Source organism: Ptychodera flava, chromosome 6, assembly GCF_041260155.1.
Source record: "Ptychodera flava strain L36383 chromosome 6, AS_Pfla_20210202, whole genome shotgun sequence".
In the NCBI taxonomy this organism is placed as follows: domain Eukaryota; kingdom Metazoa; phylum Hemichordata; class Enteropneusta; family Ptychoderidae; genus Ptychodera; species Ptychodera flava.
Genome location: NC_091933.1, coordinates 36,548,045 through 36,599,054, shown reverse-complemented (window position 1 = coordinate 36,599,054; position 51,010 = coordinate 36,548,045). Strand labels below are relative to the sequence as shown.

The 51,010-nt window shown below is 36.6% G+C and overlaps 3 protein-coding genes across 3 annotated transcripts; all 3 read left to right on the top strand.

Annotated features, from left to right (window-relative positions):
* The first annotated feature begins 5,550 nt into the window (after positions 1-5,550).
* Positions 5,551-22,505, top strand: LOC139134342 (ATP-binding cassette sub-family C member 9-like). Its single transcript, XM_070701220.1, has 5 exons — positions 5,551-6,121; positions 16,950-17,186; positions 18,145-18,339; positions 18,892-19,041; positions 21,043-22,505. Exons 1-5 carry the CDS (start codon positions 6,041-6,043, stop codon positions 21,283-21,285), a joined length of 906 nt encoding a protein of 301 aa, XP_070557321.1. The 5' UTR covers positions 5,551-6,040; the 3' UTR covers positions 21,286-22,505.
* A 502-nt stretch (positions 22,506-23,007) lies between these two features.
* Positions 23,008-37,664, top strand: LOC139134472 (ATP-binding cassette sub-family C member 9-like). The gene is made up of 13 exons (XM_070701332.1): positions 23,008-23,046; positions 23,496-23,658; positions 29,304-29,344; positions 29,914-30,186; positions 30,781-30,999; positions 32,240-32,318; positions 34,281-34,386; positions 34,832-34,930; positions 35,230-35,395; positions 35,614-35,751; positions 36,154-36,382; positions 37,068-37,276; positions 37,590-37,664. The coding sequence occupies exons 1-13, from the start codon at positions 23,008-23,010 to the stop codon at positions 37,662-37,664; spliced, it is 1,836 nt and encodes a 611-aa protein (XP_070557433.1).
* Positions 37,110-49,007, top strand: LOC139135642 (ATP-binding cassette sub-family C member 8-like). The gene is made up of 14 exons (XM_070703147.1): positions 37,110-37,276; positions 38,621-38,860; positions 39,271-39,428; positions 40,453-40,545; positions 41,478-41,580; positions 42,610-42,723; positions 43,218-43,329; positions 43,647-43,777; positions 44,243-44,321; positions 45,998-46,106; positions 46,613-46,716; positions 48,197-48,330; positions 48,545-48,607; positions 48,743-49,007. Exons 4-14 carry the CDS (start codon positions 40,529-40,531, stop codon positions 48,878-48,880), a joined length of 1,104 nt encoding a protein of 367 aa, XP_070559248.1. The 5' UTR covers positions 37,110-37,276; positions 38,621-38,860; positions 39,271-39,428; positions 40,453-40,528; the 3' UTR covers positions 48,881-49,007.
* Positions 49,008-51,010: the final 2,003 nt, after the last annotated feature.

Here is a 51,010-nt window from a genome sequence, read left to right as displayed (position 1 = left end):
AGTAAAAACAGGTTGCACCCTGTATAAATCAGTCAATAGCTAAAGTATATTGCGTCTAAAAGTAATAAAATTACAAAAACTGTCTAAATTTTTAGTTCATTAAACATAGTATTAAAATGTTTTGGCTCCGTAAGAAGCAGGTCTAAAAAGAAGTTTACGACGAAGAACTTTAGGGGGTGTATAAAAATTAATCTTTGCAAGTACATCAGTGTTGTAATTAGAGTTTACAATTTTGTACAGGAATGTAGTATCAAAAAATGCCCGTCTGCTCTCCATTGTTGGCAGCTGAAATATTTTACAAAGGTTGTTATACATTTCATTAGAATATAGTTGTGAGGATCGGTAGCAAAGATGTTTTATGAATTTTTTCTGGACTTTCTCCAGTTTCACAATCAAGTACGTTTGGTTAGGAGACCAAACTTGAGAACAAAAGTCTAGATGGCTTCTGATGAGAGAGACGTACAAAGTTATAAACACATTGGTACAATTAAAATGTTTGTTCGTTTGACAAATCCAAGCATTTTGAACCCATCGTTACAATGTGATTGATATGTGTGTCCAAGCGATGTTTACTCGTCAAGAAGACATCGAGTTCCTTCACACAATTATTTGTTTGTGCGACGATAGGTTTTTTGATGAATTTCATGTCGTTGGGAGGATGGTGGAGTCTTCATTGTCAGATTCGGAGTGATTTTGTTTCCCTGGTTGTTGTGTACCCTCCATTCTGGCAACTGTGTGCCCGAAATGAAATTGCCATGGCACATAAACAGGAAACGAAAACTCGAACTCCGTCGACGATTCAGTAGCGTGGAAAGTCTTTCAAGTGGAACCTCAAATGAAAAGTAACCATGAATCGGTATCCCTTCATGCAAATGACCATTAAATCTGCGTCGGTGGCGTTTACAACGCAAATTCAGATAGAGTAGCATTTGCAGCATGTGCACCAAAGGATCCACTGTTGTTGATGTATGCATGCATTGTAACCACTGTAGACCGTAGAGAGCGTACGTCTCCGTCTATTTTAATCCCTATACATTACTTGTGAACAGAATTTTTTTTAAGACGCCGATAAGAAACGTTTACCGACTTCCGATAATCTCAAATAAGTCGGCACAGGCCCCATCACCTTAATTTTGTAAAATTTTTGAAGTTTTTTAGTTCGCAAATTGGCATAGGCCCCATCCACTTTCCCTGTGTGAAACCGGGAGTGAGAAAATCAGTGCACGACTGTATCAAATCAAAATTTAGAAAAATGCTGTTTTCCTGTGCTTTACCTTTATATTCATATCCTCACCTCTTTAAAGATGCCATGTCTTGCTTCACTGACTATATTTGTAATTTGTTGGTCACGTGAGTATAGGAGTAAACCATTTGATCTTGGTCGGCAGGTGTGTCATGTATGCAAAGACGTATAAAAATTGATGAAAAAAGTTTAATGGTTGTCAATACCAACATTATTCGCAAGTAATCATTGTATAATGGGAAATGGCATTGAACAACAGTAAATAATTATAGTCAACAGAATGTACCATACAGTACGTAATTAAATACTTATCCTATAATTCAAAAGGTAATCAACAACAGTGTGACAGCAATGTTCATAAAGTACAATGGATACAATGTCGCCCCAAAAGATACAGCATCTTGCATTAAAGTATATAACAATGTACATACCTATAACCGAAATAAACGTGTGATACATTAGACAATTGCCACATATACTTACCATAAAACAGTGTTGAGTCTCATAAACGAAGGGGTCAAGACCCTTCACATCTATTTATTTTAATACTGTTATCATGTCTATAAATATAGTGCACTGCCAGTACAAAACCAACAACTACATCTAATGAGGTCGATACCGGTATCCCTGGTAGTTATAACACCCCAAACTTGTTAGTCCGTAACGCGTAGAGCATTGCACGCGGCACTTGACTGAAGTATATATAGATTCAGTAAGGGAATGGACAGAAATTACAGGGGGCGGCGTTTTACTAAATGAAGCCGCGCGGTAAAAAGTGACCCTTCAAAAGTATTTGCACGAATGTGACCCTCCCCGTTTTCACACGCAAAAAAACCCAGTGACCCTAACCCTACATGCATATCCATTATTTAATTTCTCATTTGACTTTTGACCTGAGGTTTTAAGTAATTTGATGAAAAAAGATCACATTTCACAATAATTCTATCAACGACTTGATCAACAGGCGATTTGATACTTTAGATAAATTCCAATATCATATTTGTTGTTCACATCTGCACTTTCAAACACCCTATTCTGACCAAGTACATTTGATTAAAAAGCGAATCGAAGGTTTTGGGGAAATTCCAATACTAAGAAAATTGGTATGAATTGTCGACATCAAACACTTATAAAAGGACAGATAATGTTGTAGTTTCGTAAAAACAGTATTCGTTGTTTTCTCATAGACTCCCATGTACAGTGAATCAACATTTTTGGTGAATATCCCAAATAAAAGTTCTTGTGCACACATGCACTTGCAACCACCCTATCCTAATCAAGTACATTTATATCATTTACCCAAAATCTATACATACACTTGCAACCACCCTATCCTAATCAAGTACATTTATATCATTTACCCAAAATCTATACATACACAGATATTTCCACTCTTACGTTGGAAAACAATTTTTGATAGTTTTGTCATAGACTCCAATGTGTATTGTATCAACATTTTCATTGAAATTCAAAAATAAAACTTCTTGTATATATACTGTATACTGTACGCTTGTAACCACCTTATTCTACTTAAGCACACTTGTGCAAATTATCCACTGTATATATTTAAACAAACAGTACTTGTTTTATACTGGAAAAATATTCACAGTTTTGTCAAAAACTCCCATGTATAGTTAATCAACATTTTCGATGAAATTCCAAAATAAAATTTCTTTTACACAAACTGTTAACACTTGCAGCCAGCCTATTCTAATCAAGTACATTTATGTTAAGGATCAACGTCTATATTTGCACAAAAAATTGTACTTTTAAAACTAAAAAATATTTACAGTTCTGTCACAGACTACCATGTATAGTAGATCGACATTTTCAATGAGATTCCAAAATCCAGTTCTCGTAACATTAGCACTTGTAACCACCCTATTCTGATAAACAAATTAAATGCCTATAAATGAGGAAATATGTATTACTAGTTTTAGATTTGAAATATCTTGTTCGTAGTTTTCTCATAGACTACCTTGTTTTCTATGAAATCCAAAAATCAAATTTCTTGTACGCTTATGCTCTTTTATAATTCCCACTTCAAGCAAAGTACATGTACATAAATTATCAGATTTTATATTAGATCACCGATATAGATTGTTTTGTATATAAAGATTATTAATAGTTTGCCCAATAAAGGCCGTTTATTTTGGTTTTATATTTATGGATGAAGCACTATATCGGCCACATCTTGGCTCATAATACTGATAATAGTTGCGTGAAAAGGGTGACCCTCCTCCAAAGGCAACCCCAAAATAACACCGGCCTCCCCCTCTAATTTCTGTCCAGTCCCTATTATGCGCTTTAATCAAGCAATTAAAAATGGAAAGTTAACCTTTGGAGACAATAGTAACCCAAAAAAGGTATTTTAACTGGTACAAAGAGTGACACCAGCTTGATTCGCCGTTGAATGACCTAAAAGCTGCATGACTGCGCAGAATTCACGTGAAAAGAATTCGTGAAAAGAATTCACGTGAATCGCCCGTCACGCCAGAGCAAATCTCTGACGACAATCCATAACGTTTCTAATGTGTAAAGAATAACCTCTATTTCTCGGAGCAAATGTACATTGAAACACAGCTTTCGACAAGTTTGACCTTTAAAAAATTAAGCGACCTCTTTAAAAAACGTCCCGCATTGCAACCTATTTCAGGTCAATTCTCATCACTTGTGATGACCTGATTATTTTTGAGATCTGCCATGAAGTATGATTGTTAATTATTCTAGTCCGAACGTCAGCAACAATTTGTCAGCGACACTAAGAAACATTGTGTCGGAGGCAAATACTTTGTAATCTAATATATTTAGGAAGGAAAAAAGTGAATTTAGTGGAACTTATTTTCTCATACTAAAACATTTGGATTAAATATTGTCATAAATTTAAGCAATATACCATTGAAGAAAAATGTATATGTGAGTTGGCGTCATGCTTCAAATGACGTCTCCTGGAAATTTTCCATATGTTGATGTAAGTTTATCAGCAACTGCCAACTTATCACGCTAATCGGCCCCTGAAAGTTTCTGTCCGACAACTCGATTTGATTGATAACGGCAGAAATTAATGTTCGAAATTGAAGTAGAAATGGGTGTTTGCTATAGAAAACCAAAGGACGTTAGTTTTTGTTCAAAGGCACTTGCGACTGCCCGGGGACCAAGTCTTTCATATCAACTCACTGACTTTCTACCTACAGAGGATTATATTTCGATTAGGGCGGTAGGAAGGACTTCCTACAGGTTCGATACACTTCTAATGTTCATATAAGTTGTCGAGTGGCTGTTTTCGCCGACCTTTTTACAAGCTAATAAGGTACCACACACTACGCGCAAACATCAAACAGAAAGCTTGCTGCATTGAATGTATACCTTATGGTGTTCGCGGTGAACACAATATAACCGTAAACGACGTTTTTACGATTTACTGATTCATGTAATGAGACACTGTACTGTGTAACAGATAGGGAGCACTGGTGATGAATACCGATGACTTGAATGTTTATTCCAAGTTTAATAATATTATCTAGGAAAAAATTAGAAAAACACTTCAGAACTCTAACTATTAGTGTATGTTTAACAGATGAAATGATACAACCTGTACCTTTCCCTCTACTGCAGGACTAACTTTAAGAACACTCGAAATATGCCACGTCAGGCGTCTAAAATGGCTATGGAAGCTCTGTAGACGACACGAATTAGACAAATAAAGATAGTACTTTAACTGTTGTACAAAGTCAATGTTCAATGCGATAGCCATCTGACCTAAATACTCCACTGCTGTACAGAGTGTACGTGAAAAGCATAGCCTGTCAAGGCAGATCTCTGATAACGACGACCGGTAACTTTCTCGATGCTCCCATAATAAATTTTATAACCCTCGAGACTTGTAGTACTTTAGACCTATTAAGTCCAGGGTAAACCAACAAAGTTCGAGGGAGAGGGGAGCGGGGTATCTGAAATTGGAAAATTGTTAAGCTTGGAAGTCATTTTGTATACTGTAACATAGATTTCGACCGGATGGACCTTTGGAAAATTAAGTGACTCCTCTTTAAAAACCCATGAGGAGCGGTGCAATTTTCCGACTTCACATGTCCCTCCTCGGATTTTGCCGTTTAACCCTTGACGGTATTTTGATAGCATTCGGGGGTGGGGGTCAGTTATGGATTATTAACTCCTACTGATGGTAATTTTATTTTATTCGGGTTTTATAGGGTTAATTTCGTAAGCAGCACATGACGAATTTACCACTCCACCGGCCATATTAACTGAACGCTCCCTGAACAAATCTCGACCATTGATATGGCGTTGTCGAGTAAGCTACAGTGGTTCACCGCAGCCATGACAGACAATTCAGCAACCTGCCGTTATAATCAACGGATTCTCGACATTGTCTATGGTGTAGTCCACATTTGTTTTCTGTTCCTTCTGTCTCTAGTGCTGATCGGATTTAGATTTTTCTCAGCTCAACGAGACTATTCATCGAAAACACTGATACCTTATCCAGGACACAAACGCAAGTGGATATTGTCCACTCTCTTGATTTTAGTGTTACTCTGTGGCGTCGGCGAAGGAGTTTTAACAGATCTGGCCTTGACTTCTGTAACACAACCGCATGTGTATGTACCCCAGTCGTGTGCACTGCTCTGTGGACTAATAAGTGTGATGTACTATAACTACCTGTAATATTGGAATCGACCTCAGTTAACTTGGTTGTTGGTATTGTATTGGCTGTCTGCCATTGCCATTGACAGTGTTAGACTGACCAAGCAAATAGATGAAACTGGCTTTGACCTTTCGATCATGAGACTTGATATTGTTTTTGTAAGCATAGTAATATACTCATGCTTACTAATGTTAGAATTCAACGTTTTACGAACAAAGGTAAGAAGTAAATAGTATATATATATATATATATGTATATATTTGTATACATATATTTATATATACTGAGAATCTAGGAACTTGTAGTTGTCACTCTACAGGCTGTTTCATGCGCTAAGCAATCATCCTGATGATTGCTTAGCGCATGAAACAGCCTGTAGAGTGACAACTACAAGTTCCTAGATTCTCAGTATTACCGCCCTGCAGAAATGCATTGAGCACTATACTTTGCCTGCATTGACAAGTAAACCATTTTCGTATATATATATATATATATATATATATATATATATATATATATATATATATATATATATATATATATATATATATATATATATATATATATATATATATATATATATCTTGTACTTTTGATCCACCCTCCCAAGATCTAGAATCTCCTGAAACCCAGACGCTAGAAAGACAAACGTGTTTTTCCATTTGTACTTTATGATTGTATAAAAGCACTGTTCAATGTACAATTTATATCGCGAATTGTCATTTTGGGGAATAGGAGCTGTATCATGTTAATAGCATACATAACTATATTCCACACGCTGGCTCTGTAGGAGAGGTATCTAATAGATAACCACCAGCACCGAGAAGTTTCTGGTTTAAAATTGCCGAACTCGTGGGCGGAGGCGATTCTTAACCAGAAACTCCCAGGGGACGATGGCTATCTGACTTTAATCAGACAGTCACGATTATCACAGAGCCCATTGGGTATGTTAGCGCATTCCAGTCGCAACGTTTTTAAATATTCAATGATTGATACCATTAAGTTCTGCTGAAACGACCAGTCTTTGGTTCGACATTGTTTGAAGTCAACAGATATAAAATCGATAGGGATCATAATGATTCGCATTTTGTGAAGATTCACTTGTCACCACGAGCAAGACCATGTTTTTGCGCTTGCATGTGTAATATTCATTTTTAATTTCCAAAACCATGCTGCCAGAAATCGCTTCATGGCTTAGCGAATAGCATGTATGGCTCTCGAGTGAAAGTATGTAGGTTCGAATTCTGGTGTAGGCATGCATTGTTAAGGGTCTTATAGGTGGAAATAATGCAAGGTTTGGATAGGTTGAAAAATGCAGAAGTCGTAGGCAGCTAATGAACAGGGACTGAGCAGATGGGAAGTATCACTGCTGCTGAAATAATGACGAAACTTTTTTTACCACTCAATCCTGGCATAGAAACTGCAAAATGTAGTGGAGTCAGAACCTCCAGAAACAGTCGCAATGTACCTTAATAGACAATGGTTGTTAGAATTAGATTCTGACAGAATTGCTGGGTTCTGACAGAATCGCCTGGTAGATTCAGACAGTAAGCCCGTAGAAATGAACACCACCGAGAACAATACTGTGACGTAGGGAGTGTGGTTTAAAGTGCGTGACCCTTTATAAGAGTCACATATATCACAAGGCAGTGACCCCAAAAACGTTTGGAGGGTTCGGTTTTTGATTTTTGACGAGTGCCTGGGAAGCACTGACGATGACTACCGATGCTTTGGACATTATATGAAAAGAAGTGGGTCATCTTGGCTTGGCAAGGTCTCCTGTCCGGCAGCTAGCTGCTCCCCAAAAAGATACCTTCGTCGTTAGAGTGTGTTTTAAAGCGCCACCACGCGGTTGTATATGACAGGTAAATAGCGTATCACGTAATCGCTTACTACTATAGCACTTCTTCAGTAACGATGTCAACGTCCATAAGCGACCTCGGAAAACGTATATCGTGAGCGTCTTAGGGAATGGTCAGTTTCTTCGGCTGGGGGATTATTTTCTGCCAACGTCAGAAAGTGGCTGACCATCATATTCCAACTTTCGAAAACAGGGTGACCCGCCGCGCGACAAAGGTAAAATAAAAGACGTAATATCAATTCAATATTGTATATATATATATATATATATATATATATATATATATATATATATATATATATATATATATATATATATATATATATATATATATGACATTTTTTGTTTCTGGGTGCTATGATTGAGAAGGGAAAGCTGTATTATGAAAATATCAGGCTGTCAAAATATAAATAAATAAATAAAAGGAAGTGGATTTTTAGCGCGCTCTTCAATAGAAGGTCAAGGAGCTTCTGAACTTATATAAAAACTATTCGGTGGGGATGACTCAAGGGGCGCAGACTCGCTCGACCATGTAAGTTCTACATTGCGTTCTGAAGATGAGTTACGATTTACACCTGGTGACATGGGACTACACAGAGGTGAAGTAACACTCTTACGACATGACTCTAGTGGTAATGCACATAAAATAAAAGCTATCGAAAATAGAATCAATGAATGGAATACTCTAAACCCTGACTATAGAGCTTTTGTTGATGAATTAGAGATGGCGAATATGTGTCTTAACGAGCTTTACAATGAATGGTCGTTGTTGAGAACAGTAAATTAAAGTCTTTACTATTTTAGTTAGCCTGATTTTTCAACCCACCCAATTGGCCTTGTTTCTGCTAGCCATTTGCATGTGACTGGATCATATAACTGTAAACGTTTGATAACATTGGGCGCCATCATTATTTTACTACGCCTTTCACTCCTAAATTCACCGGCTGTCAGTACAAAGTAAACGAAAGTGCCTCCTCAGGCTCCTGTTTATTTTCAAACAGATCCTTATAATCCCTCAAAATTAAGGTGTTTACAAACACAAATTCTGCATAAAAACCCTATAATACTTACTGTATTAGCATGGATTATTGCTTGTATTTTAGCTGAATAGTGCATATACAGATGAATACAGTCAAGAATCCATTTCTTGTATTCAGGAAGCCTGGATTCATGTGGATTCGTGTGAATTCACGTGTATTGTTCTATGATACAGGCAACTCAATAATATGAATTTATCTGTATAATTGTGTTTTCATGCAATGAAACATATTCTATCCCCTTATTTTTCGTGATAGAAGATGGCGTCTGAAAAGCATACATTTCGGTACAAATGCCGACGAATTCGATAATAGGTTCCCCATTCAATTCATCTTTAAAGTTACCTAGCTCATCCCAGTAGTGTCATATATCGACTCCTTCCCATTCTTTTCTACATCTTCTCTAACTATGTCATTGAAAGTTGTGTCAGAGGAAGTCACTGTAACTGAAAACATCAGTATCTATGTAGGCTAATCTAATACCAAGGAATTCGTACGAAAGTAATTGTTATACGTGTCATACATAAGCAGCTTAGAAAGTTCGAGTACTGTCGCTCAAATGTACACTGGCTTTACATACCGATATTCCTCCAGTAGAGCACTGTTTGGGAAATCACCATCCTCTTCCCTAGTTAAGATAGTTATATGCATGTTTCATCTTCGCTCGGCAAATTTAAAGTTTCTGTACTTCCTAACATCTTCTATTTTCTTGCCGATCATCGAGTTATTCATCAATTTATAGAAATTCTTTTCAAAGTCTGTCTTTCCCTTTGTTCTCATTTTAGTGTTAAAGTCGATATATTCAGCGAGATACGGTGCTTCTTCGAAGGCAAGAACCCGATGAATCTTCGTCAGTTTCATTCCCATTCTCAGATAGAATTCAAGTAACCTATAATGTAAGACATAATTTTCTCTGTACAAAACACTTGTGATTAGTCTAGAACCCTGGCGCGGAAACTCGTAGTGATGCGGTGCGATGGGTAGGCCACTATGTTCTTCATGTAACTTTTCTGGGTATTCCAGGTCTACTTCAAGAGAATAGAGTAGGAAGTCGCCCAGTCTTGTGATAGCATCTGTGATAGCACCTGCATTAGCACCCCACCTTCTAGAGCCCTCTCTATTTCTTCCCTTGTTAACCAATGAAGTCACCCTACTGGCATTGGCTGGTTCATTGCCCATCTAAAAAGGTTATTAGCATCAAAATATTTTATTTCTGTCGCTGACGTAGTCGCTGGCTGCGTCTGCAACAGCTACGGTCAGCGGTTGCCACTTTCGGATGATTTGTTTTTAAGTAATGAATATTACACTAACTAACACCAACTCGAATTTTTTGCACTCTGAACAAAAGTCATCTGCTGCTCGTCCTGAATGAGTTTAAACTTATTGCCTGTGAAAAGTAACATAGCATTCCATGTCAGACCGGGTGTTGACATATAATGTGCAGGGTCGAGCTTATATGCTCATAAACGTGTGTCTCGGAAATTTTCAAATATATTCGCAAGAAGGAGGACATTGGTCTCACAATAGAATTCTATATAATCCTTCAGAGTCTTACATTTTACTTCATCCCAGACCTTCAGTGCATGTTTAGAATCAGTCTCCGAGATCTCTTCTTCTGTTAGTTCACTATAAAATATCTCTCTCTGAGAAAGGCAAGAAGGAGGACATCGGTCTCACAATATAGAATCCAATTGCTCGGGAGAGTCTGAATGTTCGTACGGGAAGAAACCCTTTGCGTGCTGAATCTCTGGATAGGAAAGTGGTATCATCCAGCCATCCCTTGGCATGGTCGCTGCTAACTTCGCGAGAGACCCAGACATTAGTTGGGCACTGATCATAAAGTTTATCGAAAAGAAACGTTTCACTGCCTGCCTCTTCTTACTAGCGCCCCCACAACAATTGAGCCAATAAAAAATAAACGTTTTTATAAGACCCGTAAGTCCATTGTGGCATTTTCAGCTATGATTTTTGGCTCTGAGGAACTCCCACCAGCCTCATCTAGTTCGTGTAACTTATTTATAAGAAAATAAACATCAAACCCCTTGAGATTGTGAACGTAAATAGGAATAGTTCTCGACAGGCGGCACCCTTCAAAATAAAAAGTAGAACGGGCTCCCACAATTCTATGTGTGGCACCATTCTCACGTGCAACGCAGATAGATTCCCGTATAGAGATCTTATTATTGTATGATCTTGAATAATACTCAGCATTATTATCCATCTACCATCGAGAACAATAGAATTTTGCGTGCCCTAAAAAAGCCTTACGGAACGCCCGTTCCGTAACACGTACGGTTTCAAGGCGCCCCATCCCCTGCGGCTGTATCTGCGCGTCCACTGTTGAACGGTTTCAAGGGACCCATTGGACTAGTGCCAGAACATTTCTCTCGCGCGCTCTGTACGTAGTAGTGTAGTGCACACATACAATCCAGAACTTGCGGAAGCGCGTCCGAGATAGCGTTCCACACTTGCGCTGTAAATCGGAAGAAAAATTGTTGACATTGCACGAAACGGTCATTACTCTGACAATTTGATGCCCCAGTCATGAATGTAAGATGTATAATAATAAGGTTATTACGAAAATACCGCAAAGGATGCACTCGGACATTGGCGCCGCGCACAGTAAGTGAGGCTACCCACAATTCCCCTTGATTTGTTCACTCAGACTTCTTTTGCTAAAGGTTTTTTCAATTTTATCAGTTTCTTAACAACTTTTAACTTACAATTTAAGTTCAGGATTATTTGTTGAAACTATGTTCCAAAATTATTGATTATATTAAAAATTCAAGAGTAAATTGAATGAGAAGTCGATGTTTGGAGGTGCTAAAAATTGTACACTTGTCAAGATAAAGTTATCAGCAACTAAGATGGTCTCATCATACCACCTGTTAGACATGCAGATTTGCTTTGTTACGAACATTAAAAAATGAATACCCTTTCTTTTGCCAACACAGATGCAACTTATTCCCTTAGTTTCCTTGAAAATATTGTGTATGGCTGTCAAAAATTTATGTCGACAAAATTACAAAATTGCTATCTCCTCCGCGGAAAAAGGATTGATCTTCTCATTATTCACAGTGGGAAATCAGAAAATTATGATTATCAGAACCATGTTGCCAGAATTTTGAAATATGTTCCGAGTTGTTCTCTGTACAGAAGAAATTTGCTTCAGTTCTGTGAGTGATCTCCGTGTGTACAGATCATGGAGAATTGTGGGAAGCCTCACTTACTGTGCCGCGCATTGCCCTCAGCCAATGTCCTCGTGCATCCTTTGCGGTATTTTCGTAATAACCTCATAGTACTCTTCATCTCCCTTAAAAATTGTGCAACACAGTCAAGCTCTGTGATTATTCTTTTATCATAAATTTTCGGCTCGATTGCTGACCCAACCTCGCAATGTGGCCATCGCACAATTACATCATATGGAAGACAGATTGGAATGTTCCTACCGATGTCCTTCGCTATGATTGCATCAGTATCTGCATAAACAATAAAGGGACAAGTTACCTGCTTTCGGTGCCCTTCGAATTGACAAACCTCTTTAGGAAAAACCGGCTAAGCTTTGTCTGTCCCACAGTAGCCATCCTGATGTAGATCCAATTCTTCCGTCGCCGCAATTCCTCGCCCTCAACTAATACACATACATTTCCGTCCGTGCTTATTCTTACGATCATTATGAGAATTAACAAAACGATTTAATGTAATAATAGGTACGAAGTAGCCGCCGCTGCCAGGCTGCTCATTTTCACCGACTATCAGTAAGATATTGGCCATCTGCGACATCTTCTGCAACGCAGGGTTGCCGCAGATCGTTATGCCGGACGCAAGAGGATCACTTTCACGAATCTGTAATACTTGTAACCTAACTGACGGATTTTGCTGCTCGAATACAGATTGATCTGTATGTGTAGGAATAATAGAATCTCACACCCCCAAGGACCTGGGATCAGATTTCTCACACGAGTTGGGGATATTTTGTCTCACACGAGCCGCAGGCGAGTGTGAGACAAAATATCCCCAACGAGTGTGAGACATTCCATCCCAACCCATTGGGGTGTGGGATTATTTTTCTCACGTCCCTCAAATATCTTAAGAAAATTGCATTTTATTGTGGTAGGTTTATACTATCAAGAACCAGCACCCGATTGCACTTGTTTCATTTGTATCATTCCGCAAAGAAAAATGAAGTTCCGTTCTTTGATGAGCATATCAAACACGTTAACATGTATATTACCGATATGGCAATTTTGTTTTGTTGGTCAGCCACAAAATTCTCCAGGTTATCTGAGGAAAATGTTGCGAAACAGCTCTGGTGGCCATCTGTTGATGACATTGCGTGAAAGCTGTCGTCTGCTACAGCCTCGTGTGCAAATGGCTCGCTCATCGAAGTCTTTCGCTAACTGTATCGCTGTCAAGTCAGTTCTTCTCCAGAAAATATGTCGACGAGCGTATAGCCGATAGGTTAGTAATGGCCTGAATTCTCCCGTTACAACATAAAAGCGGTCATCCTCCGTGTATTTGTTGCCGACGCCGCGCTGACCGTACTCAAATCTAGAACAACCTGATCACAGTGTTCACTCTGCGGTTCAGTCGTCTGTCCCCTATAGTGCCAGTTGTACATTACGCGATGTTCTATTCGTCAAATAATTCGTACAGAGAACTGGGCGCTGAGCAGAATGGACCAATCAACATACGTTTCACATACGTGGTGTTCGGTCGCGCAACAATACAGAGTGTGAGAACAAATTGTTCCACACTGTCGATCCCACACTCCCAGCGGCCAGGAATGTGAGAAAGGGTATTCCATCCTGGCAGTAATCGGTCACAAACTTATCATATGCCTCCCAGTTCCTTCTAGTCTTGCTGCATTTGTTTCAACTCTTCGAATTTTAGGCTTGCTATGACTGAATACTGAAAACAGTGGGAATCAGATCACTAACACAATGCTTATTTTTTAACCATTGCGGCAGTGTGACGTTACCGCCAGGCCCTAGTCGGATTTGTCCTATATGTACTTTAAAATTAAGGATCTCCCAGAGAAAAAGTATAGAAACTTCAACATTTTCAATTTTCTCAAATTTATGTTCTTAGCGATCTATTAATTGTCGTTTCATATTCGATCGTCTGTCTTTTGTTGAAGGTAACATACAATGTACGAGTTTGTACACTTAGAATGTCTTTTGTATCCATTAATTTGATATCCATTTCTGTGAAAATTCTATACATGTTATCATCCTTTGCCGCCATATCTTTTGTATGGATGTGCTCGATATCTATAACTCGTTTAACTTCTGGAAAATGACTTTCTCTCTCTGCACCATCAAAAGCTTTTAGTGGAAAAAACGACGTCGCTTTTTAGGGAAAAATACTACAAATTTGTTTGGAATAAAATGCGACGGCACCTTATCTTCGTATTTCTTTAGTAATATGTCCCTAAAACCATTGAAATCCGCCGCCAATTGTGTTTCTTCGACATAGAAACATTCGTGTGAAGAACCTGTTATGAATGACTGTTCAGGTCAAGTTTAAATATATATACTAATTTTTGTATCTTACATTCGTTGACAACTGACTCCATCATAACCATATCTTATATAAGTATCGTAAAAGAATTTAAAAAGAAATGTATTCTACGATAGGTTATCCTCAAATACCACCATAACACCTTCTTTAGCATTAATTGATTGGTATATGTGATCTAACGTGTCTAAAACTTCTTCTTCAAACTTTGTATTATGAGACGGAACAACAAGTCTGTATATAGTGAAAGAAAGACTAATCATACTATAATTCTTAAATGAGCGCGGTTTAAATGACAACAATTCTGTCTTGCTACCTTTTTTAAGATTATAAGCTACAATAGCAGGATTTTCTCTAGCTGGTAATCGGGTTACTGTTTTTATCCCGTCGTTTTCTTGAACTATATCAATGCATGTAGCACATATTTTCTTTGTTTGTTTCTCCCTCCCTTCTGAAATACTTTAGAAGGGTCGAAAAATATTTCTTTTGAGTGGGTGGCAGGGCTTACAGCGAAGCTTACCGCGAAGCTTTTAGCGAAGCTTTGGCACATGAGATCGGTAAACGTTTGAAGAGTTTCATTCCAAGATATACACATTTCATCACATGTAGCGGGATCTTTGGAACCATATTTAGGGTTGACTGGAAAATTGATTCTAGATTGTCTACAAATATAACAGGATCTTCACATTCTCCTAACTTCTAAATTTACCGCCTCTCTCACTAATTTTAAGTTTGTCGCCACTTTCCAGTAGTTTTACGGCATATGAAATAGAAAGGATTTTCATTGTTTTTATCGTAATATATCTATACTAAAAATAATTTCAAAAAAAATATTCAATGATATAGATATCACAAAATGCCAGTTATATATAGAAATGGACCAACTGGAAGTGGTAAGAGTTATAATATAGTAAATTTGGCGGCGTATGGAGCCTGCGATTCTTTCTTTCATGTACCAGAATTCGATTAGACTTTTTTCTAGCACCATTGCAGACTTTTATGATTGAAAAATAGCGAGCGATGATTTTCAAAACAATTTTATAGAACATTCTCTTAGTTTGCAATGCGAAGCAAGAGCTGCCGTGAAGGCTTGCGTCGAAGCTGGCGCGAGAGCTGTGTGCAGCGCAAACTACATTATTTGTGACTCAAGTGTAATTTAAGACATGACTTTTTCTCGAATTAGGGGCGTTGCCAGGCGGTCGCCAGGAAAAATAATCATAGAATCATCATTTGATGATTTAGACAGTTTCATTATGGTACTCAAAGATATGTCTTGGGAATATTGCAGGAAAAAATATTCTGACTCGGGCAAGTTCATATGAAATAGCGGGGTCTGCTTTACAATTGGAATCGTCTATGTAATCTAAATGAAAAAAGATTAACGGAGAAAATCTTTTTGTGGGATCACTCGTTAGCAGTGAATAATTGGTCATCTGAAATGTATGCCGTTTTCGAATCATTAGTTATAAAGGATATTCATCCATGCAGTATTGAAAGTGTTAAAGAGAAAAAGCAAGCTGAATGTACTAGTCACTGGTATGATTTTGTAACAAACAAACCAAAATTACGCACATATGCAAAGTTGAAATCTAATTTTGGACAGGAAAAATAGTTATCGTTAAACCTATCAAGGGCAGAAAGGTCCTTTCTTGTACAGTTACGTTTTGGTATTCTCCCACTACGCATTGAGACTGGGCGATATAGACATGAAAATATAGATAGGCGACTTTGTAGACTTTGTATGTTAAATAAAATAGAAGATGAACTACATTTTATGTTTCATTGTAGCTTGTATAATGATTTTCGTGATCAATTATTTGATTTAGTAAATGAGTCAAACCGAGAGTTTATTTATTATAACGACATAGAAAAATTAGTATACTTAATGGAAACAAATAGTAGAGCAACAGCAAAGTATGTATCAAAGTCATTTCAAAGAAGACGTAACAATTTATTTCATCAATAATGATTACTGTATTATATTAGTATTACACTATCAGTTAAATTTTATTTCCTCGAGCTACCCCGATTCTAAAGTTGCAATATTATAGAGACTTATAAGCCCATTGGGCTGGGTGACCACTCACCGTTGATGTTGTATCATTATTAAATGTAAATGTTGTGTCATGTCACATGTCACTCTAATAAATAAATCTACTACTACTACTACTACTACTACTACTACTACTACTACTACTACTACTACTACTACTACTACTACTACTACTACTACTACTACTACTACTACTACTACTACAACTACTACAAGAACTAAAAAGATACATAAGAAGTTCAGATACACTTTCTAAGAAATTTGTAATGATTACAGACTTCAAATTTGGAAAATTAGTGATTCCCAACTTTTGTCTCCCCTTCTCAAAAATATACAATGACAAATGATAAATTCATGGCCAATCCGATAGTAAGGATGCATTTGATGGACAACATAATTCATTACAATGGTTTTCTAAGATATATTCTTATAGTAAGCATGTATGTGTCATGTCTAGTGGTACAAAGAAATGTACAGTGAACTAGCAACAACTAATTTCTTCGGATGCTTCCCCAGACTACAACCGTCTTAGCCTTTCTATTCATCCCTCTGAACGATACAAATTCACATTTCAGATTTTCCATTGTTGGTACAGTGAGAAGGGCTATCCTGCTGACTTGAAGAACAAAAGGCTGTTTTACCATTATAAGTACAACAGTCTTTTACAGAGGATGTTGTTTACGACGATGAACTGGCTCTTTGCTCGTGGATATAAACGACCACTAGAGATATCTGATCTTGGCTGCGTACCGGAAGATTTTGAATGTAAAAAAGTCTACAGGGAATTCAATGACGCATATAGTGCTGAGCAGGTATCTTAAACAATATGTACATATTGTGTTCAACGTTCCATGATTTATTCTCTAGCATTCACAATTTGGAAACCGTCAGTTTAATTTCTTTCAACATTCTGATCTACATTTTAGAATCCAGAGTTTCATTTTTCTCTTGAACTTGTGACTTAAATAACACTTACGACAATTTGGTTTATATTTGCGTTACGCAAAATATTTAAATTCATTGTGAAGTTGCGATTCGTGCTATTGTGATGAACTGTCTAACCAGAGAAAAACAGTGTATTGATTTGCATGTCGACATCTTTCAAATTGAAACGATATTGCAAATTCAAAATACACATTTAACAGCACACAACTCGATTCAGAGCACAGTCTTATTCTGTGGGAGAAAGCATCTCGCATTTGTGCAATATCTTTCCGTATCGCGCCCACAGGCACACTTTGTCTTAATATAGAAATCGAAGCAAATGAAATAATGCGGTGGTTACAGGAAATTTCTACTGGAAATCCAAATAGTAGCTTGCTTGGTGAAATGAACGATGATTTTGAAAAGAAAAGCACCGACCCTCACATCCGTTATAGGAAACGAAGATATGAATTCCGTGTACGATTTCATCAAATCTAATCGCAAGTGCAGTACCGTCAGAGCGATTTATCGAAACTCAGTGTGAGACGTTAAGAGCTTTACGACATGCCAGCAAACTGCCTTTAGTTAATACTTAGCCAATGATTTCATCATTATGAAGGAAGAGCCTAATTCGATCACGGCTGATAAACAATAATTCTTTAATTTGCCTCTGAAGTAATCCAAAAGTCGGCAACTTCAGTGCAACTGATTCACTGACACATGTACTGTTCATTTTAACGTGTCACGGGTGTGTGAGGCCAGATATGTTACTTTTTATACAAGATATACGAAATTGAAACGGCTATAATAACGAGATTTCTACCATTTTGTCCCGATGCTGCCCAGGAAAGAGCCTTGAAGGCGAACAGCGTGCCATCTCTGTGGAGAGCTTACCTGAGGGCATACGGATGGAATATTACTCTTGGCGTAACCATCAAGGCGCTGGCAGATTTTTGTACCATAGCTTTCCCCTTGATCATCGGCGGTATTGTGACATATTCGGCTTTGTGGTACTACGATGAAGCAAGAAGAGCAGAGACCGTAGGAAATCTTGCATATAATTTTCCTCAGTGTATTTCATATTGATTGTCTTCCCTTCCCAATAGGCAAAAGTCTTTTCGTCGACATAAAATATAAAAATGAACAGAAATCTAGCGTATCGGCAAATTAGGGTGTTCCCACATAATCATGATCTCTACAGAAAGTTCAAATTTCATATTTTAAACAGGTTGTGGCTTCCAGTGGACTGTTGATAAAAAGTATTCTCATAGACTATCTATCAGATGTCAATCAGATTTGTTCAGTTCATAGTGTCTTTGAGTGTGTGTATCATTAATATTTCCCATCTTGAAAACTGAATGATTATTCTGTTCATCGGCGAAATGGTTGGGACCATTTTCTTCAATGCAGTTCTTTTTCCTTGTATTTATGATATGCAATTTCTGAACAAGATTAGAGTAGAAAAACGAGATTTCTTCTGACAAGCGTTTAAGAGCACATGCAATATTTTGTATACTGCCATCTTAAGTGCCATTCGCTGGAAGTAAGATCAACGCAGATATTTCACTAAAATTTCTGTTTGTTTATCATTAGGTCTGCTATGTCACGGTTAATGAGTTCTTCAACAATGGATTTGTACTAGCTGCTTGCCTGTCTATAGTCGTCATTGTCAGAGCCACCCTTCTACAGTATGGCAGCAATATTACTGATTTGTGCGGTTTGCAAGCCAGAACAGCCTTTCAGGTAAGGGACTGCATAGAAATTACTGGGGGCTGGTGTTTTTCAAAATGGCGCTGCATGGAAAATAGTGACCTTTCAAAAGTGTTCGAATGAAAAAGTGGCCCTCCCTTGTATGACAAAGTCTCTTTAAAACTATCTTAACTGACATGTAATTTCTCATTTGACCTTTTAACTTCCAAGGAATACATTAACTATTGACTTTTACGATATCGTTCATAGTTTTGTCATAGACTGGTATGTATATTGAACTTTCTGAAATCAAATTTCTTGTGTACAAATGTACTTGTAACCACCCTGTTCTAATTCAGTACATTTATATCAAGTGTCGTACATCCAGAAATGCATAAATATGGCTAGTTTTGTAGTGGAAAAGAATGTTTCATAGTTTTATAGACTGCCTTGTACAGTGGATCAACTTTTTGCATGCAATTGCATAAATCGATTTTTCTTGTTTACACATGCACATGTAAGCATGCTATTCTAGTCAATTATATTTTATCAAACATTTTTAGGAACACAGATATAACTATTTATGAATTGGAAAACAATCATGCATTAGAGTAGCTATAAAGCCTACAGTTTTGGTTTATGTTGGATGATGACTAGTGTAAGACAAACTTTTGTCCAAAATTTGCAATGATGTTGAACGAATTTGCAGCAATATTCTTGTATATAATCGACTACAAGGACTAGAAGTATAGTTTCTTTCAATATTAACCAATATATGCATAAATCTGCCCAAAATTGGGATGACCTTTGACTTGCTTTCTGTATATCGGCAACTGCAACAATCACAGAAATGGTACAAATAGACACAAGGTACTTACTCTAAGTGATCACTATCAGAACAAGTACTCCTCATCATGTACATACCTAATTCAAGGTTGACAAACAGGGCTTGGCTACATGCTTTAGTTTCATATGGAGCAGTACGGATCAAAATTTTTCAGCCAATGAATTCGACTTGTACTTGCTTTTGCTGCAAATTACCATCAGTCTTTGGCCCTAGTAATGTTACTTGCAGCTTTCAGTATCACCATTATAATAGTTCTTCTTCTTCTTCTTCTTCTTCTTCTTCTTCTTCTTCTGTTCTTCTTCGATGAAATTTTGGAAGAATGATGTCCTGTTTCCTGATGGAAACAGGACAGAGTAATTAGAAATATAGAAACAATTCCTCTTTGTTGCAAAAACGCTTCTCTAAAGCATGTCAAGTCATTCAGGCGAAAAGTTAATGTTTTGCTAGACAATGAAAATATAAATGGCATTATTTTTGTTAAAAATGATGATAATTTTTACTCTATATACGTATCTGTTAATTAACGTCGCTGCCTTCTTTTGGATCAGAAGATCACATTCTAAATCGTTTTGCTCATTTTTAATCATTCGAAAAACGATAATTATACTAAACATTTACAAAAGACGATATTCGAGATAGTTCATGAAAATTCTGTTTTCTGGAGGTTGATGAAAATCATGACTATGTAAATGTGAAGGTAGACCAAACATCTCATCAGCTTATGAATACTTTGGAATTAACATCTCAACTCTAAGTAACACCTCAACGTAAACCTGCTTTGTTGAAAACAATGAGGTTCAAACAGAGTCCGACCACCGTGTGACATATGTTGATGGAAAATCTGAAAATTTAAGACCACTGCCTAATTACAATAGTGATTCCATTGAAGTAAAAGACAACGATAACGGTGATAATATTCTGCAGTCGTCCATGCCGATGAAAACAGGGTGCGAACTTCTGCTTCTCCTTCTGAACTTACTCCCCCTTCCCTTGATGGGTCTCAGGATTAGTTTGCTATCAGTCTCAATCTTCCACGTTGAAGTTCTATCATTAATTTGTGATAGTGCTGCGGCAATAACTATGGATGCAAATAAAAATGAAATTTTCTAATGTCTGTTGTTAGTAGCCAGTCTTGCACACTTTTCAATATTGAGTACAATATTCTTCGGTCGCGATTAACATCATTAAAAATATTGTTTCAATTTCAGGTCTATGCCTATAAAAAGTCTCTTCGCCTTCCAATGTCAGCTTTAACGAGTGGCGATATGACCATCGGACAAGTCGCTAATTACATGTCAGTAGACGCTTTGGCAATTTTCTGGTTTACCTTATATCAAGGGGCATTGTGGCCAACACCATTTCTTGTGAGTTTAGAATCTCACTGTTTTCTATGTAATACCAGGAACATATTCGTGTCGGTTTTCCAACTACATATTATCAAATCATCGTAAATGCCACAGTCTCCACGTGTAAATTAGACGATTTGATTAGATGTCACTGAATTGAGGTTAGTGCACCATAGAATGTGTGACTGGTAGACATAGGTGTAGAGTTGTAGCAATACGTTATAATACCGTGTCTTTGTGTCACTTGCAAATGAAATCGGTCTTGATATGTCTGAGGTGTGACTCTAGCTTGACTCAGTTAAGACGAAATGGCCATCGGCAGGCCATCATTGATAAAAAAACATAAAGCGATTGAACTATAACTGTACTTCGTGGTACTTCATCATCGTACTAAGTTGTATGGATATCCGTCCCGAAATTTCGGAATTATGGCTCTGGACAGACGAACTTTAAAGCTGATGACCGCTGAATGGCCGTATTAGATCACACCACAAAACAAACTGACTTGCATTTTTATGTCTGAGCACAAATGGAGAATGTGACCTTGACTATCACTACAATTCCATGTTGTAGTAAAGATCTAAAGCCGTACTTATTATCAACAACTTGTGGGTCAGCTTCAGTTAACGACAGCAAAAGTCATATTCTCTAGATTTACAAGTGTAAAAATGATTGAAATTTGTCTATAGGTACGTCTGGGTACTTGCTTGAGATCGACAAAAGTTAAAACAAAATCGTCACCAATCATACTTATTCGATTGTATCTTAAAACGTGTGGACATGCAGCAGTATGTCATATCATTGAGTCAAGTTTGAATGAAATCAGACAAGTCACACCTGAATAGTGGCTTCGGAAGGAAAAAACATTAAATAGCTAAACGGGCGCCAGGCTGCCGAATAGCTCTAGTCATGTCTCACTCCATCCACCGGTTACTAAAATTGATGAAATTGAACACATACAGAACATGCTTCTTTGAAAGTTGAGTACCAAGTGACAACAATAGCAAAATCAAATGAAGCAAAATCATCTAAACTTAGGTAGTAGTAATAATATGACGACTCATCGTCGACGGCAGGTCCCGCAGACCGTCAGTCATCAGTCATTGTTGAAAACTTTAGTGAATATGCATATCAGAGGTATATTGAGTTTAAAGCTTGGAGAGAGACACAAATTGAACAAACTTGAACAAACTTGAACAATATGACTGAATCAAACGTTATTTTTCTTGCGAAGTATAATATCTTACAGACGATGATTTTTGGTTTGCTTTTTTACATACTTGTTGTCTATACAAAAGTAGTCCGAATTACAAGAGCTCATTAACATTAGGTCATGGCATAAATTATAAAAATGCTTTTGGTATTGCTCTGCAGTACAAGTTGAATGTATGCATGAACTCTTTGTATTCATACTTTTGCATATTAATCGTGATTGTTTTTGGGATGTAATTGTATGTTTGCATGTAATTAAATGTATTAGGAATTTATTCCTTTTGGACTTCTGAATAATAAATACAGATGTATATTTACTGATACCTATCGATACACAAGACTTATTTTGGCAAACAGATATATGTTTGGAGCTGTTGAACTGTGACGTCTTGCATATGAATTATTGAATCATTTGTTACAGGGCATTGTATATAAGTAACTGTATAATTATATCACAATACACATATCGTTATGAGCGGTGTTGCACAATTAATATAACCTGTAATTGTCCTCTCACAGGTCGTCGCAATACTCGTTTTATTGTACACGGAAATAGGAGTTTCGGCCCTCATCGGGGCATCCTTTTACATTATTTTCGTGCCAATACAATTAATTATGTCAAATAAAATTGCAAGAATTCAAGCCGAAGTACTGGTAGGTAGATGTTAATCTAAAAAAACATATATTGCTTTCCTTCTCTTTCATACACAAAAACATTACGCGTCGTAAAATATTATTCTACAAAGTGGCGAAACGTGCCAAAGGATTGAAGTTTGTTTGCTATTTCTTATCTTTACTTTGTTGATGTTTCGTACAGAGTCACTGTTTTATGTTTGAGGAATCGACTGACCATTAGGCTAAACTTCTCTTTCGTGATGATTTGAAACGTTTTGAATAGCATCGTTTGTCTCACAGCATACCACAAATACTTGATGAAGTTATAGGCCATCGTTCATGATTCATGATTCCTTTCCATTCGAATAACTGATGAAGAGCATGTGTGCTGTACATTTATCTCCAAGCTAATCAATTTTACGTTTAACTCACCAACTTACACAGTCAATATTTTTATTATTAAAATAATGCTACCCTCATCTTCATAGAGAATTTCTGACAAGAGGTTGGAGAAAATCAACGAAACGCTACAAAGCATGACGCTTGTGAAATTATATGGTTGGGAAGACATGCTTTGCAAGGCCATAGAGGCTGTGAGGGGCAAGCAAGTTCGGTCATTGATCAAACTTGGCATCTGTATGAGCGTAGTTCGTAAGTAGAAATGCCTCAGACAGTTGGTGATACATACTAATTACATATTCCGCATTTCGGGCTATGCCGCTGGATGTGCCAAAGCGGTTTGCAAGTCGGATGTATCATGCAACTGCTCCTGCATACAATTTCCAAACGTGTTTGTCAGGCTAATGTCCTATGCATGTCGGTAACACCGAACCATTTTGTCATAAAGTTAATCCTACAAATATAAAGTGCGTCTATAATGGTTAACTCCTGAATGTTATTTATGTTGTTGATATGTACGGTTATAGAAATTGCAAATTACTCTTGTAAGAGAAAAAAAGTGTTTGACTGTTTCCAAGAAATACACCAGATGTGAACTGAATGTGCTCACGTGTTTTACAACAAGTTCATTAATAGTAGTACGCTTCATAAAACAATCAGATATCTGTTATATCACTTTATGTAGCAGGTTTTATCATAGACCCTCGAGAAAAACGGGACAGGCAACTGCTGAGGTTTCTTTGTGCGATCTATCTTTGAATACATTAAAGTTTATTTGCCAAGCGGTCCCTGACAACAATACTTCGTACTTAACACTGAATCTCATTAACGATCAAACTGACGTTCTGAATATGTACACTTTGCTCTTGCATGGCACGTTCCGAGTAATGACACAGAGAATTTTGAGGGTTTTTTGATACTAGTCACGGTGAATGTTCTGGTAACGATGAAGATCACATTTTGGATTCAAGCCGAAGCCAACGGGAAAAAACTAGACGATAAAAACTGTGTACATTTAGCCATAGACGCTACAGAAAACTCTTGCTAGATATCTACAATATAAGTTTACATTCCCTACCATAAAAATCACCGATAACAAGAAACATTTACAAGTTAGACAGGTTTACACTTCCCAGTCCTGCGAAACGAAAATCTGACCTTTATTTCATCTGTCACGCAACATTTGACGAAAATCATGGAACACAAAAATGACTACTCCATCGGAGCTCAAATACACGACCTCTAACATTTTGGTACTGTTTTAGCCTAAAGAAACACCAAAGTTCGGATAAGCTACACATGTTTACATCCGCAAAGTACTAGAAAATACATTTGTAACACTGACTTTCGCTGTCAGGAGAAACTTCGTGATAAATCGGGACTATCCATCGGTTGATGGATTCAGAAGCAGTAAGGTAGACATGCATTTACACAAAGCTGAACGCTGTCCTCGTAAATTTGGCCGTTCACAGTTTTCAAACAACAACATTTCAGTAGTTAACATACATACTTTACCGAATCATGGAGCACTCCTCGCACAGAAAATATTCCGACGGTTAAAAAACTGCAAAAACGAGGGAAAATTCGAAGATACACGGACGATTGCGAAATGTAAACACTCTGTGATGTCAACTGCTGTCAAGTCTGGAACTGCAGCGGTATGTGTTTCGGATTTCTATTCGAAACTTTGTCACTTTACAGCAACATACTGACTCCCTGCAGACTTCTAGATGCGTCGAATCTCGCTACCAATATGTAAAAAGTACTTTAAAACCATTTTGACGAATTCTTCTCAAAGTAGTTGTAACACTTTTATTTCTAAAAATGGACTTGCGGGTAATCCGAAATAACTTGTAATCTGAAAACATTATTACCGTATATCCGCATGCACGTGTCTATGAACCGGACCTTGTGCAGTCCCCGACCAATTAACACCTCTTAATTATTCAAAGATAGATCGCAAGCTGCTAATCCCATAGACCCTTTGTTCTCTATCGCAGTTGCCTGTCCCGTTTTTCTCGAGGTCTATGGTTTTATCAACTTCGCACAGTACTCTCAGAGTTTGGTCACTAATTACAAAACTTTGTTTAATATGCAAATGAGCTGTTAATAAACTTGATACTGCTCAATGCTTCATGGGACAATTAGATATCCGTATGGTCAACATGTGTAGCATGTATTGGTAAATTTAAAGCTGTAATTTTAGAGTAATATCACTAATTACAAAGTTCATTAAATATCCAAATGAGTCCTTAATTAACTTGACACTGTTCAATGTTTCAAAACACAATTAAATATTTATTAGATCAATATCTTTAGCAGGTTTCACCAAATTTGGTGCCGTAATTTCAGAATTATTGAACTAATAACAAAGTTTTTTAAATATGCAAATGAACCCTTAATTAACTTCACATTACAACACAATCAGATATTTGTCGGATCAGTATATGCAGCAGTTTTCATCATATTTGATGCAGTTATTTTGGAGTTATATGAATAATTATAAAACTTCATAAAATATGCAAATTAGCAATGTATTAACTTGACACTGCTCAATGCTTCTAAGTACAATTAGATATTTTTCAGATCAACATCTGTAGCAAGTTTCATCGAATTTAATGCTGTAATTTTGGAGTATTATCACTCATTACAAAGTTCATTAAATATGCAAATGAACCCTTAATTTACTCCACACAACTAAATGCTTTTCACCACAGATAGATATCAGTCGGATCAGTATCTTCATAAGATTTCATCACATTTGGTAAACATTACGGGAAGGCTCCATTAACTTAGGAATACCCTACTTCCCTATGAGGATCAATTTCACAGACCTCCCTTTCCTACAAGGGAACTACAATAGCACCAGCTGGATTAGATAAACATAACAATGGAACATTCACACCTTGGGGATTAAAAGTCTTCTGTTTGTCACCCGAGTTGGTCAGACAAGGACTCGGGTTTCAGGTACAATGCAAATTAATGCAGTCGTCCCCTAATGGTTATTTAGGAGTTATATGACTAATTACAAAACTTCATAAAATATGCAAATGAGCTATTTATTAAGTTTACGCTGCCGTATGCTTCTAAGTATATTAAGATATACATCAGATCAATATTTGTTGCATGTAATCAAGTTTGAAGCAGAAACTTCAGAGCTATGTTACTAATAACACAGTTCATTAACTATGCAAATGAGCAGATAATTGACATGACACTCACAGTATCATCATAATGTTCTGAGATTGTCATCTGTAAAAAGTTTCATGAAATTATGTGCAGTATTTCTTGATATATGTTTACACTGTCATTAACGTCTCCATAGGGAAGCCATTGTACGGAAAAAATGATATCGCATATTTCATTATCATGCAAGCCACACTAACTAAAATCTAATCAGTTCTTGCAAGTAGCATATGTTACCTATCTACCAAATCTGACTTGATTCTGTTTGGGCGTATTTTGAGTTATCGTGTAAACAGACAGACAGACACAGACAGACAGAAAGACACAGACACTAACACACACACACACGCACACGGACAGACAGACAGGCATCGCTATGACATTAGCCCACGTGTGTGAACACGTGAGCTAAAAACCCTACCCAGTGTTTTCTTGATCCTGAAAGTTAAGACAGGGTTATTGAAAGCCAGGTTCATTTTCAAAAACCATTATTATGTTCTAAACAAGATAGGTAGTGCGGAATATCTGTAAGAGTTTTGAGTCTGGCAGAATACTGAATTACAAAAGCCTTTGCAAGTGAAAGCAAACGGAATATTAAAGGGGCATTTATACAAGCGTCAAATGTTTCAGTATCTTCTGATAAAGGTGTTACATGTAGTATTAATGAATGAGAAAGGAAGGGGTAGTAACAATCGCAGCACGGTCATCCTAGGAATCCTTGGTCAGAGGATGTTAATATTGAAGATATTGGACATGATATATTTAACATGCTTGTGTTGTATTTTAAGCATGGACGCAACACAGTTATAAGTAATTGACGGAAAATAACAGTATAGTTTGTAGACTGCAGTGTTTTAGTCTTCAGTAACATCAACATTTCTTCGCGAGGGATTTGATGTGACGCTTTTTTGTCATGCATGATAACACCGCTCTCACTTTCAAATCTTCTGGGTGCTATTTTTAGCTCACGTGTTCACACACGTGGGCTAATGTCATAGCGATGTCTGTCTGTCCGTGTGTGTGTGCATGTGTGTGTATGTGTGTGAGTGTGTGTCCGTTTACACGAGAACTCAAAAAACGCCTGAACAGATTCAATTCAGATTTGGTAGACAGGTACCATATGCTATTTGCAAGAACTGATTAGATTTTGGTTAGTGTGGCTTGCATATTAATGAAGTTATGCAATATCATTTTTTCCATACAATGGTTTCCCTATGGAGACGGTAATGACAGTGTCGACATATATCAACAAATACTACACATAATTTCATGAAACTTTTCACAGATGACAATCTCAGAACATTATGATGATACTGTGAATGTCATGTCAATTATCTGCTCATTTGCATAGTTACTGAACTTGTGTTATTAGTAACATAGCTCTGAACTTTCTGCTTCAAACTTGATTACATGCAACAAATATTGATCTGATGTATATCTAAATATAATTAGACGCATACGGCAGTGTCAAGTTAATAATTAGCTCATTTGCTATTTTATTAAGTTTTGTAATTAGTCATATAAATCCGATATAACTGCAACAGATTTGATGAAATCTGCTGCAGATACTACTCCGACTGATATCTATCTGTGGTTTAAAGCATTTAGTTGTGTGAAGTTAATTAAGGGTTAATTTGCATATTTAATTAACTTTGGAATTAGTGATATTACTCTAAAACTACAGCATTAAATTTGATGAAACTTGATGCAGACGTTCATCTGATAGATATCTAATTGTACATAGAAGTATTGAGCAGTGTCAAGTTAGTAAATAGCTCATTTGCATATTTTTGAAGTTTTATAATTAGTCATATAACTCCGAAATAACTGCATCAAATGTGATTAAATCTGCTGCATATTTGGTGAAAACTACTACAGATATTGATCTGATGAAACATTGAACAGTTTCAGGTTAATTAAGGGCTCATTTGCATATTTAATGAACTTTGTATATAGTGATATTTCTCTTTTAAATTACAGCGTAAAGTTTAATGAAACGTGCTACAAATGTTGATCTGAGGGATATCTAATTGTCTCATGAATGATTGAGCAGTGTCAAATTAATTAACAGCTCATTTGCATCTTAAATAAAGTTTTGTAATTAGTGATTAACTCTGAGAGTACTGTGCGAAAAGTGATGAAACCTGCTACATATAGTGACATAATAGACATTTGATTGTTGTGTGAAGCGTTCTACTATTAATGAACCTGTTGTAAAACACGTTTGCACATTCAGTTCACATCTGGTAATATTTTGCGTCTGAATACCAAGCTATGAGATGTCAAGATGTGAGTTATCTGATGACAGGATTTGAGTTTCACCTGAATATTGATTACATGACGGCTTATATGATACAAAGATTTCGATTTTAAAGTCTTGGGACAATCATTTCTGTATCAATATTTCATGCCCTTTGTCTTTGAATGCCAAGTATCTAAATGAACTCCAATTGAATGGCCGTAAAGGAAGATATCTACATTGGATAATTATCTTTGCGATACCAAATTAAAACAAAGATTGAGCGTACGGGCACACCTAATTGTGTAATTGCATCCCGTCTGCGGTCATTCTATCTGTTGTTGATGTAATTTAGTAACTCTAGAATTGAGCTCGCCATAATGGAGCAGTTGTTTGACATCAGAATTGGGTGTTGGTTATTTCATTTCTATGACAAAAGCGTAACGGTATTTTACCTTATGTTGTCTTGCAGTATCTCTGTCCTTGATTACTACAGCAATAGTGTCACTTTTGGTGAGTTAATTTTCAGTTGCGAACCGACCGTATCATAAATATGTTAACTCATATACCCTTGAGAGAGTCCTACATGATTTATTGTGGTACTGATATTGTAAACGTTGATACCACACTAGTTGCCTATTTGCGATAACCTTTTTTCCTTCAGATATACACACGCAAATATAACACTTGAAGCAATATTTGAATACCATTTCTGAGTGTACATTTGAAGAACGATCAATATCCCAACATCTACAAAATTACCGTTATCAAACAAAATCAAGTTTGTCCACACACCAGAGCAATAAACACTTCAACTTTAAGTTTGAAAATTATATGTCTACGCTACTTTGTGATTTCAAGTTACCGTATTTATTTATAAAATCTATTCTCTCCCTCTCTCTCTATATCTATCTATCTATCTATCTATCTATCTATCTATCTATCTATCTATTTATTTGTCTATCTCTCTATCTATCTATCTATCTATCTATCTATCTATCTATCTATCTATCTATTTATTTGTCTACCTGTCTGCCTGCCTGTTTGTCTGTCTCCCGTATTTCTGTCACTGTCACTCCCAGGCGTTTCTCTCATACTCATTTTTTAGTCCAGAACCACTGACACCCGACAAGGTTTTCGTGGCTCTAGCTTTTTTTAATCAACTCTATTTGCCACTAGTAATTTTCACGCAGTCCATACTCTACACCGCCGACGCTGTACCATCAACCAGACGATTGCAGCAGTTCTTCAACTACAAAGAGACTGGAAGGCCGGAAAACGCACTGCCTTCCCAGAGCAGAGGATTTACAGATATTGATTTGGACAAGGAAGACAGAAGCGACGATGAAAGCGTGGTACTGTCTACAATGTTGTCAGATATTTTCATTCAATAACATTTTCTGATATATGTTGATAAAGTTCCATAGCTAATGCTGCCTCTCATAATACTATGCATACTTCTAGGTATTTCCTTTGCAACCATTTTAAAAATGTCCCCAGTTTTCTAAAGGTAATACCTTTGGTAACATTGAGAGGATTAGCCTAAGAACGAAGGTATGTTTCAGTCGGTGTCATATGATTCTCAAAATGTCAACCTGCTTCCTCTGCATGCCAGTATTGTGAAGCCTTGCGAGCCTTATGCAGCGGGCCATATTGCATCTCAGCTGACGAAGGGACACAGATACATGAGAACCTGTATTCTGAAACTGTGTGCTCCTTCGAGACGAGACTGAGGGTTATCATTGCTGACGAAAATAATAGCTAAATTTTCATGCACTTTTTATTAGATTAAGAAGTATACTATATCAAGATTTGAATGTATGTGACAGCACTGTGTGCAGTACATAAACTTACTAGTTAAAATCAATAACAACTGCTCGTTTGTGTAATTGTGTACCTATGGCAAAGTGTTCCCGTGTTTTACCGCTCTATTACATCCGACGCCACAGGTCCTTGATCAGACGGAACCATCAAAGTCCGACAAGGATTCTCATAATATCCACTTTCTCACGAATTTGATAAAGCCTATTTCAAAGACAAATGAACAAACCAACAAGCCTGTCTTATTCAAGAGTGATGATCACGAAGTTGATGGATCATTTCAAGAGAAGTTATCATTCATACACGAAAACAATGACTGTTTCGTTTCTGACAACACTGCCTTCCAGGTAAACACAAACATATTTATGTATGTGTATATGTTCAGAACGGTACGAACGAACATATGATACATACGATATGTATGTATGCATGCATGCATGCATGCATGCATGTATGTATGTATGTATGTATGTATGTATGTATGTATGTATGTATGTATGTATGTATGTATGTATGTATGTATGTATGTATGTATGTATGTATGTATGTATGTATGTATGTATGTATGTATGTATGTATGTATGTATGTATGTATGTATGCATGCATGTATGCATGTATGTATGTATGTATGTATGTATGTATGTATGTATGTATGTATGTATGTATGTATGTATGAATGAATGAATGAATGAATACATGCATTTCTTTGTGTGTGTCGATGTATTAGGTATGTATGAACGCATGCAATCAGTCTGCCTGCCTCTTTGCGTGTCTTTATGTGAACTACAAATAAATAAATGCGTATAGACATACACTTCTTCTCTATTTTTTCTGACAGATTACTCATTGCAGGAATTGTGAAATTTAACTTTTGACTCAAACCGCACTCGCTGTAACTTTTGAATTTCGTTGAATTCAAAATATCTTCCTATTCCCCCAGGTTTTCTCTGAATTCTACCCTTTGAAGGTATATGAGCTTTAATTGCATAAGGAAACCATTCCTTTGTGAAACATTTGACAACCGACAAGTTAAATTTGAACGGTCATTTTGATTTCTCGACATTTTCAAAAATTGGTAATATTTCAAAAGTAGCAGAACATGCGATGTTACAGTTGAAAATATTCATCCCTATGCATTACATTGGACTACTCTGTTCAGTTTATATGAAGATTTCAGTGCAGATATGCACAGGTCAAATGTTTTTGCTTTTCTGCATTGGCATGCGATTTAATATTTGGCCACACATTTAACTTATAGTGCAATCTTATCCTGTTCAAAATAGCACATACAGTCCCAGTGGTTAGTTAAGAACAGGTGTACACACACATGTAAATCAGTACATTCTAACAAACTTATTTTAGCTTGAAAGTTAAATCATAAAAATAATGCTAAAAGATACAGCTAGTGAGGCTTTAACTAACACGACAATATCACTGTATAATCGGTTTTACTTTCTGTACATCTTATCTATATATCTATATATAATATATATACACACATACTCACGATGACAATTCTTATATTGCTGATCATATACGCTTTTCATAGAGGAAATCAACAGTTATTTTATCTTTGATATCTACAGATAACCGGAGGAATTTTCTCTTGGGATTACGACGGATCAACACAAGTGTTATCAAATATCAATTTAAGTGTTCCTTGTGGTAAGAAAGCCCCTATTTAAACACTTTAATTTTCTGTGCATGTAAATGTCATGCCTACTTATAAAGCTAAGTAGTGTTTTTGAGTAGTTTATTGACAGTAGTTTATTGATTAAATTGTCACGTTTCATTGACTCTGTCTTGTTGGTATTTCCTAATTTTCCAGCATTTCGACTTTTCCCAAAAAATCAAAATATAGTTAGTCTTGATATTGTGATATTTATGGCGTTTGTATCCGACATAGCCACAATACTGTATATACATTCAATTGCTCTCTGATTGAGAGATACTCTGATGTATCAGTAGCTTGGCAGTGACGTCAACCCAACCACGTTTTCCTATTCAACAAACATGTTCAGGGTCTACATTGCAACTCGTAAGTTCCTGCTTAGCCGTCTTAATTTGTATTTGAATTAGGACATGGTGGAGAATCCGCGTACCAATGTCATAAACATCAGAATAACAATCATTAAAATATTTCTTTTTGTACGAATATTTAAAAAAGTACAAAAATTATCACTTGCTCATGCGTCGCATACTACATCTAATGTTTCAGGTCCATGCCTAGAATAAATTAAGATTAAATGATACTAACAGTGCAATATGATAGAAGTCCTGATACAATAAGAGCAGTAACAATAATAACAATATGATTTCCTCTGTGAAAAAAATCTGTCATGCTTTGATTTTAAGTTTGTGAACGAGTTTTCCATGTTGAAGAACCAGAGCTGTTATTTCTTGCGCTACTATTGTCAATCTAAGGGACGTGCGCGTTATATATAGCGTCGAAGAACACTGGTTTCTCGGCACATATTGAAACTTTTGCAAATGAATCGATATCGACAAACCATAATGATATAAACATGACAATACTTTTATCGCTACCGTTTTTCTAATTAAGTGGTTATTCTTACCTTGAGAATTATATCATTTGTGTCATATTTCAAGTATAAAAATATCTTCACTTTACTCTTGAAACATTTCTAGGGAAACTCTTGCCTATTGGTTACAATAATGAATTCTACAGACTATACAATTTTCTTTACTTTGATGTATGCTCCGGATGGCGGAGGGTGGCGTTTCATAATTATTGTCCGAGCACCTCAACACGATTATTGTTTATTGCCTTTTGAATGATTTTGCACCATTAAGAAGACGTTACTTGAAATTTCGAGCCGACACTCGGATGAAACTGCATCTTCATCTGGCCAGTCTTGTCGTTACCGTATTTCTTTATGATTGCTGGGTTAGATACTGATACTGTTCTGAGGTAGATACCTGTGTGCGAATTAGTTTTCTTCGTATTCAAAGGTCGTGACCCAGTTTCCTCAACAATTACTTCTCGAACATACTCGAAAATGTCATCTGCAGAACGTGCATTTTCTATTTCTTTTTTATCTTTTAATGTTTGAAGAGGGAATAATTCTAAACTTTATACGCGAAGTTGAGTGATAGCATGCGTTGCAACAGCGATATGCTAGATAGATTAGTGGAGCAATATCAGTGCACTATTATATTTTCTTCTTGATATTTTTCCTCCTTCTAAGATCCTTTAGCAGATTTACTATGCCAATTGTGGCGTTTAGTCCATAAAGGAATTATAGTTTTTCGATGACAGAGCAACCATTCTAAGCTATGCTGCTCAATGGAGTTTAGCCCATCCGGCGATATATTCCGGTTGCCCGTCACTTTCGTTAAAATAATAAATTTACTGAGCTTCGCAAAAAAACCTTATGAGGTTTTTTTAAAATGTAATATCACGTTGAATGAAAGAACCGTAGGAATTTAATAACAAGAATAAGAATATTAGAAATATCACAAGTACAGTATTTAAAAAATATGTGAGTTTAGCTTTTGATTCATACAGTGGCAGGTCCCTCGTCACGGTGTCACAAAACTTTACAATGATGAATGTCAAACTGTGTCAGACGATTATTTTGCATGTTAAATTTACTGTTTACACAGGATCGTTTGTTATTGTAATTGGACTTGTGGGAAGTGGCAAGTCATCATTGCTATCTGCTATTTTGGGAGAAATGACTACAGTGAGTGGATCTGTGCAATTCAACAGGTGAATTAAACTTTGAATACTTCTAACAGAGAAATAAACCTTCACGGTGCTTTTCATAGCAATGTACATTGTCATATATTCATAAATGACGTTGCGGCTGTACGTCTTACTAGGATAAACCGACCGAATGGATATTAGAGGAACTTGCCAAATAGTCGGTAGATTAGACTGAACGTTATATAATTGACGTTCTTGCGTATAGTTATCGATGAGGTCAGTGACGAATCTTGGGAATGATGTCACATGTACTAATCATAGATGTTCTATTCGATCATTGTTATATATCCTTAAAATAGGCCAAGACACCCAGCAACACAAAGTATGCATAGAGACCACCAACACAGATTTATTTTGTCGACTGCTAACACTTACACACTGTGCCTTCTTTAGCAAGCACTGAACTTTCACTACAATATCTGAGTTAACTCATGTCATTCTATTCTAGAAAAAAAAATCGTATTTCCTATGTACCCCAGAAAGCATGGCTACAGAATGCGACGCTTAGAGAAAACATTCTTTTTGGACAAAGATATGACCAAAAAAGGTTGGTATTTACTTTTTCCCGATTTTTACTCGTATGTATTGTATACGACTGCAGAGAGAAAAAAAAACTAATGAAGAATATAAGATTTTCAAGTCGGTGTAAACGTGAAAGAGTACAACTGATTGCCTCTTAATGCCTAATTTGTGTATATATGTTCATAATTCGACATGATATGTATGTGCACACACACATGTATGTAAATGTTGCATTACAACTGCGTGCGTGTCCGCGGAAAGGGTTGCTCCGCAATGATGTGTGACGTCTTAGTAAAACTCTTTTCATTGTCCATTACAATGCAGATATGATGATGCCATTAAAGCCTGTGCTCTACAACCAGATATCGACATTCTTCCAGCCCGTGATATGACCGAGATTGGCGAGAGAGGTATCAACCTCAGTGGAGGACAGAAACAACGAGTCAGTGTAGCTAGAGCTATATACAGCAACACAGATATTGTTATATTGGTAAATAAACTGTTTTAAAGCTACAGGGCGCTCATCAAGCGGTCAACAATGTAGAAAAGTGAGCGAATCAACTTTTCACAGTAGTTCCCGAGGAAGATAGGCGTTTTTTTTTCAGAACATTTGGACGAAATTTGAATAAGCCATCCAACAAGGTGACTGGGTGTGATTCCTTACTCTCAATGCATTTCTTTATTATGCACATTGTTTGCTTTTGACAGGATGACCCTTTATCGGCACTTGATGTTCACGTGAGTTCACATCTCCTGGAAAACGGGATCATGGATCTACTTGTTAGACAGGGTAGAACAGTGATGCTCGTCACACACCAGCTACAGTCGCTACAATTCGCACACAAGGTATTAACCAATGCAATATCAGTATTTTATTAGTTTTGTCCTGTTTGAACAAATACGACTTCTCGCCTCACTTCAAACATCACGTCGAAATGCCTAGCGTTTAACTTCTCAATACCGTTTGTGTGTTTGTTATCTTCGATGTCATTGTCGATATTTGACAAGAATTTAATGGCAAACGATGACATTACAAACTGTACACAGTGAGTTGCAGGACAAAGGCTTTGTTTTCAGTGTCCATGTGTAAGACGAATTAGAAAAAATTGTTTCAGGTTTAATGAACAAAAATAATGAAAATATTGTCTAAATTTACTGCTGTTCACGCGGCCTTGTTCACAAAACCGAAACATTGTTTAGAAACCCCTTTTACAAATTAATGCGCGTATAAAATAACCATTCAAACAGGTAGTTCTTATGGATAAAGGGAAGATAGTTCGAGAAGGTGACTTGAACGAAATAAAGAAGCATGATGTGGAACTGTTTGTATTGTGGGAAAAGACTTTACGTACACTTTCAAAGTCTGCTAGAGAAACCGACACAGAAGATGAACACATCCTTAGCACAGGAGAGCAGCGACTTCAACTTGAGAAAGATCTCTTCAACAAAGAAAATGGAGAACGAGGATCAAGAAGAGGTAGCTAATCGAAAGTCAGTTGCACCATGTCCAGGTTCAAACTTCGCGATGTATAAAACACATTACATTTGATGTCATACCAGATATTATAATATGACGACAAATTTGCAATTGAAATACTGAATTATTCGAGACCTATAGATAAGAATGCCGCCTTTCAGCAGAAACGACCCTCTAGTTAGGTATTACGAGTTTCGGATCAGAATTGTATGTCCGTGTGTCGTATGAACGGGTGCGTCTACTCAACTTCAAAGAAAGAAATGGCCAATTGAAGATTTCAAACAATACTGGATCTCTTTGCTCATGAAATGAATTGAGATGAAAATTCAATGATTGACTAACCCTGTCCACTGAAACAACTTACTGCATTGTGAAGGCTTTCTCCAATTATTTTCATACTTAGTATGCTACCTCAGTTAAAAGACCCCATGTATACCACACAAATTTACACATCGATTCGCGATTTCCGTCAAAATTTGGATAATGTCTTTAGACATTTACCGACATTGTCTTGCATTTTCTAAAACGTCATTACATTTTTAAAACCGTGAACATGGTTGTTTCATATAAAAAAGTCGACCCTTGACCCTTAAAAAACACAATATTTTCGTGCGAAAGTGACCAATTCGGGCGGCACATACTCATAGCCTTTCCATTGGATTCTGACATGCTGCACCATTTTAAGGTTCTGTCGGCACGCTGACTGAAAAGGAAGAGAGATTGACAGGCGCGGTTTCATGGAGAGTCTACAGAACATATGCTAAAGCGATCGAGTATCCACTGGTAGTGCTGACTCTGCTGTTGCTGGCGGCCCAAGCCGGGGCTTTGATGGCCTGTAATTTCTTGTTGTGTGCTTGGTCTGAAGCTGAACTCAAGACGATAAACAAGACACAGGTAAACTCGATGGCAGCACTGCTATTAGAGTATTAAGATAACCCCGTTAGATATGGAGGAACATTAAATCCGTGACATTTCGCGGCCAAACAATATATGTACGTCTAATAGACGAATCGATACATATTAAATACAACTAAATATCGTATTTCATTTCTATCAAATACGTCACAACGACACGCTTCTGCAAACTTCTTTCATCTTTTTACATCTAAATATGATGAATACATAATATACCATTTGTCATAGACGTATGCACGTGATTTAATTTACATGATAACGTATATTTCATTTCTGTTTTTCGGTGTTTCAGCCTAAGAGATTTACCTACTCCCAGAATGTCGCATTCGATTTGGTGGGGATTTGGCCAATGGGTATGAGGGGCTAAAATCGTTGTTAGGTGATTATTTGGTGACGTTGTAAAAATCTATACTAATGACAAAACATGTGTAAGTGTTAGGGGTCTATGTAAAACCTTAAGCTACAAGAGTCCTGTTGGTGGCGGAATCTGCGTTCGTTTGGCCGTGTCGTATTTGTTTTCGTTTGTGGATAGTTTTACTTGAAACCATTTTCAAGTGTCGACCATTTAAAATTCAACATATGTCGTCATCGAAACTGGTGTGTACAAATATGTGTACAATGCTTCCACGGATTCTTAATAAACTGAAAATTTAAAGTATGAGGTTTTATATTCTAACTATTGAATTGCCGCAAAATGTACCGCCTATCTTGTAAAGTATAAATGAGAGATTCATAAAGATTAGTTTGTGGAATTGAAGTACATGACGTCAAAGGCCTTCATATATGTCGATCATCATTTGGTATATCGTCATATTTGACATAGGGAAGGGAAGGGTAGAAAATGCAAGCGTGAAAATCAATCATGAAATTAGGTTATTGCCAAAATACTTATATTTTGATGCACCTGTTTAAACTTGATCGGGTTTTTCGGTTGCGGAATGTCACGGATTAGACTAAGTTTGAATCGTTTGTACACCTGTTCTTATTGAGCGAGTAATGCCGACAAGTGTAATTGTAATTACGCTGAACGTCGCGATATTTCAGAAATAGTGCTTGCGGTACATCCTTATTTAGGGGAATACCACTGACTTTTACGACTAGCGTTTTGTCCTGGCGTTTCACCCGAACATGAACTTTAATTCAGTCTATGATTTCAATATGTTTAATTTTCTATATTCTCAGATTCTTTATTCCAAGTGTTACCGCATTCTAGAGAATGTCAAAATATTTATTAACACTGTCACAATTCTTTTTTTCAATTTTTGAATGAACAGTATTGCTAGTTCTAAATTAGTTGAAAGACATTTGATTATTTTTCTGCAGGAAGTAATCGAAGAAGAATTGATGTATTACCGTCGAGGGTACACGGTCCTGACGCTAACTTTCGTGGTTTTTCTGATCGCTGCAGTTTTTGTACAAGTCATGACCTCTCTCTTCGCAGCAAAGCGCATTCACTTCGCACTCTTACGTAATATAATCCATGCTCCAAGAAGATTCTTTGACACAACTCCTGTTGGTCGCATCCTTGCCCGCTTTTCCAATGACATGCAAATCATCGATCAGGTAGGCACCGTTCAAATTATTTGACGATAGTTACAGCGGATTGATAAACCTAGCTTTTTTGAGTTTGTCTATAAATCGGAAGCAAGAGTGGAAATCGCCGAAAGAATCCATATTAAAGCTGTGAAGTTTGGTTTTCGTTTTGAAGGACAACCCCTCACTCTTTTTACTACATGCATAATATTGAGACTTAGAGCCACTGGCCAATTGAAGTCGCTTATTCTTGTACGAAACGAAGTGTACAAGTCATGATGAGCACGTGACTGAGAGGCGAAAGCGTATACCTGCAATCAACGACACTGGTATAGAATACCATAGCAATTTAATTAGTCATATACTTGTTACACGATTGAAATCCTTCCATTCGTCCATAATATACCTATACGATCTTTATCTTAAAATACCTCTTGCAGAAATTATGGTGGAATATTCTAAATGTAGTGCTTGCCGCTTCGATATGTTTGTCCGCACTGATTGTCATCACGATTGTGACGCCAGTGTTCCTGGTACTAGTCGCGCCCTTTGTCATGGTGTACTATTTTATTCAAAAATATTATGTAACCACAACAAGGTAAGGAAGTTTAAAGTGTTTCAAGATTTGGCCGGCCGCCAAATAGTTCAATATACATTTTGCCTTTATAAATATTCAGCGCTTATTTCTGGCATTAGCATTGTATGTTAGTTAGACTGACTGTAACCTGCAGTGGAGTTGATGCCATTTTGAAATTTATGTGATGCCACACAAGAAGTAGAATAGGCAAACTTATTTTAGAAGGAGGTGAAAACGAACGCTGAAGATAGTGAAACATGTTCATAGTAATATCAGTAGAGGTCGAATTCCTGCTAATGTGGCAGCCAAATCGTATCAACACACCGGCACTTTTTGAAATTAGCTCGAATAACGACCAAACTCGATTAAAGCGAATAGAACAACGTTCAAATTGGTTTTTTGTTAGAGTATGCCAATATTGCTGCAGCTGTTGACATTCACCAAAATATGTCAACGGTGAACTATAAATGTTGAAATATGCCCATTAGAGTAATCATTTTTGTGTGTTTCCAGTGTCGCTTTTTGGAAATCGAGAAATATACGTCTTGCTTAATTTTGGACTACTCGCTTTCCATTACTTAGCAGCGTGACCCTTTATATTATCATTCTAAACGATAATGGATAAGCAAATATTTCAATTTTTAACTACAAAGGACAACAAAGTTCCTCCATTACAGTTATGCACCGTCTAAGAAAGCGCTGTACTATTTTGTTATTTCTAGAATGATTAGTAATCTTATTTTGTTTTTCATTGATCTGTCATTAATCGTCAGTGTTTCTTGTGATTGACAAAATATAATCTTGACGTCAGAAATGCTAGAACAAGTTTCAAACTGTGTAAAAACACTAATTACAACATTTTATCGGTCGGTAGTGCACTCACTTCTGACCCATTATAACGTTGATGTCGAGTTTTCCCTCCATTTATTTAGGCAACAAACTGTTCGGTGTTTTGTGTGCTTGATCGGCATTTATTCTTCACACTTGGGGCGCATTAGGTGAATGTTTGGCAACAATCTTCTTTCCTTTTTGCATCTGTCGCCAGAGAACTATAGAGAATAGAAAGCATCACCAAATCTCCGGTATTCGCTCACTTCTCCGAGACGTTGGGAGGACTGTCCATGATCAGGGCGTTTAGGTATGACACTTTTCATACTCTCAAATATAAGATTGTAAACTTTTTTACGGTCATCATGGATTTATGCGCAAGTTTTAATGATTTTCACAATTTTTTAGTGTGTGAAAGGCACACGATAACGTAAATTTGCATATTCCATATATGGTAAAGGGGCGGGACTTAGCGTAGTACCCCGTAACACCTGTAGCTGTCGGTCCTCCTTATTTGATATGTCAAAGCTCATGCAGACGACGCTACTAAGTATGCCATGATGGCTGGTCGTGTGGGGCGCTCTTTTTAAAAAGTGGCCATCCGGCGTAAAATCTGTGATTTGCTATTACAAAATAGGTGATCGAATACCTTTAAACATGCTCTGCTTTTTTCTACTCCCTAAAGCATGTTGAGATACACAATATTCAGTTTTTTCGTCTCAACCTGTTCGTGTAGAGACTGCATTTTTATTGTTTACAAGTAAATACTAGTCCGGACTACAAATCAAATGTCAACAATAACGAAAAAATCTAAATACGTGTACAGGCTGAGTTGAAAAGCTAAATAGCGACTGTTTCAACATGCTTTGAGGACAAGAACAAGAGGTTGATGTCGACATGAAATAGGAAAAAATAGTAACAACAATCATTAAACTTACTACTGGTAGGCTTTCACAGGTCTAATAAGGTGATCCAATTTCCTCAATTGCCCAATTAACGCAGCAGAACGACTTCTAGAATTCTAGGTAGCATGTAGTTTAATTTGAATGGGCATTTTCAACCGTCTAGATTAGTCCACAAGTGTCATTACCGACTGTAATATCCACTGTAATCATATGGCTGTTTTACTTTAGCATAGTATAGCAGCGACGATAACAGATGAATAATTCAAGATTTACATTTTCTTTCGTTTCAGTTTTCAAATGTTTACCCATCATATTTCTTATTTATCATGTTTTGCAGAGAGGAAAATCGATTCAGTAAGCAATTGTTGGAAACCATGGACACCAATAATGTGGCGCAACTTTATCTCCTATGCAGTTTTCGATGGCTATCAATCCGTTTGGTAAGTGTCAAACATCACAAAACTGCCTACAAGTCATATTGTTGCCTTGTGACACCGAATTCTCAAATTCAACGCAAAGACATTTCGCCCGCTCAAGCAGAAACAGTACTGTATTGCGCAAGCGCAGGAGCACAAGTATTAAATTCATATCTCTCACTATGGTTGATATCTATGCATTTTCATTTGTTCCTTTTCTGTGTATTTTAACATATATTATATCTGCTGGCAAACAACTTTAATATGCGGTATATTGTGTAGACATCAAGCTCATGCAAAATAATGTTAGTTTGATGTAATCTTTTGTATGATCCGTATGTTATATGACCTAGGCTAAGAAATATTTACCAAATAATTGAAATTTTTAAAAACGAAAATTTGTTTCGGAGGTAAACAAGGTATTTCAAACAAGGCGGTATTAAATGCGATTTTGTGATATTTGAGTAAGGCAGCCTTGATGCTAAGATATACTGCTCTGCACTTAGTTGTCATTTAAAATTAAACAGGTATCTGTATTTGCATGAAATAAGTGACCTCAATCATCAAAATTTTAAAAGTTTGAAACAGCGGTAACTTACACATGAATGGGTAGGAATGGAGGCGCATAGTTGTGATTTTCTGTTGCCCCAATTTATCGCCATCTGGAATGAAACATCATTTTACATCCAGCGTGCGCGGTTACAAAGTATCGTACATTATCTTTTAACCAGACCAAAACTTTTTACTCTTATTGTGCATGTTTATTGTAAGAAACACCTTGTATGGTAGATAGGCAAGCAATAAATGTTATTTTGCTCCAGCCGAAAAATGGCTGTAGAAAACGTAAAACTGTACATATGCATCTCCCATTTAAGAAAATTTAAGATGCGGTGAAGACCTATTCTCCCATTTAAGAAAATTTAAGATACGCTGAAGACCCATTTGAAATACGGTCAGGCGCATTCTTAACGTCGTCGACCTGCGACTGGTAACATCTAAAAGCACTTTCTATTATCCAAGTATAAGAACGCATCACCTACCATTCCTTCACAGGAACTTGTTGGCGCAATTTTCGTCTTGATTTCTGCCCTTACATCATTGATAAGCTGCATAGTTGGCGCTATCTCACCAAGCTTGGTAGGATTGGCTCTGACGTACGCAATTTCGGTAGGTGTACTTTCCGGCAATCTCTCCGGCCTGACACTTTGCAGCCATTTTGCGAAGGTTTATTGCGCATGAAACCTAGCAACGACCATGTTTCCTAGCCAAAAATCATTGACTATGAAGTCAAGTAGTACCAAAGGTAACCTCCTCATAGAATATGGCTCAATCGAAATATTCCACTTTCAGGATCAATGTAATAACATTACTGATATTTGTGTGTTGTGAGCATCATATTATCTACACGGTACGATTTCCATGATAATCACATTGAGGTTATTGCAAATTACAGGTATATGCTATCATTGCATTGATGATCTTAATAAATCTGTTTCAGAAACCAAGTGTGATGATATTAATGAGGGAAGTAGAATCGTTATTTTTCATAATTAAATTGCTGTTCTTCACATATTAGCTAAAAAGGGCAACATCAACTAATATCCTTGTCAACATCCAGGCGCAAATTTATAAAAGATGTTTTCTTGCAATTTCGGTCAAAGATTTGCGGACAAGCAAATTGGATGGTGAGAATGTTTGCTGAGTGCGAGATGAATATGAATGCAGTAGAAAGAGTAAAGCATTACACAAAACTGAAAACTGAGGCGTACAGAGGTAAGTGATTGTTTTTGATTTAGTAAATACTGCTTCATATTTCTGCCTGTCTCCTACCCACCCGTGTATCTGAGTAGCTGAATAATCAATAAAATATTTTGCAATTATTACCTGTAAAATACAACTGGCTGAAGTTCACTTCGATGCCAATACATTATCTATGTTTCCGGAAATCCATTTCTTGTGTTTTCCACCAAACGTAAATCGTTGTATACAATCACGACATTTAAAATTGAACAATTGGAAGGCAACGCCTTGAATGAACTGACAATTGTGAACAACCAATCATTGACTTATCTCGTGTATTACAACTACAGGGACGTATAATCCGTCCCCTAGCTGGCCGGATAAAGGCGATATCCAATTTGAAAATGTCTCAGTAAGATATGCAGATGATTTAGAGCCTGTCTTAGAAGATATCAATGTGCATTTCAAAGCTGGCGAAAAGGTTAGTAAATGCCGTATTATAAAAAAAATTCCCCCGAGTCAAATCAATGGTCTTACAATTATCATGTCGCTTGTGACTGATTAATGAGTAGAGCACTCGCAATTAAAATTTGATGGCAGATGGAAGGCGGAATTCCTCTGAAATGATAATATTGTTGTTTCATTTCGCTTCACTTACGTTCTCACACGATTAATTCTTCGCAAGGCAGTATCAGATCTTTTCGCCTCAATAGATTTGACAATTTTTAGGAAGAGCATGCATGATTTTCAAGAATGCCATACAGCTAAGTACACTCTTTAATAATATCTTCTTCTCACAAATACCGAGAAATCTTCGTCATGGAATAAAACTACATATTTCAATATACGGCTTTATGCGCTCCTTTTCAACCGATGCATTCTAAAAGATATAAAAAATATATTGTGATAAATTAACATTTCACCAAGGAATATTACGTTAACACAGATCGGAATTTGTGGAAGAACCGGCAGCGGAAAGTCATCGCTTACCTTGGCACTATTTAGGATGACTGACACTTTCAAAGGTAAACAAATAAAATAACACGCAAAGTGTTAACTAGTCCATAAACATGATAAAACCCATATTCAGTCTTTTGCTCACGTGTTTACACACGTGGGCATATGTCGCAGCGATGTCTGTCTGTCTGTCTGTCTGTGTGTCTGTCTGTCTGTCTGTCTGTCTGTCTGTCTGTCTGTCTGTTGGTCCGTTATCTCAAAAACGACTGATCAGATCAGAATCAAATCTGGTACATATATTCAGTTAGCAAATGGCAAGAACTGATTAGTTTTTGGTGGGTTTGGGTTGCATACTTTTTGCTCATTTGCATAATTAATGATCTTGGAAAAAAACTGATATACATTAAAAACGATGAGATTTACTACAAATGTTGATCACACCAAGATATATCAGCAGTGGGAACCATTAAGGGGTGACATGAAAGATAGTTGCTAATTTGCATATTTAATGAACTTTCCTAACTAGGGATATATGTCTGATTTGACTCGATCAAAATTAACCAAACTTGGTATGTATATTAAAGATACTATGATTTAACATTATTGAAAGTCATTTAGCATTTTAACTTCACCCGATTCCTAATTTGCATATTTAATGTACTTTGCTAATTAGGGATATATATTTGAAATGACTGGACCAAAGTTGATGAAACTTGCTACATGTATTGAAGCTACTATGATACAACATTTCATGATTTTGAAAGTCATTAGCCATTTTACTTTAGCCAATTCCGAATTTGCATATTCAATGAACTTTCCCAATTAGGGATATATATCTGAATTAACTTGATTGTAGTTGTTGAAACTTGCTATATACATCAAAGATACTGTGATATAACATTATTGAAAGTCAAAAGACATTTTACTTCAGCCAAAACCTAATTTGAATATTAAATGAATTTTCATAATTAGGGATATTTATCTGAATTGACTTGATCAAAATTGATGAAACTTGCTATGTACATTAAAGACACTATAATACAATATTATTGAAAGTCATTAAGCATTTTCTCTTCAGCCAATTCCTAATTTGCATATTTAATGATCTTTCCTAATTAGAGATATATATCTGAATTGACTTGACCAAAGTTGACAAAATTTGCTACACATATTACAGATACCATGATACAACATTATTGACAATCATTAAGCATTTTTACTTAAGCCAATTCCTAATTTACATATTTAATGAACTTTGCTTATTAGGGATATATACCGGGATTTACTTGATCAAAGTTGGCAAAACATGCTATGTACATTGATGATTATACCAGGTACTAGGTTAAAACAATATCGAAAGTCATTTCACATTTTTATGTCAGCTAATTTATAATTTGCATATCTAATGAGCTTTCACAGCTCGGCATATATGGCTTGAAGGACTTGGCCAATGGTAATTACACTTGCTATATAAAATGGTGATACAATGACAGCAGACAAAGAACTTCAATATTTTTATTTCAGCTAATTACATATTTGTATACTTCATGACCATTTAGAATTGATCTGCGGTGATTATTTTTCATTATGTTGATCATAATACTTTCAATGAAGTTGCAAACATGTGGCAAAGGTTCAAATTTACACATAACTTCAATATATAATGAAACACGTGAGCATTTACAGTTCATATTCAGTCTTTCTGTACCTGTATTCCTGTTTTGACGAGTCTGTTATCTTCCAGGACGCATACTAATTGACGGAATAGATGTAAGTCAAGTATCTTTGTTGACACTGCGTACACGTCTGGCTATAATTCCACAGGACCCAGTGTTGTTTTCTGGAACCATCAGGTAAGTAAGGCACCCTTCTGAAAACTCGAACGCTAGTTGTTCGCTCGTGTGATTTTGTAATAGGATTATTGTTATTGTGAAATAGGAAAAATGAAGCGGGTCATTTAATGCACAATCTACGAGTACAGCGTATCATTAGGAACCTATGACATCACTGAAATCTTTACTCTGTTGTAGATTTTCATTGTTTCAACTGAAGCGAAATTTCCATGTTTAGATACAAATGGGAAAATAGGGCCACTTGGGTTTTTTGCAGTCTATGGATGGCGCCATTTCTGACTTGTCAGAAAATTACTCAACTCACGTACACTAGTTTCGTTTGCATTGTGCATGCTACATGGCTATCACTACGACCGAGTATAAGCACCACATTAAATTTCGCTCGCAAAGTCCTTTAGCTTCTGATGTGGAGGCATCGCTTATACCTTATATTGCACTTTTTACACTTGCTCCTTTATGGTACCTTTAACTATTGTAACATCAATTTAACGTTTATGTTGTTGAAGGTTCAATCTCGACCCGGAAAGCGAAAAAAGTGACGCTGAATTGTGGGCAGCTTTAGGTGTTGCTCAGTTACATGAAGTCATCGCTGATCTTCCCGAACAGTTAGGTAGGATCAAATAAGTAAATGAATTTTATATATCGATCTATCTACCTTACATGTTCTATGTTTTGTCCCTTTCAGTGAAGAGTAATGTTGCTTTATAAATGTTTTATTGCTAAATCAAACACTGAATAGATTTAATAAAGAACAACTTACACTTTGTATCGCAGCATGTTTTGGTGCATCTCGTGATGCACGATGCTGTTAGACGTATTGTCTCGCTGTTATTGAGAAGTTTCAATTGATATTGCATCGGGTTACCTATTGAGCTTAAACCTGTTATCTGTATTTTAGATCTTAATGCGTTTATTTTTAGAACACTTTGTTATACTTATTTATAGCTTTGGGAGCTATTGGGATCAGCTGGCATTGCTTTTTATATCTGTTTATGTCCTTGTACTAACATGGCTTGTAAGTTTCTTTTAGTTATTGCCTTAACTTTGATATGAAAGTTCAAGGTAGGGGACTACCAATGGATAGCACTATATCAGCCAATTCAATTTGTTTTCATGTTGAAACGAAAAAATTATCTTTGCAATCGTCATTTTCTTGAAACTTTCACAAAGGAAAAAAAATGAGAAATTATTTTTAAACTTAAAAGGTAGCGTCACATTGCTAGATTTCAAGATAAAAAGCCGAGATTATTCCTTTCTTTACAAAAGAACAAACAAAAATCCTGACTTAGGTTTTCTTGGTGTTTCGATATATACATCATCGTGTAACTTCGTCAGCAAAAGTCATTTTCTCCCATACGATCTAGTAGTCATTTTGTAAAGGAATCTTGTTGGACGCTCCACTGCAGGAAATAATAATACTTCTAACCTTAACCAGCTCCCTACATGTAGGACTGACATTTGTCTCAAATCAATGAAAACTGCATTACATCAACGAATATGGTATATTTTTTAAAGATATATCCTTGCCATCATTTTTCTTGTCTACGTACTGTACCCCACTCGGAATATACAAGTATCAGAAAATTTACCAACCTACTCAAAAAGTGGGATGGAATCTGCATGTGTGTATTTATATTTTGTTGTTAAAATAAATCAAAACACGACATGTGCAAAAAATCAGAATAATGACATTTTTTTCTTATTTTTCCTGAGACAGAGCGGCTGATTAATGCCGATGGATACGGGCATCAGCCTTAAGTTTTGAATGAAATTGTAATCAACTGTTTATACAAATTTATGTGACAAATAATCCTCTTTTGTAGAGACCTTACCCCCCCCCCCCAAACGGATTGGGCAGATTTACGAACTAATTTGTAGGTGCTGCTTGGCGATAAAAGACAGAGCCTTTATCACTTGATTGTAATTACACTACGTAGATTTTTTAGGCCAAATTTCTCATTTTCAGTCAGGATGTCTTCAATTCTGAAACTTCTTGTCTAATACTTTACATTCTTGTTGTAGCAAACATATATCCCATCCGATCAAATGGGAGCAATGCGTTATTGACGCTATTTTTCTCTTATTTATAGAAGCAGATATTTCAGAGGCAGGTGAAAACTTCAGCGTCGGTCAGAGACAGCTTTTCTGCCTTGCGAGAGCGTTTCTAAGGAAGACTAAGATCCTGGTAATGGACGAAGCCACTTCATCGATTGACGTCAAAACGGTACGCTACAATGCACAAAGTACTGATAAATCAATTATGACGTTTTAAGGTTACATAGAATATCACCGAATGATATCATTGTGTAATGAAGTACCCTGGTTTTGTTTAGCAAATGGCAGTTTGTTATGAATGATGTAAGGCTGAATGCGTCTTTAAAGCATTAGCCCGCGTAAAACAAACACATACTCTTTCCTGTTTTACACCCACGTTTCAGGATGCCATATTACAGCATGTCATAGCTACAGCCTTCGCCGATAGGACAGTATTGACGATCGCCGTGAGTATATTACATCAACTAGTTCCAGTTTACCTTGTCGAAATATCAACACGCCAATAAATTCGATATACCACATATCAGTTGATATTGAGGTTACTGTTTTATAATTAATGCCATTACAACTTTTATTCCCAGCATCGCATGTCAACGATAATTGACTCAGACAATGTATTGGTGTTGAGCAAAGGAAGAATAGTTGAATTTGGTTCGCCGAAGACGTTAGAGAAACAGGATGGAAGCCACTTTGCTGCATTGCTGAAGGGACATTCTTAGTGTCATCATGTATATCGAGACATCTTGTCACATATATTCAATTCATCATGACATGCACAGTTTACACTTAGCGTATCGAATAGTTTGTTTTCTACCAGAAAACCCCCTGATCAGACTACCCCTTTCCTAGCAGCATATATATAATAATGTTATATATATATATATATATACATATATATATATATATATATATATATATATATATATATATATATATATATATATATATATATATATTATATATATATTTGTCATATATCTAGGTTAATGCATAGGGTAATTTAAAATTTAAGTTTCTATCGGCATTATGGTGAGATTGTCTTCATATTGATCTTTGTACGCGATAGATCATGAAGCGCAATGTATTAATTTACACCAAGGAAACTTGACAATATCTATATTCTGTGTGATAGTGAAACAAAACAAATGTTTACGCCAATACATGATAAGAGAATCACCTGGACCTCGACATGCACACGTGTTGTAAATTACCATTTTGATAATTAAAGAGCTTTGTCAGTGGTATCAAGTGTCTGAAACCACTAAGTTTACCCTGCTTAAATACTAAACGCATCAACGCAAGTTCTATGATGGCATGACCAATTGTAAACCGCCGAGTGAGAAAATCAATCCATGACTGTATCAACTCAAAATTTAGAAAAAATGCTGTTTTCCTGAACTTTACGTTTGTATTCATAGCCTCACCTCTTTAAAGACGCTATCTTGAATGAGAACAATCGAGAACGAGATATTCCATGGTGGTCTCATTAAATCTTAAGAAACAATCAAACACTGGGGGAAAATTACCACGTGGTAACCCGTATTTAATTTTATAGAGAATCTACACTAGAGACATTACAGATTAGACATTTGACGGTGAAGGATACGGTTCTTGAATAAAGTCTGATGTTGGGCTACAATCTACATCTTGGTGTGTCAGCTTCACTTACTGAAAGCATTACGATCGAGACTGGTACCTCAACTCGTAATTCTCCTACATAGGAGCGTGTGTTAACGATACTTAAACAATATAAGAATATTTCATGACGTGTGGCAATCATGAGGCCACGGTTATTAATATATAGTCTAGTAAAAGCAACGATATATATGCCAGTGGTATTTTATGCCGCCAGACAGGTCACAGGGTAACGATCGTATGGATCAAGCATGCCCGTCGCAAAAGAATCAGACCAAAGAAAGTAAAGTCTCTGTTTTGTGCTCACCTAAAACTTTCGAATTATTGACCGGTAAGCTGTTAACATTAACAAGAAATTTAACGCAAATTCTATATGTTATTATTTGATAGTTTTCTCACACAGGCTACTCATTCCTGGAACTAGAAGATACAATTTTAATATGACTGTTGAAAGGAAGTATTTAAGGTTTGTCTTGCGACAGAATATCTTCAACAGTGAAAAAGTCTGCAGACAAAATACTTGCTTTTCTTCTCCTTGAAAACTCTGGGAAGCTACGCACGACAGAATATCTTCAACTGAATATTCTACAGGATTTTTTTTTCTCCAAAAAGACTCTAAAATACTGTGTGCGTGCTGACGCCAAACAAAGTACTTAATTAGTATTCTTGCCTTATTTACATCCTGGAAAAAAGAATGTGGAAAGGTAGACAGAGGCTGCATGTGAGTAGTATATGTATGAGCCGTATCACTCTCATTTTGGGCCGTGGTGTGTGGCAAAGCCCTCCCTAGCTTACCAAAAATATGAGAAAATGTGACAAAGCCCCCTAGCTGACCCAAAATTTGAGGCGCGCCCAACTTGGGTTAGTAGCGTTGGCAAAGCCCCCAAGCTTACCCCAAAAATGTGGCGCGTCAAATTTTGGACCGTGGTTATGGTACTGGGCCCCCTAGCTTTCCCAAGGTTGTGGCAAAATGTGGCAAAGCCCCCTAGCTTACCACTAATGCTATGCCCCAACCAGGTTGAGGCATAGCGAGCAGCACGATAGAAGCCCAAGCCGCACGGCCCAGCCCCACCAGGGCTACAATTATTGTAGCTAATACACTGCAGATTGACAAATTTCGCTATTTTCTTTCCAAAATCATAGGCATACACACTCACACTAAATCATCACCGATGAAAGAGATACACTGCTAATCTTGAGAAGCCAGGCAGAGG

Excerpts from the sequence above, each read along its gene's own strand:
- LOC139135642 (XM_070703147.1), top strand. Across the intron at positions 43,778-44,242 it reads ATTTCAAAGCTGGCGAAAAG|ATCGGAATTTGTGGAAGAAC; the intron begins GTTAGTAAATGC and ends ACGTTAACACAG. Across the intron at positions 44,322-45,997 it reads GATGACTGACACTTTCAAAG|GACGCATACTAATTGACGGA; the intron begins GTAAACAAATAA and ends GTTATCTTCCAG.
- LOC139134472 (XM_070701332.1), top strand. The coding sequence starts at position 23,008 with ATGTCAAATAAAATTGCAAGAATTCAAGCCGAAGTACTG. Across the intron at positions 31,000-32,239 it reads CTGACAACACTGCCTTCCAG|ATAACCGGAGGAATTTTCTC; the intron begins GTAAACACAAAC and ends TGATATCTACAG. Across the intron at positions 36,383-37,067 it reads AGAACGAGGATCAAGAAGAG|GTTCTGTCGGCACGCTGACT; the intron begins GTAGCTAATCGA and ends CACCATTTTAAG.
- LOC139134342 (XM_070701220.1), top strand. The coding sequence starts at position 6,041 with ATGAGACTTGATATTGTTTTTGTAAGCATAGTAATATACTCATGCTTA. Across the intron at positions 17,187-18,144 it reads ACGCATATAGTGCTGAGCAG|GAAAGAGCCTTGAAGGCGAA; the intron begins GTATCTTAAACA and ends GATGCTGCCCAG. Across the intron at positions 18,340-18,891 it reads AAGCAAGAAGAGCAGAGACC|GTCTGCTATGTCACGGTTAA; the intron begins GTAGGAAATCTT and ends GTTTATCATTAG.